General features: G+C 37.5%; 1 protein-coding gene across 2 annotated transcripts; it reads right to left on the bottom strand.

The window, feature by feature from the left end:
* Positions 1-20,890: 20,890 nt before the first annotated feature.
* Positions 20,891-50,375, bottom strand: LOC105040565 (uncharacterized). Of its 2 annotated transcripts, none has more exons than XM_010917146.4 (3): positions 50,142-50,375; positions 49,369-50,050; positions 20,891-24,195 (listed from the first exon to the last, which is right to left on the bottom strand). In XM_010917146.4, exons 1-3 carry the CDS (start codon positions 50,171-50,173, stop codon positions 21,178-21,180), a joined length of 3,732 nt encoding a protein of 1,243 aa, XP_010915448.2. In that variant the 5' UTR covers positions 50,174-50,375; the 3' UTR covers positions 20,891-21,177. The 2 variants fall into 2 exon arrangements, with proteins under 2 accessions (XP_010915448.2, XP_073110714.1); XM_073254613.1 differs by having other exon boundaries at positions 49,369-50,039.
* Between the last annotated feature and the right edge of the window lie 13,170 nt (positions 50,376-63,545).

The following is a 63,545-nucleotide window of genomic DNA, read 5'->3' as shown; positions in this document are numbered from 1 at the left end:
ATATAACATACAATCTTTCGGACAACTATAAATCTTTTCGTATCCAAGATCCAATTCCTTTACTACTTTCTTGGCTTCATAATACGATGGTGGTAAACGAGTACTTTCTGGAAATGCATTCTTTAATAACTTGAACAGGATGGTAAAACTCTTTCCAGACCATCCATTCAAATATTTTATATGAAATAAATATACAAGAAAAGAAATCTTAGAAAATTTCGTACAATCCGGATATAATTCTTCATCTGCATCTTTCATTAAGGTGTGATAACGAGCTGTCTCATCATTAGATATATGTATAGGCTCCTCAACATGCATACGTTCCGTATGCGTACATCCATCAAACATCCCAACTGTTTCTTGTATACTACTGGATTCTCCTAAATTTTGAACACCAAATCCAAAAGCATCTGTGATCAAACCCCTTATATCATCATCTCTTGCAGAATTATCTTGTAGGCTAGTGGATCCAAAATGAGTCAGGGATTGGTTACATGATGATGGCAACATACATTCTCCATGAAAAATCCAGTCGGTATAACCTCTTAAAAAATCATTCCATAGCAAATGTTCTTCAACAATTTGTGGATCTAAAGAAGAACTATTTACACATTTCCGACATGGACATAAAATCTTTCCATTCAAACTACTTTTCTCCATACCAAATTTAATGAAGTCATGAACTCCATCTAAATATTCTTTACTATTCTTTGATTTATTTATCCAACTTTTGTCCATTGTAGGATAAAAATGATCAAACTTGCAATTTATCTAAAAATAAAAAAAATATCAGTCATTTCATAAAATCCAAAAAAATAACAGCTAGATAAAGTTTACATAGTAAATGCTTGCTATCATCAACTAATAGGTAAAGAAAGTCCTATCCCATTCAGAAAATGCATTAATTCTATAGGTCAATTACAGAAATCAAATGATATGCAACAAGAGTCGAAAAAAATTTTGGCAGTATTTTCCCTTAATTCTTCCGTATAGGGAGAACAAAAGAAAAATACCATCCGAAATTTTTTTCGAACCCTCAACATACCATTTGATTATGGTAATGACCTATAGAATTACTCACATTTTTCAAACTGTCCATACTGGACAATCAATTGATCAATGTACATAATTCTTTTACCCGTACAAAAATAAATAAATATACGGATACAATAGAATATGTACATTAATCAAAAGATAGGTCTATGATTCTATGCAATGCAATTTTTTTTAAAATTAATTCATAATTAACATTGTCTGACATCTTTCATCACATCCCTCTAATGAGCTGGCATCGACAGATCGAGTACATGCTAGATTTTGATGGACCCAAAAAAAGAAAAAAAAATCTAAGTTCCTTTTTGCATTAAAAAGGAATTGGCCCTGATGAATTGGATAAGGCCGACCAAACCACAAGGTCGCATATTAATTAGTTACCTCAAGTCATGTAGAATTATCCAAATATTCTGAAAGATAGAAAACCCATAGATCTGATAGTTAGAACTGCAAAAAAAAGAGAGTTATGCTGAATAAATGTAGCAATAAATTAAGATATAGCTGCAGCCCATAGATCAGCACTGTGGTCATCCCCTTGGGTAGTAGGTATAGCAACCAACACTACTTAGCAACCAAAAACCATTTCAGACATCAGTTTGAAGGACACAATAATACTTCTTAGGTACACAGCAGCAACAACTAATGACAAAATGATCCTGCAATAGTCAACCTCTTGGCCAAATTTTTTTTTTTTTCAAATAATCATTGATAGAATTATTCTGAGCATTACATCTCCATGCCTTTCTTTAAAGTTTTTCTACGTAGATCCAAGTCAGAAAGTTGGATCATACTGGTAGAGAGAGTATAAGATGACTACGCAGCCAAGGAAAAGACATTTCAGCACCTCCTCTGACATTTCTGGACAAGACAGATTTAGTCCAGTTTCATTCTCACATCCATTTGTTGGATTTGCCCCATAACCTAATTTATGAATTGTTCATTATATGGTGAGGAACATGGTGATGAGGAATAGAGCGGCACTCTCCGAAGTAGCTAAGGGAAGATACAGGTAAATCATAAGTTGCATGGTTATAATTTTGTGATAAAATTTAATATTCTTTCAAAAAAATCAATCATAACTATTACTCGTGCATAAATTATTGTAATGTACTGCCAAATTCATGGCTTTATGTCCATTGGGGACCTTAATTAGTTACTTCAATTTATTTTGATGATACTCTTTTTTCTGGCTGACAGACTCCATTGTTGGTAATAACCGCACTTCATTCACCTAGATGGTGACATTAATACAATGCATCTAGGAACCATGGAACCATGGAAGCCATGGTCCGGATGGATTCATAGTAGTTAGATTATGGTTCTTATCTTTCATCTAAGACTAGGAGCTCAAGTCTTGGATACAGGATGTGGACTAGATTTGTTGCATTGAATTCCACCTTTGCCATACTTTCAAGGGAGACCATAATGGCATCCTTAGGGCCAAGTCCCTTTAAAACATACACTAACAATTTTAAAAAACACTATAGGAAAATGTGGTTTTTGAACTAAAGTCTGCCAACACTAGGAGAAAGCATCAATAATTTAGCCTCTATGCCATAGCATGCTGATGCTTATAAAAACCATGGAAACCTACCAACACTCACAAGCATTGGAAAGTAGCCAATGCTTTAATGATGCTTTTTCAATGAGTTTCGGATAGTGCAGGTAATGGATGATGCTAATTATCATGGTTGGAGACCATTTATAAGATGATGCAAATTATTATCTTCGAGAATCAAATACAAACCCCCTCTTCTTTAGCTCTGTTTTGCCCCCAAATTTACTTTTCAGTCCTAGCAATCTCTGCCAATCCCAATACATTCTCTTCCTCATCCGTCCTCCTCTCTCTCGTGTGTCCTCATCCGACCTCCTCCTCCCCCCAGTGTCATTAATACAAAAAAAAAATCTAGATGGTGACATTAATACAAAAAAAGAATCTTTCACCAAAGCAGTACAAAATATTTACTTCTTCATTGAAAAAAGATAAAGAATTGTCTGAAGAAGCTATAATTTGAAGAAAAACAGATTGATATTGACGGAAAACAAATAAATAAGCATGCAGATTATGAATATAAGATTTTCTTTGGGTGCAACTGTAAACTAATATGGGAATTTGATCAACGCAAAAATCATCTCCCAGAACAGATTGTCGAAACCAGAACAGATTGTCGAAAAAAGGGAACAAGATGGAGTTCGTTCGGTAGAATCACCTGCGCTTGGATCAGGAGGAGAACCGAGCTCGCTATCCAAAGAGCTCCCTCGCCGCTCGCTTTCTTGGAGAAACCCTAGCTCTTTCCAAGAAGCGATGAGTCGTGGGAGAGAAAGGGGAGGTGTTCGAATGGGCGGTGAGGTGTGGACGGTGGGTGCGCGTGGACGGCGGGTGCGGTGCCGGCGGATCAGGAGGAGAACCGAGCTCGCTATCCAAAGAGCTCCCTCGCCGCTCGCTTTCTTGGAGAAACCCTAGCTCTTTCCAAGAAGCGATGAGCCGTGGGAGAGAAAGGGGAGGTGTTCGAATGGGCGGTGAGGCATGGACGGCGGGTGCGCGTGGACGGTGGGTGCGGTGCCGGTGGCAGAGATGGGCCGGGGTCGACGGAGGAATGGGTGGAAATTAAAGGGGCGGCGGTAGATAGATTAGGGCATGGGAGGACGGGGGTATTAAACGAACCTAACGATGCTTTTTAGCGTCGTTAAATAATGACGTAAAAAAGCGTCGGTATTTTCTTTATTTAACGACGCTTTTGCTAAAAGCGTCGGCATTGATAATGCTGAAATTTTACGACGCTTTTAAGCGTCGTTAATACACGATGCTTTTTAAAAGCATCGGCAGATCAGCGCAACCTGTCGACGCTTTCCAAAAGCGTCGGCAAAAAAAGGTCGCTAATACTCATTTTTCTTGTAGTGTGTCCCTTTGTTTCTCGCGATAAAAAAACCACCACACTTCTCACAGTTCACGCACAGGCCTCTTATAGGCTAAAACTCGTATTAAATTAGAATTTTCAATCCTAATCAAGCCCAAACATAGCTCAAATAACCCAGATCAAGGCCCCAGACCATCGGATCGTGATCGGGAGCTCCTTGGGCCGTCCAATCGCACTCCGGTCCACGAAATAGTTTCGTGGACCGCGAGAAACGTCTGAAAAATGTCCAGGCGATCCACAAACCCAGCCATGGACCGTCCGATCCATGGTGGATAGGTAAAACCAAACCCAGTGGTGCCTGGGCCTGGGCTGGCCCATGCGTGCGGGCCTGGGCCACGCCCGCCGGGCGCCTGGGCCTAGGACGCACCCCACGGGCCCGCGCGTGGGCTGGGCCACGCACCTGGGTCGTGCGCCCCGTGCGTTGGCCCCGCCTGGACCGCTCTCCGTCGCCTACGGCAGCGCCACTGCCACTCCGCTGGCCCGCCGCCGACCATCCTCTGTCGCCTCAAGTCTCGTGTCGACTTCAAAAGCACGTATCTTCTCCGTCCAAGGTCCGTTTGGGATGATCTCGATCTCGTTGGACTCCATTTTTCATCCCAAACTTTGCTGTGGGCTCAATGTAGATCAAATCTCAAGGCATCAAATCTTAATAATCTCTATCTCGACTCGATATTCGGCCTTCTCCTAACTCCGGGAGCTTTTGCATCTCCTCGCCCCCATGCCCTGAGGCAATCGCCTGCTGATCATAGATGAGCAAATATGAAAGTCGAGCCAGGACACTTGAGCCCATCTTCGTCGTATGCTGTGCTCCTCCTGACCTGAGACCTACTCGAGACATCATCCTGCGGCAATAGGAATCTCACCTTGCGACGTCGCCTCTCGTCCTCTCGAATCTCGTGTCTCATGCCCGATCCACCTCCACCTGGAGCTCACCTGGCTCTCAAACTTCACCTTGCACTGGGCTCCCTGCCAGATAATAGTGTCCTCTGCTCCCCTTCTTCCCCTCCAGCACAATCCTATCATCGTGTAGTACCTTCAGAATTCCTCCACCAGCTACCGTCCTATAGCCTCTCGAATCCAGTTTGCTAAGTGAAATAAGATTTCGCCTGAAATCGGATATGTATCGGACCTCCCCCAATCTCCTCACTACACCGTCACATGTCCTCCAGCTAACCGTACCAATACCTCTGATCGCATAGCTCGATCCATCCGGCAGATATACAGTGCCCTCACTGTTCTCCAGGGAGTCAAACTGCTCCTCTCTACAACATACATGATAGGGGCATACAGAATCTAATATCCACTACTGGAAAGAAGTAGATATCTCATCAGATATCTCCAGGATATCTCCATCTGAATCGTTGTCGGCCGTCGCCACAGCAGCCACCGTCCAATTTTTGAATTAAGGACAATCTCTGGCTAGATGCCCAAACTCGTCACATCGAAAATATCTGATTTTGCTCAAGTCCCTCCTGGACTTGGACCGTCCTCGTCGCAATCTCCTGTTGCTCCGTCTACCGCCTCCTGCTCCTCCAGAAGCCACCAAAGCTGAGCTATTGCTATCTGAGCTCGAAGCTGGATTCTTCCTCCTGAGAACCTCATTCTGGAGTATTGCCGTGGTGATCTCGTTCATCTTGATAGTGCTCTTTCCCACTAGAAGAGCAGTCACCAAGAACTCGTATGAAGGTGGAAGCGATGCTAGCAAAATCAGTGCCCTGGTCTTCTCCTCAACATTCTCGCCAACGCTTAGGAGGTCAGTGAGGATCTTCTGGAAGTAGCTAAGATGCTCCTGCATGCTCGTCCCTCAGCCATCCGCAGCTGGTAAAACTGCCTCCAGAGAAAAAGAGTGTTGGTGAGAGACTTTGCCATATACAACTTCCTCGAGCTTCGACCACAGCACCATCAGGAAAGTCTCACTTAGCACATGGATTACCACCTCATCCGCTAGGTACATGCGGATGGTACTCACCACCTGCATCTGTAGCCATTTTCAATCCTGCACCTCCATAGTGGTTGGCTTTTCTCGCACAAGAGAGCATCGATCAACCCCTGTTTGATGAGCACGTCCTTCATCCTTGCCTACTATAAGGAGAAATTACTCTTACCATCAAATTTATTGATCTCCATCTTGATTGTTCATATCTTCTCCATCTTCAGTCTTGCTCACCACTGCTGCAATCTGCGTCTTGTACCACCTTGCTCTGATACCACTTATTGGGTGGATATCTGGTCAGGACATCACCTCTCAGGATCTTTTCAGTACCATGCGATGCAGCACGAAGAAAGAAGAAATAAAAAAAAACAATCAAAATACGTGGATCAGCCACAAAAGGGCTCACCTCCACGGAATATGCAAACTTCACTATAAAAAAAAATTACAAGAGAAGATCTCACCTTCAACTCTCGTACATCCAATTTTTCTCTCACTAGAAATTTCTCTCACAAAAGTTCTCTCTCTTGGAAGACCCCCCTGAACCCCTAAAGTGATCGATGTCTACTATCCAGGAGCCTTGCTCCTTCTCAGCATCGTAGGTTCTCTCTCTTCCTCATGCGGGTTCTCTACCATGGTTGGGTTTTCTGCACCCATGCAGGACCACCAGGCTGTCGTCCCTTTGTTTCTTGCGATCAAAAAACCACCACACTTCCCATAGTTCACGCACAGGCCTTTTATAGGCTAAAACTCGTATTAGATTAGGATTTTCAATCCTAATCAAGCCCAAAAACAGCTCAAATAACCTAGATCAAGACCCCAGACCATCGGATCGTGATCGGGAGCTCCCTAGGCCATTCGATCATGCTTCGGTCCACGAAATAGTTTCGTGGACCGCGAGAAACGCCTGGAAAATGCCCAGGCGATCCACAGACCCAGTTGTGGACCGTCCGATCCACAGTAGACCGAAAAAATCAGACCCAGCAGTGCCTGGGCCTAGGAGGGGCGCGCGCGGGCCTGTGCCGCGCCCGCACCGGGTGCCTGGGCCCTGGCCGCACCCCACGGGCCCGCGCATGGGCTAGGCCGCGTGCCCGCCTGGGCCGCACGCCAGCGCATTGGCCCCGCCTGGGCCTCTCTTCGCCCCCTGCGGCGCGCTGCTGCCGCTCCGTTGGCCCGTCGCCGGCCGCCGGCAGTCCTCTGCCGCCTCGGATCTTGTGCCGACTTCAAAAACACGTATCTTCTCCGTCCAAGGTCCGTTTGGGATGATCTTGATCTCGTTGGACTCTATTTTTTGTCGCGGATTTTGCTATGGGCTCAATATAGATCGAATCTCAAGGCATCAAATCTTAACAAGGTGTATCTCATTACAAAGCAAAGAAGAAAAATCTCAGAGTTAGCGGATTGAATTACTACTCGCACATTTTTTAATGCACCTTTTCGTACCAACCCCGAATAACAATCTGATCAACCAGATGCAGCCAGCTGTCTAACTTACATATAAATTGCTTATAAACTGGCTTTTTATAACTAGTTGCTTTTCATCTATAGAACCTCTTAGTAAATGAACATCATGCCTACCCTTAATTTTAACTAAAAGACCTAAACTAATATAATAATGGAAGAACTAGCATGGTGAATACAGAAAGTATTTTGGATAATGAGTATATCAGTAATACTCTTAACATAAAGAACTGTATATCAGTCATGTTCTGGATTCAAGTCTCATTCTAGTCCTACTGTTTTATCGGAGTAAATCTAATGAAAAAAAAAAGAGAAAAATATTCTTATTAAATTACATCAACAAGCCATATAGATGATTTCTCTTTCTATACCCTTTTGATCCAATTGAGAAGAAGAAAAAATTTCTTAAACCCGCTAACTCAGATCTCTCAAAAGAAAAAAAAAAGATAATAAAAGAATTATGAAAGTAGGGCTTCAATCATCCTTTCTTTCATTGATTAATTATCCATACTATAAATGAAAATATATAGCTCCTATTTATAATAGTGAGGTCCATCCTTAATAGTTTGGATTGGATTACTCTTCTTATCTTCTAAAGGGACCTCCATCCTTAAATAAATTAGATTGGACTCCTCTTTCTAGCTTACATAGGAATATATCTCTAAAAAAATATGATAAATATAAAAAATTTTTAAAAAAATATTAAACTTTTACAAGAGATAGATCTCAATTTCTACATTAATTTTATCTTTTATCGCTTCACATAATTCTATACGGATTGAAAGATAACTCCTGATCAAAAAAATTTTCGAAAAGAAAGGTTTCAGTTTGACTAGTCCATTTAAGGCCTAAATAATAGACTTTTGGCTTGATTTAGCCTCTTTACGGGCTATCTTAAAGTTGTAGATCTCGAAAAGATATCTAACTTGAAAAAAAAATAATCATATCAATTGAGCATCTATGACCAAGTTAGTGCTTCCCCATTAAGTTTGGTACGTGATTCGACTTTTTGATATGACAGATCTTACTCCTGGATTCTATCTAGCTCTATTCATAGTAGCCGACATGATCCATATCGAGTCCTCATAATGACGAAAATAATCTATATTGAATCTGGTGATCCTCCTATATATCTGTAGTAATTAAAATGGTCCACATTGAGTCTAATAAATCATCTGGATCAAAGCTCACCATATTAGATGATTTAGCTCCTGTTAAATGAGAATTGAAAATTAAAAAAAAAATACTTGCTTCCCTACCTTGCAGCAGAACCGCTTGGCTTTACTTGAAAATGGTTTCAAGCCTTGGTCTTTCTTGCTATATGATAAATCTTAAGCTCTAGATGCAGGAGACAATTTTGCTACAATAGTTTCTGGTGCTTGTGTTGAAGGCGCTGCTAATCAAAACATCGCCAGGATGAGCTTGGCAATCTTCTCCTCTAGTTGTGTGAGGTATTTCTTCGTCTCATTATCCATTAAAGTAGAACTAGGACTCACACTCATTTTTTATCCTTCGACATACTTCAAGCATGAATAGCCTTTTTTTCTACTACTTGTATGCTTATGCATCTAAACCTCCTATAGATCGAACTCGGATCTCTCAAAAGAAAGAAAAAATGATGGAAAGATTATAAAAGTAGAGCTTAAATCCCCTATTCTTTCATTAATTAATTTTTTATATCATAAATTGAGATATCTAGCCCCTATTTATAATAGTAAGATCCATCCTCATACAAGTCGAGCTAGATTACTCTTCTTATCATCTAGAGGAATGTCCATCTTTGAACAAGTTAGATTGAACTCCTCTTTCTAACTTAAATAGAACTAGATCTCTAAAAAATATGATAAATATTAAAATATTAAAAAAATACTAAATTTTTATAGAAAATAGATCTCAACTTCTATACGAACTTTATCTTTTATCACTCCATCTAATTTTTTACGGATTGGAAGATGACTGTTCATCAAAGTTTTTTCGAAAAGAAAAATTTTGGTTTGACTAATCTATTTTGAGGCCTAAATAATAAAATTTTGATTTGATTTAGCTTCTTTTAAGAGCATCCTAAAGTTATAGATCTCAAAAAGATACTTAATTTGAAAAAAAAATAATCATCCTAATTGAGTATCATATGACCAAATTATTATCTTCTGAAATTTGGTACATAATTTGATTTCTTGATGTAGGGAATCTTGCTCCTAATACTAAACTTTTATAAGAAATAGATCTTAACTTCTGTATCAATTTTATTTTCTATCACTCTATATAATTTTTCACGAATTGGAAGATGACTGTCAGTCAACGTCTTCTCCAAAAAAAAAATTGATTTGACTAATCCATCTCGAGGCCTAAACAATAGAATTTTAACTTGATTTAGCCCTTTTTAGGGGCTGTCCTAAGATATAGATCTCGAGAAGATATTCAATTTGAAAAAAAAAAAAAAAAAGATCATCCTGATTAAAAATCGTATGACCAAGTTATTGTTTCCTATAATTTAGCATGTGATTTGGACTTCTTGATGTGCTGAAACTTGCTTTTAAATTCTATCTAGCTTTACTTGTAATAGCCGATGTAATCCATATTGAATCATCGTAGTGACGAAAGTGATCCATATCGAGTCTAATGATCCTTCTACATATCCCTAATAATCAAAGTAATCCATATCAAGTCTAATGATCCATTTGGATCATCTTTTACTAAGCCTCGTGAATTCATGTCATTCTCCTCTAGTGGTGTTTCTCCTAACATTCACATTACATTGCAAGTAGCAAAAGATGTCCCTCATAAAAGTTGAAAATGCCAGAACATTAGCATAGCAGCAAAAAGATATCAAAAGAGATGCAAACATTATTGAGGAAGTTAGGAACTAATAATTTTGCTGTGAAACTAATGAGAACATTTCAATGGTAGATCATCAAAATATCTAATTATGGCAAGTACTGCAGTATCATACTCTAGTTTAGCCCCTAAAGTAGTGAGGCATGATCACTGACTCACTACCTGTGGATGTCCGTAATACATATTATATAATGTCAAACTGACTCCAGAAGTTAATATAGTCACTAGTTTAGCCCCTCAACATGGCATGATCTAGCCCCATTCACCATAAAGAGTGTTTACGTAACACAGCTCCTAATGGTTGATCATGCGCTCAGCTACTCTAAAACATGGATTAAAGATGCAATGTGATGACCAGATGAGTTCAACATCTGAATTTGAATGTTGATTAGAAACTTCCCTTTTGTTTGGTCAAACATTTTATTATACACTAATTCATTTTTATTAATGTGGACCTTCCTTAGCTTGGTAATTTATAAGGGTGAAGTTTGTGAACGAGCACTCCCCAAGAATCTTGAAATTTAAATATTCTAGAAATATTATAATATGTATTCAAGACCTTTTGAAGCCATCATAAGGTCTATTGCGTTTTTCTAAAAAGTATAATAAATCTAATTAACCACCTTTGCCTTTGGAAGGTGGAATTATGGTAGTAACCGTGAAAAACATGACCTTGTCCTTCTACTGCATTTGTTATATTTCTATCTGCCTTTCAAATTTCATATTGTTTCACACCTATCAAGATCCATCTAATATATAAAGAGATTTAAAGCTACAATTATTGTATCAATATTGTAGAGCTGAGATATCAATGTGGTGAGAAATAATGGGGAAGAGAATTTTTTGTATGAGAAGATTTTGATCTTTGACTCGCCAGTGTTGTACATGACATTATAAGTTGAAACATGCAATAATGATTTTCATTTCTGGCAACAGAGAAAATGATGCTGGAAACTCGTGAGGTTACCCTCTTTGCTTTTTGATTTTTTGAAAACACTTTTGAGGAATTTCTGAAAAAATTGAAAGCTCCGAGTAACTTATTTTTTGAAAGCACAAACCACCCATAACCATTAGCAGTATTTGTGTGTTATTGCTACTGCCACCTCTGCCAGCCATCGTCACTTGCCATCCACCCGTCACCGCCACCACCACTGTAATTGCCACAACCCAAGTAGCCACCAAATAAGAATCATAAAGTTAAAATCAGATCAGATACGGATCAGATATTATATCTATATCTATATTTATTTTATTTAATAAATATAAATATAAATATAAATATTATTTAAATATAAAAAATATATATTTATATTTATTTTAAACGGATATAGAGATAATTTAGATATTGAAAGTATGGATATAATTACATATATTATTTAGATAATTAAATTTTATGACTACAGAATTAAAGATATTACTAAATAGATAATAAATCAAGTTAATAATATATTTATATAGTTGTATATTTCTCTTAAAAATTAATAAGTGCTGTATAAAATTATATATAATTATATTTAAATTCGATATTAAGATATGAATTGGATAATTATCTATCTATATTCATATCTATTTTTTTTTTGACGAATATGAATACAGATATGGATATTAGTCAGATCCTTAAATTTCTATCTATATCCAGATTAAGGCGAATATGAAAATGGATTTGAACGAATAATATTCATACCACTTTCATCCCTAAAGGTTTGGATTTCAGTTTTGAAAAGAAGAAAAAAAAAGGAAGCTAGTTTTGGTTTTCATGAAAACTAAAAACTAGAAATGATGCCAAACAAAACCTAAATATTTGTGTAAGACTAAGCAGGGTCTTGTATCACGATAAAAGATGATGAAATTTTGAAATTAAATTTTATGCTCTCTTATGATGAACACATTTGAACATATTTGATTCTCACTAACTTCAAACAATAGTCTCGCATAATTAGTTATGATCCAATTGAAATGAAGAAAGATTTTCTTATATCCTTACAACTCGAGTCTCGTTAAAAAAAAAAATAGAAGAATTTCAAAGGTAAAGCTTAAGTCCCATTTTATTTTATGGATTAATTTAAAATAGAGATACATAGCCTCTATGTGCAACAGTAAGGCCTGCCCTTGTACAATTCGAATTAAATTTCTCTTCCTAATTCTAATAGAACCTTTTATTTAAAATAGACATCTAATATAAATAAATTTGAATAAATATGAAAAACTAAAATTCTTCAGGAGATAGATCTCGACTTGCATATCAATTTTTTCTTATATTACTTTATTTGATTCTTATCCTTTTGAAAGATGCGTCTAATCAAAATCTTACCTAAACAAAAAAAATTTAATTTGATCGGCCTATTTCTAACCCCAAATATTAGAATTTGGGCCCGATCGTTAGGAGCACCTCCCCCAAAGGGCATGACTTCATGTTGTAGATCTTGAAAAACTATCCGATTTAAGGAAAAAAATATCATCTCAATCAAAAAATATGACAAGTTATGATCTCAAAAAAGACAACTCAACTTTATAATATGTCGGATCTTGCTCCTAAATCGTATCCAACCTTACTCATAGTGATTAAAGTGGTCCACATTAAGTTTAGTGATCCCTGGGAATCAAGTTATATCAAATAACACATTCTAGATGGCTTAGATATCAATTATTTAAGAAACATCAATAGATTATCAAGACCACATACAATCTTTTGAGTTTTTGTGCTGACATTTAGAATAATATAAAACCATACTCCAACTAAGTATGTTGCCATTATGAGCAATTTCTTTTTCTCATTGTTACACAGTAAGATAGAAATAATATCAAAGATTTTCTGCATTCTTTTACATTGCATGTATGATGTCTACTATAGGGATCATAGAGGGAAAACAATATGAAGTCAATGCAACTAACTGAAATCAAGTAATAAAGAGGATGGATAAACTGAACTGATGCTACAATAAGAATAAAAGGGAACATAATGTGGAAGACTTGAGCAACAAGAAAGGAAAATCTCTTGATGTAGTAGGAAGCACGATTCAAAATTGAAATCAATGTAATATAATTTGTCAATAATTATAAATAAAGATTATCCATATATAGGGATTTTGGATCTTAGCAATTCCTATCATCTGTGCTCCAACTTACTAAGTGCAGGTCTATTAATAATAGTATCATCTTCAAACAAAAAAAAGGGTGATTCTGCTGAAGAAAAAGGGGGAAAAAATAAAGAGGATAATCAATAGAAACTTGCAGAATTAGTTTGATAGGTTATATAAAATTCACAACCAATAAAAAAAATCTCATACATCTTCTTGATGGTACAGATTGCATCAGTCATAAGCACATGAAAAGTTAACTTATGGTTAAAAAGGCATAGGAAGTATAGAAATGATTATACACATTTCAAGTACATACTGGTTACAAAATTCTTGATGGATCCGTCATATTAGGATTCCTACTATACCATCATGAAATTATTAAGATTTGATATCTTGAGATTCGGTCCACACTGAGCCCACAACGAGGTCCGCGATGACGAACGGAGTCCAACGAGCTTAAGATCAGCCCAAACGGAATCCAGATGGAGAAGTTACGCATGGAAGAAGTTCGGAGGAGGTGGCACGGCCCACGAGGTGGTGGAGGCTGTGGCGGCGCGAGCCCGCATGGCGGCGTGCGGCTTGACCGCGAGTGCACGGCCTAGCAGCAAACGTGTGGGTGCGCACGGGGCGCTGCCCAAACCCAGGCAGGCGCACGCAGGGCGCATCCTGTGCGATCTCACACGATCCATCATGGACCGGCGATCCACGGAAGGAGGCATGGACCGTGAGAACATTTCCCTCACGTTCCTCGTGATCCACCATGGACCAAAGGTGGGTTCGATATAATGGTGGCTGGGGGCTTGCAGGCTCGATCCGATGCTTCAAAGGTATGTTTGAGTGATCTGAGTCCTAATTTGCTTTGAAGTCGGGATTAGATTGATCTAAGATCTTTAAAGAGACCCTGTGGCAATAGAGAGCAGTATGATAGTAGTGGGCGATCGATAGGATCCTATACGTAAAACAGACAGTGGTTCAGCAGTAGCAGATCCTGAAAAGAGACACCGACAGAGAGCTGAAATAAGGAAGCTTCGAGCAGACTGTCAGACAGTGGACAGCGGTCGCTTCAGATGTTCAAAGGGATCTTCCTAGAGGGAGAGTTTTTGTGAGAGAAAGTTTCTTGTGAGGGAGAGATTGGGTGTACGAGGGTTAAGAGTGTGATCTCCTCTTGTAATTTTTTTTCCTCATAGTGAAGCTTGCATGCCCCATGGAGGCGAGCCTTTTGCTGATCCACATATTTGATTGTTTCTATTTTTTTTTCTTCCTACTGCGATGCGTAGTATCGAAAAGATCCTATAGAGGTAGTGTCCTAGCCAGACATCCCCAACAAGTGGTATTAAAGCGAGACAGTACCAGAATACAGATTGCAGCAGTGATGAGCAATATTGAAGATAAAGAAGACAGGCTCAATCAAGATGGAGATCAACAAGTTTCATAAAAAAAGTAATTTCTCCTTGTGGCAGGTAAGGATGAAGGACGTGCTCATCCTGCAAGAGTTGATCGATGCTCTCTTGTGCAAGGAGAAATCGATTACCATAGAGGTGCAAGATTGGAGGCGGCTCTAGATGCAGGTGGTGAATACAATCTGCTTGTACCTAGCAGATGAGGTGGTGATCTATGTGCTTGGTGAGACTTCTCCGATGATGCTGTGGTCGAAACTCGAGGAGTTATATATGATGAAGTCTCTCACCAACATCCTCTTCTTCGAAAGGCAGTTCTACCAGCTACAGAGGATTGAGGGATAGAGCGTGCAAGAGCATCTCAGCCACTTTCAAAAGATCATCACCGACCTCTTCAACGTTAGTGAGAAATTTGAGGAGAAGATCAGGATGCTGGTTTTGCTAGTATCGCTTTCTTCTTTGTATGAGTTCTTAGTGATTGCTCTTCTACTAGGAAAGACCACCATCAAGATGGATGAGATCACCATGGTGATTCTTCAGAACAAGGTTCTCAGAGGGAGAATCCAGTTTCGAGCTCAAGTAGTAACTCAGTTTTGATGGTTTCTGAAAGAGTAGGAGGCGGTAGGTGAAGCAATAGGAGATTACGACGAGAGCGATCTAAGTCCAAGACGAAGAACTTGAGCAAGTCAAATATTATTGGTGTGACGAGTTGAGGCATCTAACAAAAGATTGCCCTCAACTCAGAAATGAATGAGGGCTACTGTAGTGACGGCCAGTAGCGAGTCAAAAGATGATGTCCTAGAGACATCTGACAAGGTATCTACTTCTTTCCAGTAACGAATTTTTGATTTTGCATGCACCTATCATGTATATTGCAGAGAGGAGCAGTTTGACTCTCTGGAGAGCAGTGAAAGCACTATTTATCTATCGGATGGATCGAGCTGTACGATCAGAGACATCGAAACGGTCAGTTAGAGGACACATGATGGTGCAATAAAGAGATTGAGGGAGGTCCAATACATATCCGATTTCAGACGAAATCTTATTTCACTGAGCAGACTGGATTCGAGAGGCTACAAGATAGTAGCTAGTAGAGGAATCCTAAAGATGTTGCATGACGATAGGATTATTCTTAAGGGAAAGAAGAAGACAAGAGGACACTACTATCTGGTGGGAAGCCTAGTGCGAGGTGGAGCTTTAAGAGCCAGGAGAAGTCCAGAGCGGGGTAGAGGTGGATCGGACATGAGACGTGAGATTTGAAAGGATGAGAGGCGATATCGCAGGATAAGATTTCTATTACCACAGGATGATATCTCGAGTAGGTCTCAGGTCAGAAGAAGCACAGCATACGACGGAGGTGGGATCGAGCGGCCTGGCTCGACTCCCATATTTGTCCATCCATAATCAGCAAGCGATTGCCCCAGGATATGGAGGTGAGGAGATTCAGAACTCTTAGAGTTAGGAGGAGGTCGAATGTCGAATCGAGATGGAGACTGTTAGGATTTGATACCTCAAGATTTGATCCACATTAAGCCCACAGCAAGGTTCGCGACAACGAACGGAGTCCAACGAGCTCAAGATCAGTCCAAACAGAGTCCAGATGGAGAAGTTACGTACAGAAGAAGTCCGAAAGAGAGGCACGACCCACGAGATGGTGGAGGCTGACGGTAGGCCGGCGGAGGCTGCGGCTGCGCTAGTGCGTGCGGCGGTGTGCGGCCCAGTGCACAGACGTGCGGGTGTGCATGGGGTGCAACTCGGATCCAGGTGAGCGCACGCAGGGTGCGTCCTACACGATCTCATGCGGTCCATCATGGTCCACCGATCCACGGAAGGAGGTGTGGACCGTGAGAACGTTTCCCTCATGTTCCTCACAGTCCACCATGGATCGAAGGTGGGTTCTCCATATTTCCTATTAGTTTTGCATGATCTGATAGTGGCTGGGGGTTTGCAGCTCAATCTGACACTTTAGAGATATGTTTGGGTGATCTGAGAAGTCCTAATTTGCATTGGAGTCTGGATTGAATCGATCTGAAGTCTTTAAAGAGATCCTGTGGCAATAGAGAGTGGTATGGTAGCAGTGGGCGATCGGTAGGATCCTGTGCATAGAACAAATGGTAGTTCAGCAACAGTAGATCCTGAAGAGAGGTACCGGCAGAGAGCAAAAGCAAAGAAGCTTTGAGCAGACTGTCAAGCAGCGGACAGTAGTCTCTTCAGGGATTCAAGAGGATCTTTCTAGAGAAAAAACTTTTGTGAGAGAGAATTTCTTGTGAGAGAGAGATTGGGTGTACGAGGATTAAGGGTATGATCTCCTTTTATACTTTTCTTTTTTCTTATAGTGAAATTTGCATGTCTCATAGAGGCGAGCCTTTTGGCTGATCTACGTATTTGATTGTTTCTGTTTTATTTCTTCTTTCTTCCTACTGCAACGCATGATATTGAAAAGATCCCGTGGAGGTGGTGTCCTTGTTGGATGTATGCCCTAAAAGTCAATCTTGGCTGACACATTTTATATCTCTAGGATATGATTTTGTACTTATTGGACAGTTATATTATCATTCATGTTTATATGTCCATAAATCATCCAAGGGATTAACAAGATGATGACACATATTCTCAAAAAGTTGAGAATTTGAGGCATGTGTCATTGATGCTTAATTCTTAAATTGCTCCTGATTATAGGATCATCATGGGAATGATAATTAATCCAGATAAATCAGTGCACGGATCGCTTCCTTCGGACAGATGGATCTCGAGTCTGCAGTATAGAGACACTGAAGCGAGAGTGCAGGTGGTTGTTAGAGAATAACTAGCACTGAGCGTGACCAACACGAGAAGTCATATGGATGTCTGCTCACTCATTAGTGACTTTCTTGATGCTGTAATTGTATGACTGGTCTTTTGACCTGAGATGATACTACTGCTCGCAGTAAGACTGCTAGAGTTTGACTGACACATCAACATAGATCTCAAAGAATCTTTGTAGTGGATGTTAGCGACAGTTAGTCCACTGTAGGAGTGGGATGTGCATCAAGATGGGATCTATCGATCCTAGCAGAAGGTAGTTCTATGAGATTTAAGAGGCTGAATCCTTAAGTCTATGGCCATAGTATTGTGCTTGATGAAAAAAGTTGCTATAGAGTCACATATGGACTCAAGCTAATTGAATTTATCATATAACCGATATTGAGGTTTGACGATTTATCCATGACCTGCCATCTAGTTGGAACTCATGATAGAGGGACTGTATCATGTGCTAACTGCACCTAGAGGTTCATATTTTATTTTGCTGGGTTGCCACTACATACTGCTAGGTGTCACTGATGGATTGTAAGACTCACAAGGATCATCTTGATGATCAATGATCCTTGGTGGGCAGAGCTAGAATTGTTCCAATCTAGTGAAAAGTATTTCAATGATATTGTGATAGAGATCACAATATATCTCACTACCAGACAGAATAGAACCTATGGGGTCATACACAAAAGAGATTTTTGACTGATCAGATGGTTGAATTATGATTATGAATCGTAAAAAAGATTTGATTATCAATTTGATTGATAATTGATCTAATACAAATGTTGCATTATGTAACTCGCTAAAGAGTTAGTGAGTTATAGGAGGATTAATTAGCAATAAGATTGCTAATTGACTCAATTTGATTGAGTAATGGGGCTTGTATCAAGTCCAATTTGATTGGATTTAATTTGACTCATTTTGGGATTGATTTGATCAACTCTATAGGATTATAGGATAACCCCAAAAGGATTGGATAATTAGTCCCAGTTGAATTAGGATTTGGGTTTGACACAATTCCTAATTAGACTAGGATGTATGTATTCCTAATTGGATTAGGAATCTTCATTTTCATGCTGCACCAAATCCTAATGGGATTAGAATTAAAATTGAGTTTGAATCAAGCACCAAGAAAGAGTCCAATTGGACTAGGATTCCTCCTCCTATGAGGCATCTAATCTAAATTAATTGAGCTCCAAATCAGATTTAAATTCTTATTTATTTGAGTCTAATCTTGTCCTAATATGATTAGGATTCATTGAGATTTTATTTGACTTAAAACAGCCACTTAATTGAGTCCCATATAACTTCCTATTTATGTGCCAACAAGGAGTCCCATGCAACCTGATTTTGTGTCCCACGCCACAACAGATTTCACGCCTCTTTTTCTCCCATTCTTAGCGTGTAATAATGAAGAGGAATCTCCTTTTAACGTGCAAAACCTTGGCGTGGATTTGGAGTTTGGATAGCGTTCAAAGATTGCAAGAGTCCTTGGCGTTGTGGACTCTATCTCCTACTCGATTTGGAACTCCATCTAACGCCTATAAATTCCCAGCAATATGGGACGTGTAAGTAGTGATTTGTGATCAGCTTTGACGCCCATGAGATTTGTTTTGCTCCATATCCTTTCTTTCTTACACAACGCAAGGTTGGTTGTTTAGATATCTCTATCTCCTCTCTCTTGTCCATATTTAGATATGGATGTCTCCTCTTTTTTTTGTCCAAAAGTTGGACAAAATTCTAACATCTCTATTGTAGAGATTTGGTGCATGGATTTTAAGAAAAAAAGAGAAGAAACGGTTCTTCTCATGATCTCTAGCGTAGAGATCAAGATCCTCCTACATCTTCTTGTTCTCTAAGAGTGTCTTAGAAGAAAAGAAGATTTTCAACCGTCAAGATGCGATCTCTGCAAGAGAGCTAGCATCCCGATGAAATCAAAAGACTTCTGATCATATCAAAGTCTCGTATGGATACCTGTAGATGCCGGACCTATGTGCGGCTAGAAGGGACCTTCGAAGACATCCATGATCATCTGATCATATTGAAAATTGATCAATGTCCATGTATGTTTTATGTTTATTTTTCTCTATTTGATTTCTGTATCTGAATCTTATCTCACATATGATGATTCTGGTTATAGTTTGAAGATATGATCTTATGCATGCTTAGATTAAATTAGATTTAATCTAAAAAAATTTTTAAATTCCACTGCGTACTCGATTTATAAAATCATGCGTGCATGAAATCATAAAACTCCAACAGTCCTGACCAGACATCCCCAACAAGAAAGAAAGAAAAAGAAAAGAAGAAGAAGAAAAAAAAGAAGAGAAAGAGAAAGACTTGGTTATCAGAGATTACTCGATACTCCACCATTCATTTATTCTCATTGAGTAAGTGCAGTCGAGGAAAAAATCTCTCCCGCAACCTAAGAAAGAGCGAACATTCTCACATAATGTAAAATAAATTCATGAAAGATTCTATATCTAACTCATTGCAGTTGATAGGTATCTGTCAATAGAGAACTAATTTTATGAGTAAACATGCATGGTGCAAGTTAGGTAAGTTAAAGAGTTTAATGCAGTCATTATGTCTATATGGATTGATAAACAATCTCAGTTTGCTCCCTAGACATAGGAACTGCTCAGAAATCAATATATGTTCCATCCCTGGGCTTGATAGCGCTAATGAATGTAGATGGAATAATCCAGTAGCCTCCACCATAATTAAAGTCAAAGTAGTACGGTAAGCCATGACTTTTAATTTATTTATTTATTTATTTATTTATTTATTTATTTATTTATTATGCTGTTCGTGTTGCTAAGCAGGTTTAGACCATGAGACCAAATCAGTGGTATCCTGCTTCTAAATAATAATTTATCTATTGATTAATAATGATAGACATTCCATCAATCAGATGCAAGATATATTCACTTGTTTATAAGTCTTGATGATTTGCATCTCACGAGCAAGAATGCACTTACATGAGAAATAAGATATCTTTGATAACATAGTAGAGATAAGATTCGTCTCTCCATGCACCTAAACAAAGTTCTAGTGCCTGCAAGAAGTTCATGGAACAATCCAGCCGAGAACTGTATGAATCATTTAGGAATTAGGACGATAACAATTGCAAAGCACATTGTCTAGCCCTCGCTACTTCTGATTACAGGAACTTTACCTTGGACAAACACAGTAATACAAAGACAATTTATTGCGTGACACAACTGAAAGCACAGCAAAATGACAACAAAGTATAAAGCAAAAGGATCATGCAAATTCTATCTAAGACTTGTAACCATTGAAATAGAAATAGAATAGTCTTGAAAAGAAATCAAAGTGACAGCAGGATATTTAAGCAAGACTACATGCACGGAGAAAACATGGGAAAAAAAGGCGTGGAGATACACCACAAGGCTACTTGAGTTCAGGGAGAAATACTTAAATTACCTCACCCATATCACTTGAGGGTGCAGCTGATACATAAAAGGAAAAAACAGAGAAGATAGGAAAACCCAAAACCTGATGGTTTATCATGCACACTTGAGTTTACAAAATGATACTGTTAGATAAAGCATATTATATCTGATCCGGGCAACAATATTTATCAACCACAGCAGAAGTGTTCCCCTACGGATGATCAGTTTTGTAAAACACGGAGTTGTAGATGAAATCAACATTCAGAAACTTCCATGTTGGGTTATAAGGAACCTCTAGAACCCGTAAACTTTTGATCCTTTATTCTGAGAACCCTGTTTCCTGTCAGAGGAAGTTCCCACAGCAAAACGTATGGTTGAATGAACTGGTCGATATTTATCTTGGTCCATATTTTGACATGGGTTCAATATATGCTTTGCTCCTGCACTAAGTTTGACAAACCCTGTGCTTTCCTGTGGATAGAAATTTGAAGCATCAGGCCCAGATGCAACTACCAGATTGTCCTCATTTCCTAAAGCTGGCAGTCCAACATCAGTTATCTTACTCCCACAAGCATTGATTTCTGATGATCCTATGCTACATTTTTTATTTCCATGCCTCTGTTCTCTTCTCCCTGTGTCTTTTTGAACGGTCGAGTCTTCTTGCAGATTTAGATTTACCTTCTTTGCAGAATTCATAGAAGCATCACCTTTATCTGCAGGCCCTTTTATAGTTCTGTTGGTACAATCAAGACCCTTAACATTTGCAAATTGAAATTTCCTGACGTTCTTGTTTTTCTTGCTTCTATAGCTCGTATTGACTGCTGGGTGGGATTTTTTTGCCCCCAAGGCGGAAATAGCTAAATGGTGAACCACAGGAGCTGGACCAGGTAAGCTATATGTTTGGGAAGTATTGCTACCATAAAAGGGAAAAGAAATTGCAGGTGTCGGATATGGAGAAGAAAAGGTGAAAACGTTGTTTCCATGTATAACACTGGGTTGGTGTGCAGAAAGAGGGGCCGAATAAGGACAAGATGATTGCTGGAGTTTCTTCTGCTGTGTTGCATTTAGCAGCCAGTGAGGAAGGGTTGGAGAATGAGCTATAGGTGTTCGTGAAAAGCTCCAAGAGTCCTGGTCAGGACAAGCAGGATTTAGAAGCATATGCCGGTTGACATTCTGAGGGTAGGATCCCAACACAGGTTGCTGATGCTCCCTCTTGACATGCTGAGTTCCCGAGTTACAATTGACTACAGCACTGTATGTCTTTTTCAGCAAATGCTGAGGAACTGAATGGCCAAATAGGTCCACATCATAACCATGACTCTCTATGGCTGGGGATATCTCACTTCCCAATGACCATTGTGGCTGGAAATCAAGATGCATAGGATTCGATCTAAATTCAGTTGCTGGCATAGGGTAAAAGCTTGATGGAACTTCTAATGACTTGAAAAAATTTTCTGTTGATGAAACAGATTCTGCATTCTCAACTGATTCCCCTGGAAACCATCTCTGCAAAAAGGGCTTATCAGACACTGTTATAGAGGGGCAGTTTTGAGCTATTAGTTCCTTCTCAGTCCATGTCTTTCCATCATTAAATCCGAGGCATTCTTCATTACTTCTACCAACTGCGACATTTTGACCCATCAAACGCATCGTTGGCTGGGTAGCAGGTTGAAACTTCTTGTCCAATTTCATTTCTGCATGGAAGTTCACTCTGTCGACATAATGTTCAGTTTTATTACATTCCCTGCATGCACAACAAGATACTTCCATTTCATTTGGATCACAATGAGTAGATTGTTCAAAATCCTTGTGATTCTGCATTTCCATTCTTACAAATCCTTGCAAGTCAGTAAAACCCAATCCAGAGGTTGCCACTTTGCTAGCGGGGTAGTACCCGTCCAAGGACCAATTTGACCGATTCTTTTGGTACAAAGATGCACAAATAAACTTCCCCTTTAATTTAACATGGCTGCAATTTGGCTCAACATAATTGGGAAGCGGGACATTACAGACAGAATTCCGTACTGAGTCTTGCTTCTCATAGAAATCACTGTAAGCAGACTTGGTATTAGAACGCAACTGCATTAGTTCTCCCTGTGAATTAAGTGGCAAACTAATAAAGTCTTCATCAATTCTCTTATCCCTACACCTAGACATCAGATCTGATGTTATTTTGGACTCACCAAATTCTTTTGATCCAACTGAAGAGGATATGCTACTCATCAAACGTTCAGGAGAATGATGGCGCACTGGCTGAAATCTTGGTTGTTGACTGCAGAAATCTATGGAGTCCACACATGGAGGGTGTTGTCCTTTATTGGCTTCCAAACCCTTTTCCATAGATGATGTTGAGTGTTGTAAACCTGGATTTCCTGTTAGGGTCAGGGAGCTTCTTGATTTAGAACTTGGTACACACTTCTCAATGGGACTATGTTGATTTCTTATATCATCTGCTGTCATTTGAGCACTTTGTTCCCCGTGAGTTTCAGCAACACAATTCGACTTGGCTTTACGAATAGGATTCAGATCCTCTGCATTACCTGAATAAGCATCAGTATGTGACATGGTTGAGCAATCCAGTCGAAAGCAACTCAATTCACTACAATCCTGTACGGCATAATTTAAGTCTACAGATTCACACAAGGGCGTCCCCTTTGTTTCAGGAGACTTCCCTTTTCTTGGATCAGTAAAGCTCCAGGGGTTGCAATGACCACAAGAATCACTCAATTGTTTCTCTTCAGATAAAGTTCCATTTGTCCCCTCTACACTTGTAGCCAAATCTGTATCACTTGAATTCACCACCTGAGCTCCCTCAGTAGGAGTTGGACATTTATCAACTTTGCTCAAATTGTCCATAGCTGATGATGCAGCCAAGATGTCGGAGAATATTTTGCATAGGTTCTGCAAATGAGGCAGCTCCATAGGCGAATGTCTTTTGTTTAAGCCGAGTATGTCATCCTTGCCGGAAAAACTGACATGCTTTGCTGATTCACAATAAAGTTTGATGAAATTTCTGCCCTGCGCATCACCTATTGTCTTATCCTTCTTGACAGAAGTACCTCCTTTCTGGTTCTTGAGAATACTACGTAGCGGGAGTGCCCTTGTCACCTCCTTCTGATTCCTAGAGATCAACCTTGAAGTCCGATTAAGGTTGAAGTTACGCTTCTTTGGCAAAGTTTTTGCTGTAATAGTTTTCTTTTGTCTGTCAATAAGGTTCCTACGTATCCTCCTGAACTGTTTGTTATGCAATTTATTCTGGAGGATGCGAGGAATAGCAACTGGAGATGGCATTTTGGACTTGCCAATTTTCTCCTGGCACAAGAAAGCAAGCATCACATATCATTTCATTTATAGCCCAAAATTTATTCACCACAGAAGTTCAACCATGCATGCATGCACACGTGTTGAAAAGGGCTATATAGGACAAAATTAAAAACAAGCTAATTGCTGTTTCAACACATTTTAACCCAATCCATAGCAAAAAATTAGGTTCAATATCTTCCTTAAAGGGAGTTCTTCTGTCACTACATACATTTAAATTACTAATGACTGACGTTATTTATCCTAAGATTTTAAATCTCATAGGATAGAGGTACCCCGGTTTCTCCATAGAATGGGATGCCCCACTATCTTGCCTCATCCTAATGGTAATCCCAGTCAAGTGCCCCGTAGGTACTCTCCATCTCTCTTCCCTTCTCTTTCCTTTCCCTTCTTTTTTTTCTTTCTTTCTATTTCTTCCTTCTTTCCTCCCTATTTCCTTACCTTCCTTTCTTTTGTTTTTTTTTCTCTTTTCTCTTTCCTTTCATTCTTCTTTCATTCCTTTCATTCTTTTTCTTCTCCCTTCCATTCTTTCTTCCCTTTTTCTTTTTTTCTTTCACTTTTCATTTTTGTCATCCTTCATTCCTTTCTTACTTTTCTTTTTTCTTCTTCTTTCTTCATATGGATGAATTTCAGAGTCTCAACCCTATCCCTATGCTATTTTTTCACGGGAGCAGAATGGGATGGCCGGGTTGCACCCTGTCCCACTTGACTTAAAACCTTGATTTGTCCTAAGTTATCAAATTAGGACCTGTTTGGGGAGACCTTGCAAGATCCCACTGTAGAGAGCCAGAAGCCAGAGGAATGGAGGGTGCGAGAGAGAGAGAGGAGGGAAAGCACGGAGTCACAAGCCACAATCCCAGTAGGATTAAAATAAGGACCTTAAGATGTCTTTTTCTTATCCCACCACGATTGTGGCACATGACCTCCTCATGGCGCATGACCCTATGCTTTCCCTCATTTCCTGCTCGCTCTCGAGCCAATCCTACAGGGCCATCCCGAAGGCCCTTAAAATTTAGTTAGCTAAGACATGCCTATCCTGGGAGGTAAGCTTGTATTTATGCAAATCTCTCTAAATTTGAAGAACAAAACAGACTCACTCCCAAAACATCAACATGATCTTGATCTGGGAATTGGGTGATATTTTTGGGTCAGATAGTACGATACAAATCTTATATGTTATACATCAACAAACAAATCAGGAGCAGGTAGCCAAAATAACTACCACTCAACTATGTTACATCACACCAAGCACCATAACTCAGAAAAGTAAATTATAAAAGGGATTTTATTATACAATTTTTTTTCCAGTTACCCAGTCCATTCTGACGTTTCAGTTTAGCAGCAAAAATAATATGTCCTTAAGCCATAGGAAAAGTTTCAAATCAAAATAATGTAACCTGGAATGGAGCATTCCCCCTGAGATGCATTATTTTAAGACCTCATATAAAATCAAAACATAATTATGAAATGCTTCCTAGCATGGAGGACTCTTACAAAATTTCCTGCCAAATTTGCAAAGACTGACATGTAGAACCTGTCAATCTATCATATATTTAAGATGCAGGATATATGATTTTTAAGTAGTTACCCATCACATACTTTAAATAGTGTCAAATCCTATATAACTTTTATATAGGCACTTACAAAGTTGATAATGGCTTCTCCAATACATCATCAACATACGCATGCAGTCATAATCTTGAAACTCATTAAAACTGCTCTGGATAACATATGATAAAATAGATACTTTTGAGATGATAGATGTTTATCATATAGAGTTGCAGAATAGTAGTTTAAATACATGGTCCTCGTGCATTATACATTAGTATATTCAGGTCATAATTCATTTATGCGTCTCTTAGGCTACTGGTCATATTAGACGACTGCAGCTAGAGCCGTCAAAACGGGCCTTGGCCGGCCCGTTTAGGCCCTTAAAATAGTAGGGCTGGGCCAGTGTTTTAGCAGCCCGTTTAACAAAAGGGCTTTTTAGCCCGACTCGTTTATGGCCCGGTCCGTGAAGGACTGGCCCGTCTAGCCCGCGGGCCAGCCCGTTTTTTTAAAAAAAAATATTTTAAAATAACTTAACCACTTAAAGTAATCAGTAAATAACTAATAATTTCTAAAATATCATTTTTCTCATTTCTATGCCTCATTAGTCATTACTAAAAATCTTAAGAACAGGGACTGAATTTCAATAGTTGGACTCAATGTTATTTGAACAATATTTATTACTTCTTGGTTTGTTTGATTTTGTGGAGTTTAATTAGTCTGTGGTGTTTTTTCTTATGGAGAATGGAGATTATGATATTATTACAAAAATTTTGGAGTTTTTTCATGTTTACTTTTGGTGTTTTAAAATTTGATGTAGGGATTGACTTTATTTATTTATTTGATGAAGTATTATGTTTGAGAGTTTTTTAATTTATTATAATTTTATAATTTTTATAATTATTTTAATTTTTTTGGTGAGCTATAAGGGCTGACCCGTTTAGGCCCTTCACTTATAAGGGCTAGGGCTGGGCCGCCTATTTGATGGCCCGTTTATCAAAAAGGACTTTTTTGGTCCGGTCCTAATGGGCCCGGTTTGTGAAGGGCCGACCCGTTTTGACTGCTCTAACTGCAGCAGACATTACATTTTGCTCCAAATAGTGCTAGTCAATTTCATGCTATAAGAGCATATACCTTCTTGGAAACTATAGAGACTTGGGGAATAAGATCATACTCATTTATTGCTAGTCATGAAGTTTGATTTAATCATCATGCACCTCACTCCCCACCTAAATTTCCTCTCCGAGCATGCGTTGGAAGAGACCAAGGCACATTTCATCAAGGAAACATGCACTTATGCTTTCTTTGGACTATGTTGCTGGAACATCCCACCATTCAGCCTTGTTACCTACCTGTGGCTGTGAAGTAAACTGGGTTGAGTCTGATGCCTTTGACCATCACTGCTGCAAGATCAAATCCTTTGTCCTATTGCCCGAGGTTTCTCTCAGAGAGAGAGAGAGAGAGAGAGAGAGCACTATGAAATAATATTCTGAAGGTTGATTTCAATATTCCATTTGAAGAACTTGAGTTTCAAATCTCAGATCTACAACATTAGTGTCATTGTTGGCTCCTCTTCCATGTATTTAGTGTTCAAACATCCTTCCCTCTTCCTCTAGAGAGAGATGTGATACCAAGGTTTTCACTTTTTCAGTATCAATTTTGGGGACAGCCCAGTACCAACATATGGTATGCTGCGGGAGTTGGTACACCAGCTGTATCACATGTCATACAGTATCATATTAAGCCTCCACACACAAGAATTGTACTGGGTTGGTACGGTATGCCCTGTACCAAGCAGTATAGTTAGTATCAACTTTGCACAAAATCATACGAACTGACTCGAACACCACAATTTTATTTAAGTTTCATAAGTGAGCTCACAATTTTGTTTCAATTCAGTCCTGCAAGATGTTTTTTGGTTTTCCTATTATCCTCAGACCCTTGAAATTTGAAGCACTCCTAACACCATTACTATGTTCTTAGACATTTTAGGAATAGGTTTGCTTTATTCTTTTGACAATATTCCATTTTGTAGAATTTTAGCGTATCTTTCGGCCTCTTTGATGTCCACAAGCCCATCTCCCAAAGATTGTGAAATTCAAGCTCCATCTCTGGTATACTTGAATATGCAAGCAACCCCTGCAACCTCTTTGATGCACGACAGGCAATAAACATCTACCAATAATCCATCAGAATTCAATATGTGCCTACCATCTGTGTACCTCTTAAGTATTCAAATCAACCTATTCTGCAAAGTGCAGGCAGGGATTGCATTTACTTATGGTTTGACCATGTGAATACAATGGCTTAGTCTTGTACGAATTAGCTAGAACAGGCTTGAGCATTAATTGAGTTATAATAGGTCTAACATAACAATCCATCGAAGATCCTATTTTTTGTGAATAGCCCTCACATCCACATTTCTTATAATACCCGTAACATTAATACGCTAATTACTATCAGAGCATCGAAGCATGCATGACGCTATCAAAGGATATGCTCCTGATATTATTGATTTACATAATTTGTGTGTGATATTCAGTAACAATACAGATATAGTACAACCAGTCAAACAGAATTTTTTACTCTTTTAAACAGATTTGGTACACGAAGTTAAACTATAATAATGTTGTTAGTTGACAACCCAAACCCAAAACTATATTTCATAACGGTACTGGATTAAGCAGATTAATACAAAGAGCTCAAATCATTATGGAAGATGCAAGGCAACTTAGATTCTAAGATAAAAACCAGTCAAGCATGTGCCACCTCACCAGCAAATGAAGATAATTTAAGAAAAAGCGAGATGGATACAGCTGTACATGAAAATGAAACATAAATACAAGGACATGCTAGAAACATTTACTCATTGCCACAAATTTAGTATGTCAAAATGGTTTTTTTCAATGATAATAATACAGTAGGTTTTTTCCAATAAAACATGAGGTGGTCCGCTGCCATTTTGCACAAAAAAAGTTATAACGGCATAGGGATAATTGTTTAACCCACAGTATCTCAAAACACGGACCCATTTGAACATGCTAACGTCACCATTTTTCAGAGAATTTTGTCAAAGAATACTAGGCAAATCTGTACAATTATGTCCATAAAGCATATATCCATAATAATTTAAACTAACCTAAAAGTTAATAGCCATTAAATCTTAAAATTGTGGTTGATCCTATTTCAAATGTTTTTCTACATCTTATGAACGAAAACAGAACAATAATGACATTCTTCTAAGTCTGGGGAAGTATAAACTGAATCCAATAAGCAGGAAGCCCAATAAACTCAATCCAATAAGCACGAAACCCATGAAATGCTATAACAACATATCAGTAAGATACACTATGGTATTAGCCAATATCACAAATATCAGCTGATATACAGTGCATGCCCCATGTATAAACACACAGCAAATAAAACATTGTATGACATGAAACATGATAATGTGATTGGCATTTAAAATGCTTACTAATGAACCACCTTCAAGTAAACACACATAAGTAATCTATTATTTCTCAATTGGATCTTCACGTCTCACCAATCATGTTAACCTTTTACACCATTAAATAATGTAAAAAGATGACTACAAGCAATCGCAAAAAATCTCAGACCAGAAATTGTAAATGCTGTGTGCCACAGACAACTGAGGTATGGCCTGTTGTAGATAACAGAGAGCATTTAAACTACATAACGTCCCACAAGCCACCATCCACACCCCTAACCACAAGATCCAACAAAATTTAATAGGCAGTGGGGGGAAAAAGTTGTTTGGTTATTTTCATCGAATGAAGCAGTCACGGGTTGTTGATATCAAAGCTTGTTGAGTTACCTTTCCCAATCCTGGATCCTCTCTTCATCCTTTCCAGTAATCACAAACATAGAGTGCAAAGATTGCGGTCATATACTTTTCCACAACAAAATTTCACGGAAACTTATGTGACCTTTGTAGGTCATGGTTGACCACAATCTATCAAACCATGCCTGAGGTTACTGTTCAAGGGCATAGATGCTAAATTTTAATTCACACCTTTTAATACCTCTCTCCACCACAAATTGAAAACCAATAGGGGACTTCATGTATTTCTGCTTTAAGGTCTCCATTTCAAGAAGGCGTTGATCAGATATCACAAAAAAATTGGTGTAGATCCCAAAATTTTTCAGAAAGCTAAGGCTCTAATATTCTTTTTTATAACTAATGCAAAATCTAGAGTCAAGGAAGATCTTGCACCTATAAAACTAGATAAAAAAAGCCTATGATACGGTTTCAAATCAGAATGCAGTGCATGTATGCACTACTTCAGGGTCTGCCAGATCTTCAGTGCAGCAGGATGGTATAGGCCGAGGACTTGAATTCTGATGTCACATGAGGTAGAGATTTGATGGAGATTATAGATCTCATAATATAGTTGATGATATCAGGGCATATTTGTATGACTGTGTTTGTGCATGTTCAACTACATCCAAACTTCCATTGTAGTTTTGTGGTGAAAGTGTTTCAATATGTATATCATTACCCATCAAGAAACCATCACTATACAATCAGCTTCACTATCATATCTGGGATCACCATATGTAGTTCCAACAGTTAATAATGATTAACATACAAAAACTTCTATAGTACAAAATTGCATACATTTAAAATTTTGATGATAGAATTGAGCCATGGGAGGCTGATTTCAATCATCATAAAAATATTGGTGAAAACCATTTAGTCATCATGTGGAATATCACTAACAACGTTCCTGATCTCGGTATCGGACCTCAAACTAGTACCATATCAGTACAATGTTGGTGCACCTGGTACATGATGGGTTTGGCATACCGATACTCACCTCACATACCAGGTATTGATTCAGTACCGGCAATACACACCAGTACTGCGAACCTGCAGAGAAGATAAAGACAACGCTAAGGCAAGGCCTTGGTGTTTGGGGACCACAGGATGGCATGGAGGTGGAGGTTCCATCTTATGGGATTCAATCACATCTCTTTTTGTACAGTCCACCTCTCTCCCTATCCTCTTTCTCTCACACACATAGAGAGTATAGGATAGGGGAGGCCCCATCAATTCATTATGTATAGAGTGGATAAACTAAATTCACAAAAACAGCTCATCAAAGAAAAGATGGTTGAAGAAGCACCATAAGTCACAAGCCCTACAAGAACATAAAAATATATAAGTTGACAACCGACAAAAATTCCTTGTAAAAAAATCTTTCAAAAAAGCACCAAAAACAAGCTTCTAAAATGGTTGCAGAATACAATTTCCTCCGAGCCTCTGTAGGGCATCCACATCTTCCATGCAGTATCATAACTCCAGTAAATATATCCCTTTTTCCTAGCAACAATAATCAATCCACAGTTCTACTAGAAATTATAGGACCAAAGACTAAAGACTCCTTCTTTAGGCAAGTTAAACAGCCTTTGTAATATGTATTGTTCTAAATTACGACCCAGCATTAGTAGTATACAAAGCACTGCTAACCCTTATAGGAACTCTTCTCTCTCCAAACAATCAGCAGAAATTTCATCCTACCAAGTGATCCTTCTACATTAAATTAATGTTTGTAATATAACAATAGAGTGGTATGCTAGAACCATAGAAAAGGATATCTCACTAATTTCTGCGCATTCTGCCCAAGCTTGAGTTCAGCAGATCACTAATTTGTTTTGTTAGAATGATCACTATAAGGATTTTATAATTGAAGGAGAGCCATATGAGCATCCTGATGTTACAAGTCTAGATGCTCCCAAGGAACCCTATCAAAACGAAAAAAATATCTTCATTCATTAAGAACTACCTCAGAACAATTTGACAAAGAAGATCCCTACTCCACCCCCTTGTCTTATCTCATTAAGATACTAGAAGTCTAGAACAAGTTTAATAGTTCCATAGCTGCAGCACCTCAGCCTTCTTGTAATCTATCTTCCTTCTGTCTCTGTGACATAGATGCTCTGTCCATCCAAAGATGTTGTGATTATTTCTGGTTGTCTAATGAGAATCACCTTTTACTTCTCAAAGCATAAGGCTTTAACTGCAGGCCTTCATGTGCACCAAATTGCTACTTATAATCCCCAAATTAGCAAGATAACCTACTGCCTTCCCAGTGCCACTGAACTTATCCAGTTATGAGTCAGGCTAGTCAAATTGGAGCATGGCTTATTAATAGGACATCCTTTCTAGCACTACAGGCATACCTCCTTTTCCTTAGTTTTACTTACAACCCTCGATCATTCTGACCATTCTATTCAAACTGTGTTTATTATTGCTAGAACTGTCTAAAGTTTCTGCTAAAAATCTTAAAAGAAAACCATGACATCTAAATTACAATGTGGCTCGTCTAGAACCATGGTCAATTTGAGCTGACCTATGAGGTCACGTTTATTATAGACATGGTAACCATATAGTAGTAGCTCTTCAAATTCCAAGAAGCATTCTATCAAACTTAAAATCATGCAATGTTTGAGAAGAATTAGAAGCAGTTCTGAATTAGAGATTGGGTTTAAAAGAAATACAGAATTATATTACCATATGTTACATTTCATTAAAAAAAAAAATCATATATTACCCAACAAAATGATCCAAACCACCATTTTATAAATTAAGGAATATTCATCAAAGTATATTCCTTCAGATTTTGTCTCAATATAATGTCAATGAAAGAAAAACAGCCATCTTGTACAAGGGGTTAGGCAGTTCTCATTTGGCATTAGTGTACTCAGGTTTTTAGGTGATCTAATGTGGTGGAAGTCCGGCATGTAATTCGGCTTTCCAATGTGATAGATCTTTAGTCCCAAATCCTGTCCAATCCTCCCATAGTAACTATAGTAGTTCACACAAAGTCCAATGATCCTCTTGGATCAAAGAGTTGATACTGGGATTTAAGACTGGAAATGAACTATTGATAGAGCATGATTTGAACAGAAGATTGGAAATAAAAGAAAAACCTTGATTGATTAAATAGAGAAGCTCAAATTAAAGGGATACAAGAAGATGAAGTGCATTTCACTTACTTTCACAATATGGCTAGTACAAAGGAAACAATGTGGGGATCTGAAATTTCCTCATGAGCTAATCCTTCCTCAAGTCATAGATTCCATCCCTTTGCCATTGGACCAAGATAACAATCCAAGCCTAGCCTCTAAAGGCATCCCTTAGTCACACTATTTAGTGGGTTGGGTAGCGATAGAGATATAGTTGAAGAGCATATTGGTTTGAATTTGGTAGTTGGTTGACAAAGATGGAGGGAGTAGTTGTTGATCATAGTAAATGTTGGATCACATTCACCAATTCACCCATTGTGTGAAAAACCCTGCCGACACACTTTAGAAATAAGGAATAATTTGATAAACATGCTTGTCATGGTCTAACTTGATTTGGAAGGAGTTAGTTGCATTGAGAATACATGGGCCACAAGATACCTGTGACAATTTTTTTCATACATGACACAAGATTCTATTATGAGTTAAAACCAATAAAATCTATAAACTTGAACAAATCTTCTTGGGTCCTTCATTCACTTGTATGGAATCACTCTCTTCAACCGCCTCTTTATCAAAGATTGGTTTCTTCCCATCAGCGAGCATGGAAGAGACATTGATGTGAATGGCCACTTTAACTAAAATAAAGATCAAATGAGAAAGGCGCAGTTCAAGTCTGTGACCTAATCATTGCCGATGGTAGAGGTTGGAGAGCACAAAACATCAACCGTCTCTTCGATGGCCCGCTCACTGATCGGATCCTTGCCATCTTGATTTCCATCCACCGTAGTTAGGATTTGAGTGTGGGGCCAATCATGCTATAAGGTTCCCACGAGGGACCTGTCCAAGATGTGCAGGTCTATGGCAAGTAGAAGGATGGAGGCAGCCTGGATCTGGAGAGTGGTTGTTCATCCCAGGATAAGACTTTTTCTCTAAAAAATTTCTTGGGACCAGCTTCCGACGCATATGCTACTCAAGGATAGGGGTATGGAGATTCCAACTTCTTGCCCAGTCTATGAGTTGGAAGACGAGTCAACAGAGCATGCTCTCCTGCATTGTCCAGGGAGGAGGTTGATTTGGAGGAGGTCGGGTGGTCAGCCATGGGAGGTAAGCAGCGGCCTTGGCTAGACCCTTTCCTGGACACGATCCGTCGAAGTACTGCTGAGGGGTCAACCTGTACCTGAGGGATAGGATGGCATATGTCACCTATCAAATCTAACTAATCAGGAACAGTTTGGTCTTCGAAGCTAAGATGGTGCCTACTCACCAGATACTGGAAAGAGCCTTTTGCTTGATTGTAAGTACAACTGTTTCGACATCGTTGGTCAGCTCCTTGATGCCTCCGATTTCTGAGGCTCTCATACTGCTCCTGCAATGATGCCGAGGGTTCTCTTCATTTATTGGGAGCCCCCTCCTTCGAGGTATGTCAAGGTTAACTTTGATGGCAATGTTAGGAAGGACAGAGATGGTGCTGGTTTTGTCATCTTTGTTCCAGACGTCAGGCTGCTGGTGGTCGGGGGCTCACACCTCTTTGAGACTTTCATCCCGAGAGTTGAGCTTCGAGCCGCCTGAGCAATTATTTGTGCTAAATAGAAGCTTCGGATAGAGAGGATCCTCATTGAGAAAAATTTTGCCATCATTATCAGTTGGATCTGAGATGACACAGAGTAGTTGGAGGCCCATCCGCTCCTCATGACATGGACTTCCCTACGTGACTTCGTTGCAGTGTCTGTTCAGCATGTTTTTCGAGAGGCAAACAGTGCCGCCAATTCAGTCACTTCTTACATGGTTGAGCATATTGATGATTGAACTTGGCAATAAGGTCAGGCGTGTCCGCGTGCCTTGTAGGACATTTTGTTTTCTAATTTTTTAGAGTATATTCACACTAGAATGGTGTGAGCGCCTGCTTATACCAAAACAAAAAAAAAGAAAAAGAAAGGCCCACTCTGATATCAATTCCTAGCTCATGGTTTGGACACAAGATTGGAAAGAAGAAAAATAAAAATGACTACTGGAACAAAGAAGCTCAACTACCAAATATCACAATGACAGTAAAGGGGATAGATTGAGGACTCTCTCAACAGCAGTTACCCTTAGAGTGCAAATTCCCAACTCCTACAATGTCTAGTACAGAGCAAACAACTGAGATATTCAATACTTCCTCACAAGCCAGCCCCTACTCAATTTACAGATTCCATCCTTGGCTGTTGGGTCAAGATGACATTCTGAAACTAGCCACTGAAGTGACTGGACACAGCCCTTACTCTCATTTATTGCCAGTTTGCAGAATTGATTGTTTGAGACCATACCTGGTCTGAAATTACCTGTTGGTGGTTTGATAAGGGAGGAAGTGCGCTGACAATAATGATCATTTGGATCTCCACATCCTTGTTGTTTTCCGACCATAGATGAATAAAAGTAGAAGCATATAGTGACGTTTTGATGGAGATAGACCATCCATAATAAGTAACTTTACATTTCTTTTGGAGCAAGCTAGTTACTAGGAGTAAGAATCTGCTGTAGCCAGGTCTAAGCTCAAGCTAAGTACAGACTCATTGGGATTGTCAATTGTTTTAATTTAAAGTACTACTTCCAAACCTGGCCTTTCCTATATGAAGTGCAATGAATCTGAACTATAAGAATAAAGCCTATGTTAAGTACAGTGCACATAATCAAGTTCAGCATGATGGAATCAAGAATCTGTTAGCCAGGTCTAGAGCAAAAGCTTTAAGTACAGTTGACTTATCAACATTGTCAGTTCTTCTAATTTGAAGTGCTTCTTCAAAAACTGGGCATTCCTATATAAGTGCCATGAATCTGAACTATAAGAATAAAGCCTATCTCAACAGTGCACATAATCAAGTTCAACATGATGGAACCAAGCACATTGGAACAAATCAATATCTCCATAGAAAGAAGGCAATAAAAAGAGTTTCTTCCTTTTTTTTTTTTTTTGCCACAACTGGCTAATGTCATCATGAAAGCCCTTAGATATGCTTAGTTTACTAATATCCTCTACAAGCTGGGTAAGTTGGACTTTTATATATGCACTACCTTGAGGGAGAGTGTCCGTATTATTAGTATGGCATCAGCATATTGTGTTAGTGTAAAACGACAAACATAAGACTAGCTAGACATGGCATGACATATTTGAAACAAGATTTGAAAGGTATGACCTAGTGCTCCCTTGAAAATAGTAAGCTGTCTCTATATACATGACATGCTTCTTTTGGCCTTGACTTGTTTCTCTACCAACAAAAAACAACTACTAAATTTGACGGGACAACCTTATAGGCAACATAAATAGGTCATGATTACTTGAAATTAACCTAAGTAAATTCAAGCTAATCTTGACCATATATTTGTAAAATATGATGTTAAATGTTAGAAAACGTAGGCAATCATGCATGTATTTCGAAATTTTTTTGAATAAATTACAGCGAAAGACAATTAGATTAATCAAATTAATCTAACATGCATATGATCTAATCATCAAATTAACCTACTCTAAGATCTATGACATGATATGTTGTATATAAAATCTGAAAAATACTGAAGATGAAATCAGCATACATGTATGTGAGCAGTAGATCATATCTACTTCTAATCTAAGTTCATAACTCGATATCTTTACACGGATCGACGATCACTGCTACTGAGAGACATAGTAGAGAGGATCCTTACTAGTTGCTCGTAGCCGCATACGCGTCCAGCCTCTATGGAAAGTCCACTCGAAGTTTCGATCTGATCAGTCTTCTCGAGAGTGCTAGCTCGCGTGAAGACCTTCTTCTTGATTGATCTAGATCTTTTCTTCAAATCTCTAGAACCTTTTGAAAGGTTTTAGATGGACTTCTGGAGGATATAAGGATGTGGAAGAAAAAATGAGAAGAAATAATTTTTTTCATATTTTTCTCTCTTCCCAAACCCTGAGGACCAAAATCTAGAATTCAGCTTTTGCGCTGACCCAAAGAGAGAGTACTCTCCTCTTTTTCATGCCATAAACCAACACCCCAAGCTCCTTCACGTGAAGAACTCTTCTTCTAGTATCTTACACATACAAAAAAAACCACAAAAGCCCCTTTTATAGGTATGTAAGGAGGTGGGGTGAAGAGTCCAAGAGATCATGGACTCTTGATGTGTTGTCACCCCTACTCAAAAATTCATGTCAAAACATACCAAAAAAATATGGAACGCCCCTTCCCATATTTTTCCACGGTAAATCAGTTCTCCAACTGATTTTTCAGAAAAAATCTCCTTAAAATGTCACACATATAAGGAGAAAAAAATAAATTGGCAGCAAGGTCTTAGAGATAATGTCAAACATTATCTATATGGTATCCTATTTCAAATCAGATTTGAACATACCATTTAAAACATGATCCTACCCAAATTTAGACGTGAGATAGAGAAGGAAAAGGACTCTTTGGTGTGAAAAAATCTCATACAAAAACTATTTGTGCGTGAGGATACATGGCATCAAAGTGGGAGGTGCATGGGAGAAGAGTCCTATTCCAATAAGGACTCTTAATTTTTTTATTTGAATCCAAACCAAATCACATCTGGTTTAGCTCAAATAAAATATATGAAATCCAATCTATTAGGTTCATAAATTTTTAATCAAATCTCAATTAAATTAAAAATTGATTGAATCAAAATCCTGATCAAATCAGGAACAATTCTCTCTTAGCGATTAGGTCATCTCATAACCTAATCGGATCAAACCTAATTGAATCCAATTCAATTAGATTTTATTTAATCCTCTTTGCTCAATCAAATTGAGCTAATTAGCAATCTAATTGCTAATTAATCCTTCATTAATTCACTAACACTTGGTGAATTAATTTATTACAACTTTACATAAGATTAACCATTAATCGAATTGATAATTAAGCCCTTAAATGATTCTCAATCGTTAATCAACCACATGATCAGTCAGAAATTTTTTTTGAATGTAACCCCATAGGTTCAAATCTAAATCGGTAGCACAGGAACAACTTTCTGAATCAATCGATGTAACCATCTAGCAATGGTAACCCGACGTTCGGATAGGTCGAATGAAGGCAAAGCAACATTCAAGAATCCATTAGCGTATGGTTACCGTATAATTCATCCTTTGACCCTAATGCTCAAGGAGATTTAGGATTTAACTATCAATCTTAGATAAGTTATCCACATTGTACTTCAATCTTTTTCAAATCCATCACATGGATTATCCAGTCTCAGATTTTGCTAAATTGAAATACATTGATACATTAACTCTTACTAATTCGAAGTGATCAATTCCATCTGGACTCACGCATCGATTTGACAAGTACTTGACTGCACTCAAAAATTTTCTATTACTGAATTAAAAACTCAGTTAGTCCAGCACCAAAGTACAGTGAGTTGCTTGCAAGTCACCGTGGTGATCTCAGATCGGAGAGACACTTATATCCATACCCTTCGCAAGCTACCCTTGACAGCAGAGTGCTCCACACTGGTCACGTTCAGTGATGATGTACTCCTATATCTCACCTGCATGCCATACTAATGTCTCCACACTATTTGGTTACGAAGACAACCAATGCATATAGCACACAACGATCTACACTTGATATCGCTATCGTCCTAGTGATAACATATCGTTTGGTTGCGAACCAATTTAAAGATTACGCGATAAATCCTCCTTTATCGATTAAAATAATCTTAAGAACTTCATCACAGTATAAGAGTTCATTAGAAGATGTAATCTTATGATGAATAAGATCAAATAATTTTTATTATTTATCAATTTATATACAATTATATTTAGCACAATCGTCAAACGATTGATTTTAGGATATATTTTTCAACAACTCTCACTTGAACTAAAGTCAATCAGTATAGTATCATATATCCATCTTCGATTTATCATCTCAGAACTCCTAAATACTGAGGCTTTAGTAAATGAATTGGTCACATTCTCCTTTCCGTCGATCTTATAAAGTTTGACATCACCTTAACAGAGTTTTCGAATAAGATGATAGCGATACAAAATACCTGGTAAGCTAATGAGACTTCGGCTCCTTGGCATAAGCGATGGCTCCGGTGCTGTACAATATAGTAGGACCATCATCGAAGGATGCCACTTCTAGCTTGTCAGTGAACCTGTACAATCACATAGCTTTCTTGCAAGCATCGAATGCTGCAATACATTCCGCCTCACAATTTGAATTTGGCTCTATTGCTCTACTTGGAACTATTCCAGCAGATTGCTCCATTATTTAGGGTAAAGATTTATTCTGACACGTTCTTACTATTGTTATATCCAACTAAAAACTGCAGTCATACTCTACAAGTTTTAAGTTAGATTCTCCATAATCGAGTCACCGGTCCTTAGAATTTCTTAAATACCTAAGAATGTCCTATCAGTGATTTTAATCCAGATCTTACAGGTATCCACTCACTACTCTAGTGAGTATACTATATTCTGTCTCATACATGGCGTACATAATAGAACAAATTCTACTCATAAATACTCTATGTATGTTGGACTGAAAAAAATCAAGCAACCTCTTAGATCTATCTCTATAGATCTTCATCCCTAAGATAAGAGGTGCTTTTTTCCAAGTCCTTTATGGAGAACAATGATAATAGCGAAATCTTTATTTCCTGTAATGTAAGGAATATCATTTCCGATTAAGAGAATTTCATTCACATATAAAATAAGAAATACACTCACAGAACTATTAACTCATTTGTATTTACATAACTTTTTTTTTATTCTCAACGAAGCCATATATGTTCCAACTCCAAAATATTTAGCATTACCACAGGAGAAAATATCTCATTATGATCAATACCACAATGTTGATAATATTCTTAGGCAACCAGACGAGCTTTGTAGGTCTCCACCTTCTCGTCTGTACTCTCTGATCCTATTGAAGATCCACTTACACCCTATGAATTTTATCCCTTCGAGTGGATCAACGAGTGTCCATACACCGTTGACCTTCATGGACTCAATTTCGAACTTTATGGCTCTAAGCCATTAATCGAAGTCGGACCTCTGCATGGTATCCATGTAGGCGATCAGATCCTTATTATTCTCATCGAGTTCAACAGAATCACATCCCGGATCTAGATATTGAAGTATCTATCCAGCGGATGTGGTACTCTATCAGATCTCCTTAATGGTGCTTTTACAACAGGTTCCAGGTTTGATCTAATCAAATCCGATTCTATGGGTTTACTAGATTGTGTCGGTTCTTCTACCTGTCGAACTTCATAGGTTCCACATTAAAGACATCAGTACCTTCATCAAGGAACTTCTTTTCTTAAAAGAAATACCAAACAACTTTTGTTCTTTAGTAAGGTATTAATAGTATCCCTTAGATTCTTTGAGGTATCCTACAGAATAATATATATAAGACCGGGATCCAAGTTAATCGGTCTGCAAATGTTCGACATAAATTGAACACTCCCAAACTCTAAGGTAAGAAAGTATCGACTTACGCCTAGTCCACATATCAAATAGAGTCATTGCGACTGATTAGTTTGGAATCCAATTCAGAACATAACAAGTAGTCTCAAGAGCATAATCTTAAAATAAGACTGACAGATTTGCAAACTCCATCATGAATCAAACTATGTCAAACAAAATCAATTCCAATAAGAGAGAATCCTATTTTCTTCTAAATATATCAAAAATTCATCAAAAAAATATTCTCCTCCTGAGTCTGACCAAAAAATTTCAATGCTCTTCTTGATTTATTTCTCTACCTTATTATGAAATCATTTGAATATTTTAAATAATCCAAATTTACGGTAAATATGTTCGTAGATCTAATACATCAGTATATATTAGATTCAGAATATCATTAGCTCGTTCATCTTTTCTCGCAAAAAGTGATTCGATCATCTTACTAAAGAAATAGGATTGATAGGTTGACAATGATTCATAATCATTGATTTTGAGAATTATCTCCTGTTGATCATATTCTTGTTAAATGATCAAGCTTAAACTGCCAAAGGTAGGCTTCTAGGACATAATCTTCTTTAGGAGTTTGATTGTTATGTACTATACAATAACGGGCTGTGATTATTCGTAAATATCATTTCTCAGTTGTCCATATGATTGTGACATCATTCATAATCATATCACAAAAATCATTAGACAATAGTGACAATCACTAAAACGACACTGGTAGAATTGAAAATAAGCTCGACGATTCCTAAAATCAAGATTGGAATATGACCTCCATCTCCAATGTTCAGGAATCTCTTGCTGTTTCCAATCTTTCTACTAACCTGAAATCGTTGCAATAATTTGCATGGACTTTCGATATCCAATACCGAGACACTAGTGACATAGATAGAGAAATCACAAGGTATTATCATATAAGTACTTTGTCCAGCAATCCTTTGTTGATTTCTCTTTTTTAACCTGTTCGAATTAAGGGACTCTGCCAGACTAGGTTAACCTTAGACTGTTTTGTCAATTCGAGCTTATCAGCCCAAGCATGACTCTCTTATATCTTCTTTTCCTTTCTCAAAGGATTGTTGTCTCACTGAAGACACATCTTGAGATGTGTGAAAGAACTCCTTCAATATTTGAAAGATTTTCTTCCACTCAATATCATCGAATTTATAACTAAATTCATGTTTTTCGCTGCTCTCAATAATACCACATGGTGATTTGATCATTTGGCCACTTCTGATAAGTGTCTTTGATCGCATCACGTATGTTGGACGTGGGAACATCAGGTGCTAGATCCGTAATCATATATAGGATCCATTCGTGCTCTAGAATTATTTACAACTTCCGATACCATCTATCGAAATTGGGTCTTATAAATAAGTCATTGTCAAACAGTAAATGAAACAACGTACATCTAACCATAACTGAAAAAAAAAACTTAAGACCTCTATATTTATGAATTGATTAAACCTAAAGACTTGGACATTAGTCTAAAGGTTCTCCCACTATTTTGATCGAATTAGTAGCCTCTATCTCTAATCCGAAAAATTATCCTAATTTTTTAGCGAGTACTAGAATCTACACAGACTACACACGAGCCCGACTTTGGCCGGCTCACCCATGTATATCTATGGGTAGATTCTTAACCAATTATTTTTTCAAATAATTTTTAGTAATTAATTTTGCGTCAAGTAACTTTTCAGTTGACTTTGATCTTCTCTGTAAGTCCTAATTAGATCCAACCATTAACATGATCATACTAAAGAATCTAACTACCAAATGATCAAGTCCGACTTTGACCAGCTAACCTGACCACTCGTTAGAGAGACTCGATTGAGTCATCATATTATAAATGATAATTCTAATAGCAGATGAGCACCAGATCTTTGAACCTCCAATGATCATACTAATGGACCCATTATCATCCAACTTAATGGAAGGCTATGATATATTTATCCACATAACTAGCTCATTTTAAGGACCTAATAATTTATAAGATTTAATTTATGAGTCAAGAGAAGAAAAGAGATCAATCAGTAAACCACAATCCTCCCACTGACTTCATCAAATCATTGAATTGGATTAGGATTATGCTGATTGAAATGACACCTAAATCAGTCACACTAATCAACTTTAATGGCATGGATCAACTCGAATCACTTAGCAGTCTAATCAAGATATAATTCATCAAATTGATCAGATAAGTGAGATCGGTGGGAGGATCTACTAAGCTTGCCTTAGACACTATCGAAATGGTCAGGTAAGTCACTCCCAATTAAAAACCATCGATCGAAATATCAGACTTATCTTAGACACCAATTGGTTAATTAGTTTTGATTTGACTAATCTAATGATTCGGATTCAACCACTGAGCCACAATCAAAATCCATTTGGTCTAATCAAAGATATGAATTTGACCATCTACAACTATTGTATTGGTTCTAGAGAAAATCTGATTTAATCTAATTCAATATTTAGTTAGATTTAATCAATTTCTCTAGTTAGTCCATTAACTCTTGGATTCTAACTTTAAATCTAATCCAATTAAGAGGATCTGATTTGAGCTAACCCATACCTCCATATTTTATGCAATATCATTAGATCTTTAATTCATAATTCTAGATCTAATTGATTCTACACTTAATTCTCAATTAAGTTTCAACATTAATATGGGTTTAGGTTTAGGTTTGAAACAATTTCAATCTTATCATTTTGTAAACAATTTACAACAAATGTTATGCAAAAATTTTTTATTCTGAAACTGGATCGACTCAATCACCATTAAGCCGGCTACACAACGAGACTGGATCAACTCAGTTAAAAACTGGGTCGGCTCAGTAATTGTGTGAGCACGATTCAAGAAGTTTCAGATCTGAAAATTCTTACATAACACTAAAATAAAATCAATCATAACACTTTTAGATCATATCTAAAACTTTTATGATTCGAGATTTTATTTTTTCATGACTAAAATAATTTTAATCATATAGATTAGATGTTTTATTTTTCATATAACTTTGTATCACATACAACAAACCTAGGATTTTAAGATCTAGAGTTTGGCAGAAAAATAAGTTCTTCCTTTCGCATTCTTTTTCATGGGATCTAATCACATGGCACCCTTATACGCCATAAGAGCACTCCATCGAATGAAAAGAGAGGACCTTAAAATTCTTCTTGTTTCTATGACCGGACGGCCTAGCGATCAACCCAATCCAGATACTTACTAATCGGATCATCTAATCTAATCACATATCATATAAGCATGAATTTAGATCTAATCTAAATTACATCAGATCTGATTACAATTTTAGATCACATCTAAATCAAAGCATAAGCATCACATACAACACATAAAATCAGATTTTATCAATGATCAACACAAACTAGGACAACCTTATCGCTGTAAGGGGTAAACCTTACAGCAGGACAACCTTATGTTAGTTTGTGCGATCAATCATTAATTAAATTTAAATTAAAATATCATATATCAGATCTAAATAAAATTAAAATTCAGATTTAATATGCATATAAATCATATCATAACGAACCTAGGCTCTGATACCACTATTGAAAAACGTAGGCGATTTCATACATGTATTTCGAAATTTTTTCAAATAAATTACAGTGGAAGAAAATTGGATTAAACAAATTAATCTAACATACATATTATCTAATCATCAAATCAACCTACTTTAAGATCTATGACATGATATGTTACATATAAAATCTGAAAAATACTGAAGACAAAATCAGCATGCATGCATGTAAGCAGTAGATCACATCTACTTCTAATCTGAGTTCATAACTCGATACTTTTGTGCGGATCGATGATCACTGCTGGTGAAAGATATAGTAGAAAGGATCCTCGCTGGTTGCTCGTAGTCGCACATGCATCCGGATTCTACGAAAAGTTCACTCGAAGCTCCAATCTGATTGATCTTCTCGGGAATGCTAGCTCGCGTGAAGATCTTCTTCTTGGCTGATCTGGATCCTTTCTTCAAATCTCTGGAATCTTTTCAGAGATTAAAGATGGACTTCTGGAGGATATAAGGATGTGGAAGAAGAAAGGAGAAGAAACAATTTTTTCTCATATTTTTCTGTCTTCCCAAATTCTGAGGACCAAAACCTAGAATTTAGCTTTTGTGCTAACCCAAAGAGAGAGGACTCTCCTCCTTTTTTTCACTTCATGAACCAACACCCCAAGCCCCTTCACATGAAGAACTCTTCTTCTGGTATTTTATATGCACAAAAGAAACCATAAAAGGCCCTTTTCTAGGCGTATAAGGAGGTAGGATGAAGAGTCCAAGAGATCATGGACTCTTGATGTGTTGTCGTCCCTACTCAAAAATTCATGCCAAAACATGCCAAAAAAATATGGGATGCCCCTTCTCATATTTTTTTATAGTAAATCACTTCTCCAACTGATTTTTCATGAAAAATCTCCTCAAAATGTCGCACATATAAAGAGAAAAAAATAAGTTAACGGTAAGGTCTTAGAGATAATGTCAAACATTATCTATATGGTATCCTATTTCAAATCAGATTTAAACATTCCATTTAAAACCTAGTCCTACCCAAATTTGGATGTGAGATAGAGAAGGAAAAAGACTCTTTGACGTGAAAAAATTCACGCAAAAACTATTTGTGCCTGAGGATATATGGCATCAAAGTGGGAGGTGCATGGGAGAAGAGTCCTATTCCAATAAGAACTCTTAATTTTCTTATTTGAAACCAAACCAAATCACATTTGGTTTAGCCCAAATAAAATATATAAAATCCAATCTAATTAGGTTCATAAATTTTTAATCAAATTCCAATCAAATTAGAAATTGATTGAACCAAAATCTTGATCATATCAAGGATAATTCTTCCTTAGCAATTAGGTCATCTCATAATCTAATCAGATCAAACCTAATTGAATCCAATTCAATTAGATTTTATTTAATCCTATTTGCTCAATCAAATTGAGCTAATTAGTAATCTAATTGCTAATTAATCCTTTATTAATTCACTAACATTTAGTGAATTAATTTATTATAATTTTTGTATAAGATTAACCATCAATCGAATTGATGATTAAGTTCTTAAATGATTCTCAATTGTTGATCAGTCACATGATCAGTCAGAAATTTCTTTTGAATGTGATCCTATAAGTTCGAACCTAAGCCGGTAGTATAGGAACAACTTTCTGAACCAATCAATATAACTATCTAGCAATGGTGACCAACATTCACGTAGATTGAATAAAGATGAAGCAACATTCAAGAACCTATTAGCATATGGTTACCGTATAATTTATCCCTTTGATCCTAATACTCAAGGAGACTTAGAATTTAACTGCCAATCTTAGATATAAGTCATCCATATTGTACTTCAAAATTTTTCAATCCATCACATGGATTATCCGGATCCAGATTTTGCTAAATTGAAATGCATTGATACATTAACTCCTACAAATTTGGATGGATCAATCTCATCTTGACTCATGCACCGACTTGACAACTACTTGACTGTACCTAAAAATTTTTCGTTACTGAATTAGAAACTCAGTTAGTCCGACACCAAAGTACAGTGAGTTGCTTGCAATCGAAGGGACACTTATACCCATATCCTTCGCGAGCTATCCTTGACAACAGAGGCTCCGTAAATGGTCACGTTCAATGATGATGTACTCCTACATCTCACCTGCAGGCCATACCAATATCTTCACACCATTTGATTACAAAGACAACTAACGCATATGGCACACAACGACCTAAACTTGATATCGCTATCGTCTTAGTAACAGCGTATCATTTGATCGCAAACCAATTTAAAGATTATCGATAAATCTTTTTTTATCGATCAAAGTAATCCTAAAGACTTCATCAGTACAACATAGGAGTTCATTAAAAGATGTAACCTTGTGATGAATAAGATCAAATAATTTTTATTATTTATCAATTCATATACAATTATATTTAGCACAATCATGAAACGATTGTCTTTAGGATATATTTCCCAACATTAACCATTTCACTAAACTTAGACAAAAGGAAGTTTATTTGACTTATGTGAGAGCTAATTCTATTGCAAGGCAATCAGGTCGGATCGGATCAAATACGGATTGGATGTGGATCGGATCAAAATTTTGTCAATCCAAATCTGATATATTTATTAAACAAGTCAAAAATTCATGTTTGAGCCTAATCTATTTATTAAACAGATTAAACAGATCAGAAACAAGTTTAAATGGGTCGAGTTACGATCCAACCCAATTATTAAATGGATCAAAATGGGTTAAAAGAGTCAAAGGTTTAAACCTAAACCCAACACATTAATAAACAGATTTAGATGGGCTAACCCATTTATAACCAAATCCACTTATGTCAAATCCAAACCTACTTAAAGTGGATCATTCGTGAGTTGGTTGATGCATCTGATCATAAATTGCCACCCTAAATGCATTATAGCCTATTGTCAAGAACAAATTGAAAAATTTAAAACTTCCAAAAGGTTCTCACCAAGATACCCTATAATATATAAAATATACAAAAAAATATATGCCCTTGAAAGATCAAACTATAATTGAATTTTAAACATACATTTCTAACAATAATTTTAGGTTGATGAGTAACTGATGTAAAGTCAATCTTAGACCAATTTTTAATTCCTATGGACTTAAGAAACCAGAAAAAAAAAAAAGAAAAAGAAAAAAACACAGATAATATAAGAGAAACTTCTAGTGCAACATCCTACCTAGCAAGCTACTCAATGCAACATCAAGCTGTACCTCATGTGCATCAAGCGAGCCTCACCATTTATGGAACATAATGACGACCAACAGCGTGAAAAAAATCCTAACTGCCACAATCCGGTATTCCAACAATAGCAACAACAAGAATGTCCAATCATTGCACTACCATCCGAATCTTACTCTAACATCACAAATTTCCCATGGATGAAATCACTCTTTATATATTGTTCAATTGCCACCATTTTGTAGCATTTCCTGCCTATATTACATATCTCTTTGCAATCAAGCATTTCCCACCTACACGAAAAGTGCATCTGTTCCTTCTAGCCAACTTAAGAAGACTACTGTTGTTATCCTAGAGGCTCTAAGCTTCTTGGATATCCATTCCTCCCTCCACTGCACAATAGATCTTTAATGTAACAAACATAAAGATTTTCTTTAAACCATAAAACTTGAGGCTACTCCTTTCTTCTAAAACGGCTTAAAAGAGCACTAGAGTTATCCCAAGAGGATCCAAGCTTCTTGGGTATCCACTTATCCTTCAACTTGCAAAATAGAGATCCTAATCTGAACAGCTTTTTGTTATTATTAATGCAAATGCTTTTTCTTATTATTAATTCAAATTGAAAATAACAAATAAACAAAAGGCAATCAGTAAAACATGAAAAGTGAATTTTCTACCACTTGCGCATAATGCACAGTCACCAACCCCAGTCCATACCCTTCTAATAAAGTTTCTCATTGTAAGGATTTTATTGAAGAAAGGCTTGCTGGAGAAATGTCAGCACAGAATACTTTAACACTTTCTCAATTTGTTTGACGTTTCTTACGCATTAAGGCACCTCCACCTTCTATCATTATCTCATTTCACTAAGTGAATATATTGGGATATTCTATCACATAGAATCCTAGAAGCCTCTTTAGTGTCGAATCACAAAAGGAAACTACCAATTTGACCATCCTATAATATCTTCCAAGAAAGAATTTCTAAACGATTCCTTTTCACCCGAAAATGAATATCAAAAATCACTAGTCTGTAGGATAGCATTAAGCTGCCTATCATGCAGAACGCACAGCAACTTCGTGATTTCTCTTTTGAGTCCTCTTTAACTAGTTCAAACTGTAAAGCACAGCCTGACCGACCCCCCAAGAAAGAAATGGATAAACAAATAAAGCCATTCCTTGCTCCTCATCAGATTTTGAAAAAAAAAAAAGGGCCCTTCCTTGCCTATGAACAAAAACAGCAACTGGAAGCAATAAACCAAGTTCCCTAGCCGAAGGCTAAATGTTACACGTAATACATTATCCATAGTGCATGTGAATAGCTCTAAGGTAATTAAAAAGAGCAGCAGCGATGAATGCATTACAGCAACAAATATTTTGTCAATTCATGTAAATCTTACCACACACTATTGACAATTAACTTGGAGGGTCCACAAATTACATCAACATATTAACCAGCTAATTAATTGACAATTAACTTGGAGGTTCATCTATAGCTTCATGCCCACAAAGCAAAGCGTAGCGTACGCACATGTGTTACAAGTATGGACGTGAAGGTAAACTTCTAAGCAGTTAGAAAGAAGAGCACTGCTACGGCACTGCATGTCAATTAGCAAGCAACTAAATGAGTTACAAGCTTTGTATGCAGTTCATGTCAATTAGCAAGCAACTAAAGACTTGCAAGCTTTGCACTAAAAAAGAAAAATAAAACTTGACCGCTAGATTCTACAAAAAAAAGAAGCAACTTTCAGCTTCGTTATGTGAGGGTGAAAGATGCTCTAATATTGAAAGAGAACTGCAATATCAGAGTATTAAAAGACTTATAAAGCGGAAACAATGGAAAAACAGCATCCAAGAAGCACAAAATCATGCAAAAGTGAGTCGCTTGACCAAGCAAAGGAGAACACCATGAAGCTAAAGCTCCCTATATTCACAAAATTAACAACACTACCAATTACGGGCTAGATATTCCATCCTGCTCCAAATGTTTCAGGATAACATAAAAGGAGAGACTTATCAAAAGACTTCGTAAACATATGTAACCTCTAAGATCAGACGGCAATCAACTCAGTTATCAGTCCTGACTTGAGTTCGCAAAGCAACCGCTCTGATACCATCAATTTGCACATAAAATAACGCTACTTCTAGCCAGACAAAGAAGTTATCAGCAGTGTCCCTCTAACGCCAACATGGTTACATATCTTGTACCCAATTGCATGCACATACGATTATCACCCAACGAAGCAAAATAGTATCATAGTACAAATAATCCAAAAGCAAATATACATATTCAGCCGTGACAGCTGCGTACCGTACGCTGTGCGAAGTGTGAGAGAGCGGGGAAGTGGAATTATTAGCTCTAGATATAGTATTGCAAAAAGGCGAGAAGGAAAACATCTCGCTTCCAAAAGCTAAGAGCGAAGCATGATTTAAGGAGTTGGTCACATACCTTTTCAGCAGCGCAGATCTCGACCCTGAGCTTGTTGTTTTTCGACTTCTTCTTGATCTTTTCCTTAATCTTTTTCCCCACCTTCCCCATCTTCTTACAATCGTCTTTCAAACCCAGTACCTTTCTCTTCCTCGGTGGCTCCAGATATTCTCCACCGCCTTTGACCACAACTCCCAGATCCCTCACCTCGACTTCTTGATCTCTTTCTCCCCCATCTTCTCCGTCTTCTTCCGGTTCTTCTCGTCCGTCACTGCCGTTGGCGTCATCTTCGAAGGTCTCGACCAGCGGCGCCACAGCAAACAGCTCAGCGATGGACCGCTTCTTGGGCGCCCTTTGCTTCCCCCTAGCAGCAACTCTCACCAGCCTACCATCCTCCTCCACACCCGCCACCGCGCCGGAGTTCTCGTTCACCGTTGGCTCCACGGGCGGGGTTTTGACCATGGATTCGCTGATCGATCCACGAATCACCTTCTTATTCCCGTTCTTCTCGACCTCAACCCTATCATCGACTTCCTCCGGCTTCTTTCCGGCCGATCGTTGCCTCTGGAGCTCGTCGAACCACCATCGGAACTTCCGCGACGAGATCGGCGGAAGCGACCGCCCCTTCTCCCCTCCATCCGTGTGCCCATCGAACGGCCAGCACTTCTTGGAATCCACGCTCCTCATCTTATCTGTGTACTCCCTTGGAGAGAAAGAATCAAGAACCGATGAGATCCCAGAAAAGAAGATCAAAAAAAAAGAGAATTAAACCTAAAAAGATTCAAGAGACTCACCGAATGGAGAAGCTCCCCATGGCGATCTCCATTGCGTCTCGTTCGCAAAGGGAAAAAAACAAAACCTCTCCTCCGCGTAGAAAGGAACGAGGGGGAGGAGAAGACGGTGGTGGAGACCAGAAGTAAAGATAAAAAATAAAGGAGGAGAAGAGGGGGCAACCACCTTGCTTTTTCCTGCGTCCTTCCTCTTTTCAGTTTCCCGCTCGCCCTCCGCCCCGGTATTTCTTCCCACTTCCTCCCTCCACCCCCGATTTGACCGAAAGCGACGTACGCTCGGAAAAATATATAATAGTGATAGCATGGCGTCGACCGAATCGTGGCCGTCGGTTGGCATGAGGGGATCATGGACATCACGGCATCCATCGTGATCATGATGGGCTAGGAGGCGTGAGACATGGCACATGGATCGCCCCCACTCGCTTTGGCTCAGAAAGCGACAGCGCCCCCAGGGCTCCCGCAGGCGCGGACAGTGGGGCCCGCACTCCGGGGCCTCTGTCCCGTCGTTAGCGACACTCCACACGGGACCCGATCAGACGGCTGGGATTACTCGGGAAGCGCCTGGCTTCGACCGACTGGGCTTAGCCCCCGATTAAAAAGGGACGGGGCCCGGCCTTTGATGGCACGTGATTGGGTACCAGATTCGTACCATGGACGGATTGGCCTCCGGATGCCACTTCGTGGGCGATACTCATGAACAAGTGGACGTGAACGAGAGTCGGTTTGGGAAAGTCGGCAGCCTACTCCACTAGAATAGAGGGATCGAGAGAGAGAGAGAGAGAGAGAGAGAGAGAGAGAGAGAGAGAGGCATTTTATTGGAGCTTAAAACGGTAGCCAGAATGACCCAAGATCTTGCTGGTCCTTTGCTTGGACGAGAGTGAGTAAGGATTTCTTTTTTTTTCTCTTTTTTTTAACTGAGAATAAATGAGAGAGGGAACCCGGGGAAAGAGGGTAAAAAAAAAAAAAAAGGGGGATCTGGGCCGTACAGATCGTCTGCTCGACTGCGGGAGAGTGAACTGGCACCACGAGAGCACACATGGCAAAGGGTATTCCGGGAGGCTACGGACGTGAACAGAGGGCCAGGAATAAGACTATTAAATGAGAGGCGACAGGAGCCTCTGCCGCACCTCCATCACCTCCCTCTATTTGTTATTGTTCTTAATCTTTAAATGTTAAAAAAACAACATCTATCAAGATTCAAGAGAACTAACAAAAATTCTGATACGGGAAGAGTAGAAACTGAGGTTAAAGCGGCTCGATTTGGAACGCAGTTGTCCTTCAGTAGAGAGCACACATAATTTTGAAGTTATCAGTGAAGGAAACTGCAGTTCTTTTAACCAAAAAAAAAAGGGCGGCTGCTGTTCGCTTAGCTATGGGTTACCAGATATCATTTAATGCGTCAAAGCTGAGAACGTTTTTTCTTTTTTTTTTTTTTTAAAGCTTATCCACATTCTATCTATTGGAAACACTGGAAGGAACCTTTTTTGGGCACTGAAAGAAGCGTTGAAAGAGCAAAAAGAAACATAGTTTGGGCTGCAGCTCTTTGCGCAAGAGAAGATTGATTCGAGTTATGTGGACTGAACAGCGACTGGTCCAAAGTGAACGAGCGTGATATTGTGTACGTGTGAGTGTGGGGTAGAGGATCTCTTTCTTTCTTCAAGCGTGTAAAAAAGACGGGAATAAGTACGTGTCTGGAGGGTTTACCTCGAGATGGCAATGATGCAGAAGCTGTGTGTTGTCATGATGAGCGGAGATGGGGCAGGCTTGGCTATTCACAACCGGTTTGTCATCAGGTTTTGCATAGAAAAGAGGGAAAATGGGCATGTTTTAATAAAGAAAATATTTTTTAGAAAACAATTAGAAAGTACATAAAGGTAACAAAACTGGAGCTTTAAGGTCAATAATTATGGTTGAGAATCTCTTTGTTGCTTCAATCTATTAGCTTATACTTTCTAAACTTTTCCTTGTAAAACCTTGAATAGATATTGGGAGACTGGAACATATCTGATGACCTTCTCAATAAGCTTTCAGATGGGTGCTCCAGGGATCTCCTTAAATTTGTACCTCTAGTTCAAATGTTAGTCACAAGCTCTGGATCCAAGCACAGTTTAAGAAGAGCTCTTTCTATCTAACGTTCTCAACCATTGATTTCTTTCTGGTGAGTACGAACGCAGAGAGAAGAAGGAATCTATTAGTGTTCATAAGAAAAGAGGAGGGGGGAGTGTGTACGTAGAGTTTTACTTTTTTTTTTTTTTTATGTTTTTTTTTTCTGGTTAAGGAAGGGTGGTGGGGGGAGATTGTCCTGTTCTCCTGTTTCCTTTTGTTGCCCACTAGAGAAAAGGCATAAAGTTTCGAAAAAGCCCATATATCCCGATCAACGGATGCCGTTCCATGGCGTTGGTTAAATTTTGCAGAAAGAGTGACCGCGGTTTGCCCAATTTAGCCCCCAGTTTTTGGGGGCAAAAAATAATGGCTGCGATAGTGGCCATTCTAATAGAAAGTAATGAAATAACGTGTGAAAGTGAAAAAAAAAAAAAAAAAGGTTTCATTTAAATCGTTCAGAAGATTTTAATTAAAAAAAAAATGGAAGATTTTGTAATTTAACAATATAAGATTTTCTTTTTAAATCATTAATCCTTAGTTTTTAATTCTTAAATTATACAAAATCAACATAATTTTCTGATTTCTCAATTTCAAAAATAACCCCAGTTAGATTTCTCTGTTTAAAATATCCCTACGATAATCCTAATTTTATTTCTCTCTTTAAAAAAGTCAAAACATGCTGCATGTTTATAAAAGAAAGGATTCTAATATTGCCAGAGACTCATTCACACTCCTCGAAACCAACAGGAAAAAAATCTAATTTAGTAAGACGCAAAGTTAATTATAAGTTATTTACTTTCATTTCCTCTTAAAATTCAGCTTTGGTTAAATTGTTCCAGATCTAAATATTTAGTAGGATAGATGTGCACCTGCACATGCATTATAACTAAAATGGTGAAAATATTGGATGACAATTATTATTTTCAATATATAACGATATGCATGATGCAAGAAAATATTGGATTATGATTGCTTTCAATTTAGATGGAGACCTATGTTGGTTACATAAGAATGTTATTTTTTTATGAACCTCTTCCAAATGGATGTTCCAATATCTTCTTCTCATTTTTTTTTTCCAGACTTTCTTTATAAACAAAGAAACAAGGTAATCTAAAATAAATAATTGCTCTGACAGAACTTTTTACAGAGGATTGATATTGATACACAAACCAAACCATTAATTTATTTTAATTACTTATTTTATTTATTGCCAATTTAATTGCTTATTTTATTTTTTACCAAATCAATAATTAAATTGGATAATTGAAATATAGTTAAAATGAAAGAAAGGAATATGCTCTCAGAAATTATTAAATTGCATAAATGATTGTTCTGATATCTCGTAAAAATTTGTAGGTATATTAATTTAATGAAAAATATATATATTCATATATTGTTATCTATTTAGATTCTATAAAACAATACAAAGGTAAAACAGTCCAACCACCTAAAAAAATAATCAAGGGCTAGTGTTGCTCAACAATTAATGTAAACCAAAACAAGTAAGGGATAAAGGTAAAATATTTTACATATAAGATACGGCCGATATGATTTGTCAAAATTTATATTATTTATTTAATAAATTAATAATATTTAGTTATTTAAATTTATATTTATTTGTAATCTATCTATGATCTACATTATCTAAAGCAAGGCCTAAAATGCCAATACTAAGTCCTATACCATTTTTGTCCTAGTTGGGACCATGCTAGGATGCTTATTTTGTTATTTATTTTCTATTTGTTGTACCTTTTAAGTTTTTATCCTAAATGAGTATATAATTGGGTAATAATATATTTCGAGGTAACAATGGGTGTATGATGCCAAACACATTTAGACCTCCAAATGCATGTGTCCTTTCTCCTCTCCCTTATGATCTCTCTTATCCCTCTCTCTCCGCCTCTACGGGCAAAGCATGGCCCCCACTACTCTTTCTTCTTTTTATTTCTAAATCAAGCGAACCAATATCGCACTTGATACTGGCTAAACTGGTCATGGAATCAAAGAGATGGAGCAAAATTAATGTTCTAATTCATTAATGAACTAGTATCCCATTGGCGTCTCAATCCCCAGTTTATGGTACCTACAGTGCTACCTCGCTCTCTCTAAATCCTTGATTTAAAGTTCTTGCTGTTATAGCAAGTTTTTTTATTTAATTTTTCTAAATATGCCATTTTCACATCAACAATGTTTCTCTTAAGTCAATGTATCACCACCATTTCGCATAATTCATTCATTAATTTTTGGGATTTTAAGGAATGTTAAACTTATTCTTTCAACAAATTTATACTAGGTGGGTTTATGCAAACACTCAACTTACCCAACGAGCCCATACACATAAAAGACAGGAGTTACGATATAGTTTTCAATGAAATATTAAGTACATGCACCTTAGCTAGCTACTGATCTAAACTTTTGACCCTGTACATTATGGGATGCACTGAATTAATTTAAGATAGCCATACCAATCACTCTTTAAAAATTCTGCATCAATGCTCCTTTGGCAAGGCGGAGTGGTTTCCCAAGGACGGACTCGTAGATTTAAACCCGGCTCTTTTATATCCCAAAGGACTAAAATGTTATCAATAACGACACCCTCGATTCAAACACCTCAATAATAGGACCCAGCCATGCTGCATGAACCCATCAACGCAATCACGTGAGCATGGGATTTAGAAGAAAAATAGGCTTGGCACAACCACGGCCTAAAAATTAATGATGCACAGTTCACCATCAGTACATACCAAAGATCAACATTGTTCACAGTCATCAGTAGCCAACCGACGGTGCATCGTCACCATCAAAAACCCTCCATGGTGCACCTACGGTGGTCTTCTAATTATCAGTTGCATGCCTTACAACTGTACCACCTTCACTTAAACTTCTCTCCAAGTCAATTTTGTCATGATTTCCGTTACTTTTGCTTAGTCTTGCGTGGGATATGCTAACTTCAAGCCTCTCCTAAGAATCATGTTTAAACCCGGGCTGAAATCCATCCTAGAATCTCCTTAAAAAGCCTTTCTTGGCCTTTGCAGGAGCAAACTTGAAAAGCCTAAAGGTACCCTCCTTTGAGGGAGGTCAAAATTAAGGTTTGTGGTGGTCGTAGAGGGTCCGAAGGACCTGGCAGGATGCTCGTGGGAAGGCTTGGCCTAGGTTTGCGCATCTCAAGGAAGTCCTTATTAGTCCCTTTTTTCCTCCTTTTATATTATGTCTCCTGCTTATTCTTGTAGCATTAGACATATTGCAATAGCTAGGATCCCTTAATTATTTCCCTTTATTATGTCTCCCTCAATTTTCGTGTCAGCTTCCCATATTTGTATCTTCTCAATTATTCTTTTTCTAGTTTTTAGCTTACATTAATTAGTTTAATATTGCATCCAAAATAGTCTGACGTCTCCATGTTTTCTATTAGGCACATTTGAAACCTCTAGACTATACGTACATTCTTTTTCTAGGAAGGTTGAACCTGGATCGAGTATTTAATTATATACCCTGGAAGCGATCAGGTGTCTTAGTGGTCGAATTAATTAAGCATTGGGTGATCATCACAAGAAGTCCATGCATAGCAGTGGAATCCTGAAAGTAGAGTATCATATATGCTAACTTTTCATGGAGGAGTGAAAAGTGGTGCAACTAGATCCTACAGACTAACTTTCAAGGAGAATGTCAAGAAACCATTTCCAATCGGAACTTCATCTGAATGACCACATTCTTGTGACTCCAAAGATAAATTGAAAACCAATCGAACAATATTCTATGTAGACAATAGATGCATACATGGATGGATGGATGGATAATCAATATTTATATTGAATATATGCAAGAATTAAAATTTGGGCTGGGATTATATGTTAGATCTCAATTGAGATTGATTGACGATACTCAATTTTCATCAAGCTATATATACATATATAAAATTGTTGGTGAAATTTAGCTGTGAATGCTTGTATCTTTGAGCCTACATACTATAAGACCAGGTATATATAATATGGTTCCCACAAAGTGTACCTAATACTTGTCTACCCACAAACAAGATTGGAATCCGTCAATGATTGTGAGCTTAACTAGTTGGCTCCTATTATTCACAGTAGAGGTTTAATGTTCGAACACTTGTGGTAGCTTATAACCATCATATTTCTCACAAAAAAAAAAAAAAAAAAAAAAAAAAAAGAGAATAAGAAGATGAAAAGGATTTTGATGCATTAGTTGGCACTCTCTCCTGAGCGATTGCACCATAAAGATAGCATCTCTCTCCCTCTCTCTCTCTCTCTCGCACATATACATGTACATACAAACTAATCCAGGAGGATCATGGATCACCATAATTGATATGAACCATTTTCACCTCTATCGGTAAAGTTGAATAGGCTCCAAGAATAAGATCTATCATACTAAAAAGGTGAATGATATTATAAATTTTCAAAAGTTATAACTTAATCATACGATGCCTAATTAAAATGATATTTTCTCTTTAATCAAATAATCTTTCAAGATCTATGACGTGGCGACACCCTAAAAGGGCTGTGCAACTGGTGGTCAACCGTAGTTCTATCGTTTGGGCCCTAAAATGGATCTATCAAATCAAAAAAAAAAAAAAAAAATCTTTGATATGGCATATCTCTCGTCCAAGAAAAAATAGATAAAGTGGTTTGGGACAAAGTTTATGCAAGAGCCAAGGTTCACCTCCTGTGAGATTTTTAATTTTTTCATATTTATTTCTATTAATTATTTTGAAAAGCTAGACAGCTAATCCTATTTCAACTTGAAGAAAAATTCAATCCAAATTATACAAGGACGGATCTTATTATTATAAATAGAGGCTATATATATGCCTCAATGTTTAAATACTCAATGAAAGAAAAGTGGACATAAATCCTATTTTGATTAATTTTTTTTTCTTTTTTTGAGAGAGATTCACATTGAACGAGTTGAGAAAATTCTTTCTCTCCCCACTCAGATCCAACACACATATATACACACATACAGGTGGCATTCCTATCATATTTCTCAAACAAAAAATATTCTCATCCTAAAATGGGATTTCATCTACTTAATGAAATCTAGGTACGCTACTTCCCTCTTTTTCTGAAAAACAAATCTTGCCCAAACATGCATACTCGTATGTCTCTGTCTCACAGCCATTCACTCTCACTCACACAAATATCGAACTGATCACATAGCCAAAATGATAGATCTGTGTTGGCACCATCATATAAAATAAGAAAAAGTTGATAGTTTGACCCATATATTTCCAAGGCATGATTGAAATCAAGTGAATTAGGTTATATGAGAATTTCAAGCATTAGATATGAACTATTGGCAGCATATAGTTTAAGTTTCCCACCATAAGCAAGGTTTGCATGATTATAAGTATAATTAGGGGAAGCGGAGAATGCAACCATGATTGAGATCAAAGTTTTATCATTGAAATTTTAATTTGCACATTGCTTAAGGATTTTAATGTATCAAATTGCAATTAGAAGAATGTCACTAACTACCAAAATTTAAAGCTATAATTAGACAAAGTGTTAGATTTTTTTTAAACAAGATGGCGAATAATAGTAATAGTAGTAGTAGAAGCAGCAGCAGTAATTGTTGTTGGTGTTGTTCTTGTTTAGAAAAATTATAACAATATGCATGGTTTTTGACCAGGGCTTGTCCTTGATCACAACCATCTGCTGGCAACTAGAAGTTCTTGGTTGCTATTCTGATTAACCTGGTTGGATGCTCTATTTATCACAAAACTGCAACGGATCATCTTTTTCTGGTGTGAAGCAGGAATTTGATGTCACCATGAGGAAATTATAAATAATGATAGCAGTAATTGTCATTGGATATATTATGTTCAGATTACCTCCCAACTGTATAACCTGCTTTAATGTGATGTTATTATGGCTACGTACCCAAACGTTCTACCAGTTTATATCTTGGACTTTGAAATGGCATTGAATAAATTTAGGAGAAGCTTAATGTCATGTAATTCTTTTACACAGGGTTGGAAACGTCAAATTCTAATATGCATCAACTATGAACTTGAATTGAAAGTTGCATATTATGTAGCAAGAAGATACATAAATTGGTCTCAAAAAAAAAAAAAAATGTTGAGATGATCAGAGGGACTAACACATTCTAAGAGGCAATGTGGATACTGTCATTCTCCAAGGAAGAGAATACCAGTATTACAGATATGTATACCATCCGAGATGTACTGACACTCGTCTAGAGAGCACAAAAGAAAATGGGCTTTGTGTCTCTTCTAGATGAAACCAAATGAAAAATAATTTAATTCTGGTTGTCAAGGAGAAAAACCATCACTATTGCTAAACCCTAACTTGTGATTATTTTTGAAATCCTCAGCTAGCATAAGAAAACGTTTCAGCTAATCTCCCCCCTCCATTCAAGTTGCTATCACTTCATCCTTTGCTTTTATTACAAGGAAAAGCAACGGCTTTGACCATGTCAAGAGCTAACATCAAACTCTAATAAAACATGGTAATTAAGGGATGCAATAGTAAAGATGATATTTGATAAGCCAGAAGCTAAGCTCAACCAAGACTTGCAGTTTGTTTCTTTGAGTATGTGGATCGTGCACCAACCTGATTAACTTTGACTTTTATTGGGTCCTGAAAACTATCAGCACAAATTCAACTGAATATTGGATTGGACAGTAACTTCAATCAGCACCACAAACCAAAATTTATCTTTTCTGTTGAAATCACGACTAGATTTTAAGGCATGGGCTTTGTATTATACTTGTAAAAAAAATAATAATAATAAGTGAAGGTGTTTTGGGAAAATGCCTTATTTTGTGGCCCAGCTTCAGATGAAGTAGTTTGGCTGTGTTATATAATGCAAGAATTTGAGGTTAACCTAGAGGAGCAGTAAGGACTAATTTAATTAAGTTTGCTGACACAATGGAGGTGTCATCTTTGAGAGAGGCTGATTGGATACTGGAAAGGCGAAGCATGGTAGAGGACAAAGTCTACCTAGAGATAGGGCTGACTTTCTTCTTTCGAAAAAGAGTGATGAAAGCTTGACTGGAGTTTAGGGCGACGCAGATAGCTTCCTAGAGAGAATCACGGGGAGGATGAGGTAGGAACTGGGAAGCCACTTGGGGTGTGTGGGGGGGGGGGGAGGGGGACACACACACACACACACACACAGAATAAAATGATGGGAGGTGGAGAAAGCTAAAGTGGCATTTCATCATGGACCGTGAAGAAGAAGAGAACTGGGAAAGCAAACGAAAAAGTTAAAACCATTATGTGGGTCAAACCGTTTGCAGGGTATCTAAGTCACTGTGACCAAAGTAGGCGCACCAAACGCGTCATACTTTTTCCCATTAAATGCTCTGGAAGCTTTAAAATCTTTCCGAAAATATCACAGAAAGCCCATAAGAAGTTAGAATTTATTAATTTAAAAAGAGCACTAAATTTGATATAAATTATTTTAACTATTACAAAAAAATATCATACACAGTGTAGAAGCAAAATTTACAATATTGAGAAACTTTTCAAGCTCCATAATATGATGCCATCCATTAATAGTGCATTGCACTAAATGATTATTATTTAGGCACCAAAGAAGAAAAAATTTTTCTGAAAAAATTTTGATTTGGGTATCTTTTTAATTTATAAAGAATTAGTTAAAATGAATGGAAACAAAATCTATATAGAATTTTTAGATAGGATTTTAGCTTTTTATAACTATTTCAAGAAAGTTGAATCTTGTTTCAGCTAGAAGCCTAGAAAAAGAATTCAACCTAAAATATACAAGGACAAACTTTACTAATATAAGTAGAAGCTACATAACTTAGTTATTGAATTTAATAAAAGAAAAGGAGACTTAGATCATACTTGCCCTATTTTTTCTATCTTTTGTAAGTTTTTTCAAAATATTTGAGATAAATAAATTGAGAGAATTAATTTCCTTTCTTTCCTATTAGATCAATTTCTCACAAGCAAGTTTGCATGTGTAACCGCAAACTTCAAAATTGTTGAGCAAATGGGTTGAAGCCTAGAATTAAGAAAAAGACTAACAGAAAGATGATTGATGATGTACGTATTCAAGATGAATTTTGATACACCAAATTGAGTATTAATGATGAAGAAATGCCACATTCCTCCTTAATTTGTAAATTTTTATAACTTCAACATCTTGTAGATCCTTCTTCCCTAGATATCCCCTTCAACAAAAATTCAAATGCCTAGATCCATATGTGAAGCGAATTTTGAATTACCTATGGATCAATACCTGAAAAAGTAATAGCTAGTTATAACTCTGAAATAATTGTTGGACAGGATAGAACAATGGACAGGAAGAAAGAAGAATTTATTGGATTCTAAAAGATAGGAGTATTGGGCACAGTGTGAAATGGTTGACAAGGGAAAATATTTGGATATGCGAAGGCAAAATGGCATTTGTTACCTACAATAACATTTTGGAAGTTGAGATGGGTATTGCATAATTTGAACCTTAATATCATGTAAAACTACCTGTTAATAAATTGAAAGGAAGTTATAACCAAATAAGGCAACCAAAAGTCTCATCCCGTGTAACCATGTGGTAGTTCCAAGTCTTTTTATTTGAGAATAAAGGTGGTAGTTCCAAGTAATAATAAGTAAATGTGAGGTTCTCAACAAGCAACTTTGGTATAAAAAGGACTTACCTTAGAAGGTTAGTTGGCATTAAAAAAAACTAACCTTAATACCTTATAGTTTAAGCTCGGGCAACCATGTAGCAACCTTCAAAGATTCTCATAAACTTACCTAATTTTTAGCCTAAGAGCAGAAAGTGAAAATATAGAAAACAGCATCCAACTCTTCTGTTAGGGTGCCACAAATTGAAAGTGCCAAATAAAAGATAAGAAGTATGATATTGTACGTAGCTGAATATTTATGGTATATAGTGAGATATACCATCATAAAGTCATAAAGAAACATTATTAAGAAAAAGTAATGCCATGATTCACCATGAGACAAAATCTTCCCAATTTGTGGGATAAATCTCTATAAGTGGTCCCAATTAAACTTGCAATCTAAAAAAAAATCTGTTTAAAGTTTTAACATTACCAACTTCAGAAAATAATGCAGAGAGAGACTATTTCATGTGAAACTTGTCATTCAACCAAGAATTGTGCATTCAGAAGATGATTGCAATTTTTCAAGGCGAGGGTAAAAATAAATGAACAACTTGGTGGAAGATTTTTTAGCAGAACAAATTAGCGCAAGTTTGCGTGTGCAGCGATCAGAGGGTTAGAAACGAAAACACGATTGAGCATGCTAACTGGTCAGGATGGGTTCGATTCTGACCTCACCCTGCTATCTGCTTGATTTCCTACGATCCTAGTCTGAAGAAGAAGAACAAACATTATTATTGGGGCATGATTGCAAAATATCCTCCTCAAGACGCTAGCTATTATGCAATGATCATCAACCTCAACACGTCAGCGCATATTCTCGATTCATTGCATCACATCTTTCTTATATTTAAGAAATCCACAAAGGAGGGTCACGTATACATCCCTGCCAGTGAGTTAATCACGACACTAAGATCATCATCATATCTCTAGTGAGTGATAACTTGTGGCTTAACCCAGAACGACTAACATACACTCACCACAAAAATTTTCGTTTGCAACAGCTACATTAAAATACACCATCTTGACAAGAAGTAGATCGAATATGATATCTTTGGTTCAGATATGCTTAGATGGAATATCTTGAAAAGAATGATAAACATGGTTTGAATGTCCTAAATGCAAGAACATGCAAGAATTGTGTTCAAATTTTCAAAAAGTTGCCTCGTAGATATTAAAAAATGCAATTTTCAAAAATAATATTGGATTGGTAATGGCGCCAGCTTGCTTGCTAGAAATGTCTGTCCATAACTGTATGAGAGATCTTGGTTCTAATTCCACCCTTATCGGATATTAACGTGAGTATTCTCCACCACGTAGTCCAAAATCACCTACCATCTTCCAAGAAATAATGTTAGATCGTTGATTTTTAATTATTTGTCTCAAGAGTTTATGTTGACATATGAATTCTCTGGAAACAATGTATTGGAAGTTCACTAATTATTGTTGTCGTGATTCCTGAAAAAGATTCCGAACACTAAATGAGATATACCTGACAATAGAAAATTGGTGAAATGTTAAAGGATCTTTTTAAAAAAAAAAAAAATTGGCAGATTACGAGCTTTGTTTTGACTAACTAATGAATATTTTGAAAATTTTGGATGTGAAAAGTCTACTGATTCATATGGCTAATATTTACCATTAAAAGATACTTAAAAAGAAAACATACGAGGATTTCATGTCCTAAATGATAGCTCCTTGTGCAATGCTTTTTCAATACAATCTAATCCAATTATTTTTCTTGATAAATAATTATTACTCTCTCATCTCTATCATTTGAGCACATGCTCACCTTCTAATTCTAATAAGTGTTTTCTTTCCGAGCAATCACTAATGTCGGATGAAACTTCTTCAGTATGAAAGCAGATTATCGCTACTCTATTGCGACATTAGCTTAAGCAATATTGCTCAAACCTAAGCTTATAGTCGCAAAAAAATGGCCATCCAGCTATAGAATGGGTTGAAGCAAAGTTGACCAATCCTATTCTTGCCATCTTAAAATGTTCGACTATAAAAGACTATACCATTCCATGTTGATCCTAATCTAATTTCAGAGAAGGGAGGGAAAAAAACATGGAAATTCTTCCAAAAGTCCACATCTACTCGGTTTAGGAAAAAAAAAACGGTCACAGAACCATCCAAAATATACGGTATCACTCCTCTACCTTTCTTCTCTTTCCTTCATCTTTTTTTTTTTTTTTTTTTACTTTTCTGAGAGACTTGTATCTATCTTTCTACCCTATGTCGGTATGTCCATCCATTAGAGTTGACTTTAACCAGAATCATATTCTGCCTACTTTGCAACAGTAACAAATGTCCGTCCATCAAAACAAGCGGTCTGTGGTTCCAATGGCGCGTTTTAGTTTCATCCATCTCGCCTCTTAGTACCTATTAGAACTTGACCTACAAGCAAAAACTCCCTACCTTACTCTTTTCCAAGTTGAGTCGCCGGTGGAACTCCTTTCCACAAACTCCTATATGATAAAGGAAATTTGATAAAACAAATCAAGACATTATGGCTTTTGGTATAACGGTGGAACTCCCTACCAGTGGCATCTCACACTCTGTGCTGCTTCCCGCGTCCCAATAGAATCATCCGTGACCTGTCTGTAGCACTGGTTCTTTTGGTACACGGCACAGGCCTCAAATCTCTCCAAAGATTGTAG

Source organism: Elaeis guineensis, chromosome 3 (assembly GCF_000442705.2).
Source record: "Elaeis guineensis isolate ETL-2024a chromosome 3, EG11, whole genome shotgun sequence".
Classification (NCBI taxonomy): Eukaryota; Viridiplantae; Streptophyta; class Magnoliopsida; order Arecales; family Arecaceae; genus Elaeis; species Elaeis guineensis.
Note: the sequence above shows the minus strand (reverse complement) of the source record. Positions and strands in the feature narration are given on the sequence as shown.

What these genes read in the sequence shown, in the direction of transcription:
- LOC105040565 (XM_010917146.4), bottom strand. Translation starts at nt 50,173, where the DNA reads ATGGAGATCGCCATGGGGAGCTTCTCCATTCG. An exon ending in ATGGGGAGCTTCTCCATTCG is followed by an intron (nt 50,051 to 50,141) that starts GTGAGTCTCTTG and finishes TTTCTCTCCAAG; the next exon opens with GGAGTACACAGATAAGATGA. An exon ending in AGATCTGCGCTGCTGAAAAG is followed by an intron (nt 24,196 to 49,368) that starts GTATGTGACCAA and finishes TTCTTGTGCCAG; the next exon opens with GAGAAAATTGGCAAGTCCAA.